This window comes from Strongylocentrotus purpuratus, unplaced genomic scaffold (assembly GCF_000002235.5).
Source record: "Strongylocentrotus purpuratus isolate Spur 01 unplaced genomic scaffold, Spur_5.0 spur5_contig_811, whole genome shotgun sequence".
Classification (NCBI taxonomy): domain Eukaryota; kingdom Metazoa; phylum Echinodermata; class Echinoidea; order Camarodonta; family Strongylocentrotidae; genus Strongylocentrotus; species Strongylocentrotus purpuratus.
In genome coordinates, this window is record NW_022145515.1 from 93043 (window position 1) to 165131 (window position 72089).

At 35.7% G+C, this 72089-nt stretch overlaps 1 protein-coding gene across 1 annotated transcript; it reads right to left on the bottom strand.

Annotated features, from left to right (window-relative positions):
* Positions 1-12344: 12344 nt before the first annotated feature.
* Positions 12345-33552, bottom strand: LOC115921077 (thyrotropin-releasing hormone receptor-like). The gene is made up of 5 exons (XM_030978147.1): positions 33297-33552; positions 18466-18740; positions 15074-15376; positions 14409-14532; positions 12345-12782 (listed from the first exon to the last, which is right to left on the bottom strand). Exons 2-5 carry the CDS (start codon positions 18648-18650, stop codon positions 12345-12347), a joined length of 1050 nt encoding a protein of 349 aa, XP_030834007.1. The 5' UTR covers positions 18651-18740; positions 33297-33552.
* Positions 33553-72089: the final 38537 nt, after the last annotated feature.

Genomic DNA, 72089 nt, shown 5'->3' on the forward strand with positions numbered 1-72089 from the left:
TATTAATCTTTGGAAATTCTTTTAATTACTACTCAATGTTCCCAAAACAAACAACATGTTACGTCGGATGATTGAGCAACCATCGCCAACATTATTTCCTGGCTAAAAAATTGGGTTTTGAACAGTTTAAGGTCGAATTGTTTTGAAGGGGTCCCTAAAAGAGTGTAACTTATTACGTTTCTTTATCGTCACATTTTGCAAACTTTCTGACCCCTCCATGCAAGAACTCAGCCCTTTATTTAATGTTGTCAAGAAGTCAAAGACGTGGCAATGCACACGATCGTTTTTTTAATATCGTCCCTATTTATGCCTTCTCATATAAAAAAAAAACATGCAGTAAGTGACTGACCATCCCCTCCCCCGCAAAAACCCATCAATATTATGAAGAAGTATTAAAGAAACTGAAATAAATTACACAATATGAAAATGGTTAAAGAAAGAACAAAGATAGGAATATTAAAGATGCCAGAAATATAGCCATGAAAAGAATATCTCAAAAACCACAATTGTTTTGCGGAACAGAGGTTGCATTGGAGACCAGGCGCGGATCCACGGGGGAGGGGGGGGGGGGGGGGGGGTTAAACAGGCCCGGTTAAAAAAAATGGTTTTAAACAAAAAATGAAAATGGGGTCCCCTCCAGGCATTCTTCTGACATTCTTTATTTACTTTAACACATGAAACAATTAAAACGCGCAACATTTCACAGTGAAATAAACAATTTTTCGTAAAAACCTGGATATATATCGATCCTCCTACTAGGGGCGGATCCAGCCGGCGGAAAAAGGGTGGGGCGCAAATCTTGAGAAAATATTTAGCGGCGAATTAGCCAGCCAGCGAATAAGCGGGGGGGGGGGGGGGGGTGGGGGGTGTATCCGCCCCTGTAGGAGGCTATATATCCAGGTTACGAAAAATTGTTCATTTCACTGAGAAATGTGTGTGTTTTAGTCGATTTACACGTAAAAGTCAATGAAACAAAGCTGGGGGTGGGGGAGGGGCGGCTGGGAAAAATACTGCGGATTCGGGGGGGGGGAGCTAGGGAACGAAAAATGTCAATACGGACACTATGTCAACAGTCAACAACAAACAAAATGTTTATTTGTTTTCACTTTCGTTATGTTTGGTGTGAACGTTTTGATTCTCGAACGCCCATGATGTTTTTATTATTGATTGTTTTACTTTAATTATCATTGTTACATTGGTTCAAAAATAGTAGGCCTATGTTTAGAACAAATTTGAAACTAAATTTCATAGCTTCTGTACATTGTTTAAGTTTAAGTATTACGATGTTTTAAAAATATCGTATTATTTATTATATTGTATGTATATAACATTAAAAAGATGTGGCGAAAATGTTTCTTTTCTTCCTTGAAACATTCTTATGATATCACGAAAACATTACATGTAGACTGTATGAATTTAAAAAAAAAAATTGAAAAACATTAAAAAAATGTCATTTTATTTGTTTTGTTAAAAACGTTTTTGAATTGTTTTTTTGTGACATTTGTACAACGTCTTAATCTAAGGATAACAACATTTTAACAACATTCTTAAAATGTTCTGCTTATATCATATTAATTGCATTTAAAAGATGTTGTAAAAACGTTTCTCTTCTTTTTTGAACACATTATTATGATATCACGAAAACATTACATGTGGACTGTTTGTAAGATCTTTTTTAAACCTTTTGAAAAACATTCAAAAAATGTTATTTTACTTGTTTTGTTAAAAACGTTTTTGAATTGTTTTTTGTGACATTTGTACAACGTCTTAATCTAAGGATAACAACATTTTAACAACATTCTTAAAATGTTCTGCTCATATCTTATCAATGACATTTTAAAGATGTTAGAAAAACGTTTCTTTTCTTCTTTGAAAACATTTGTATGATATAAAGAAAACATTTCATGTGGACCGTTTGTAAGATGTTTTTTAAACATTTTGAAAAACATTCAAAAATGTTATTTTAATTGTTTTGTTTATAACATTTTTTAAATGTTTTTTGTGACATTTGTACAACGTCTTAATGTGAGGATTACAAAATTTTAACAACGTTCTTAAAATGTTCTGGTTATATCATATCAATGACATTCTAAGGATGTTAGAAAAACGTTTCTTTTCTTCTTTGAAAACATTTGAATGATATAAAGAAAACATTTCATTTGGACCGTTTGTAAGATCTTTTTTAAACATTTTGAAAAACGTTAAAAAATGTTATTTTAATTGTTTTGTTTATAACGTTTTTGAAATGTTTTTTTTTTATATTTGTACAACGTCTTAATGTAAGGATTACAATATTTTAACAACATTCTTAAAATGTTCTTTTTATATCATATCAATTACATTAAAAGATGTTCTAAAAACGTTTCTCTTCTTTTTTGAAAACATTATTATGATATCAGGAAAACATTACATGTGGACTGTTTGTAAGATGTTTTTTAAACATTTTGAAAAACATTCAAAAAAATGTTATTTTAATAGTTTTGTTAAAAACATTTTTTAAATGTTTTTTGTGACATTTGTACAACGTCTTAATGTAAAGATTACAATATTTTAACAACATTCTTAAAATGTTCTGCTTATATCATATCAATGACATTTTAAAGATGTTAGAAAAACGTTTCTTTTCTAGCTTTGAAAACATTATTATGATATCACGAAAACACTACATGTGGACTGTTTGTAAGATGTTTTTTAAACATTTTGAAAAACATTCAAAAATGTTATTTTAATGGTTTTGTTTATAACGTTTTTGAAATGTTTTTTTGTGACATTTGTACAAAGTCTTAATGTGAGGATTACAAAATTTTAACAACATTCTTAAGATGTTCTGCTTATATCATATCAATGACATTCTAATGATGTTAGAAAAACGTTTCTTTTCTTCTTTGAAAACATTTGTATGATATAAAGAAAACATTTCATTTGGACTGTTTGTAAGATCTTTTTTAAACATTTTGAAAAACGTTCAAAAATGTTATTTTAATTGTTTTGTTTGTAACGTTTTTGAAATGTTTTTTGTGACATTTGTAAGACGTCTTTATGTAAGGATTACAATATTTTAACAACATTCTTAAAATGTTCTGTTTATATCATATCAATTACATTTAAAAGATGTTGTAAAAACGTTTCTCTTTTTTTTGAAAACATTCTTATGATATCACGAAAACATTACATGTCGACTGTTTGTAAGATATTTTTTAAACATTTTGAAAAACATTCAAAAAATGTTATTTTAATAGTTTTGTTTAAAACATTTTTGAAATGTTTTTTTGTGACATTTGTACAATGTCTTAATGTAAGGATTACAATATTTTAACAACATTCTTAAAATGTTCTGCTTATGTCATATCAATGACATTTTAAAGATGCTAGAAAAACGTTTCTCTTCTTTTTTGAAAACATTATTATGATATCACGAAAACATTACATGTGGACTGTATGTAAGATGTTTTTTAAACATTTTGAAAAACATTCAAAACATGTTATTTTAATTGTTTTGTTAAAAACATTTTTGAAATGTTTTTTGTGACATTTGTAAGACGTCTAAATGTAAGAATCACAATATTTTAACAACATTCTTAAAATGTTCTTTTTATATCATATCAATTACATTTAAAAGATGTTGTAAAAATGTTTCTCTTCTTTTTTGAAAACATTATTATGATATCACGAAAACATTACATGTGGACTGTTTGTAAGATGTTTTTTAAACATTTTGAAAAAACATTCAAAAAATGTTATTTTAATAGTTTTGTTAAAAACATTTTTGAAATGTTTTTTGTGACATTTTTACAACGTCTTAATGTAAGGATTACAATATTTTTACAACATTTTTAAAATGTTTTTGTTATATCATATTTATAACATTTAAAAGATGTTGTGAAAACGTTTCTCTTCTTTTTTGAAAACATTATTATGATATCACGAAAACATTACATGTGGACTGTTTGTAAGATGTTTTTTAAACATTTTGAAAAACATTCAAAAAATGTTATTTTAATAGTTTTGTTAAAAATATTTTTGAAATGTTTTTTGTGACATTTTTACAACGTCTTAATGTAAGGATTACAATATTTTTACAACATTTTTAAAATGTTTTTGTTATATCATATTTATAACATTTAAGAGATGTTGTGAAAACGTTTCTCTTCTTTTTTGAAAACATTATTATGATATCACGAAAACATTACATGTGGACTGTTTGTAAGATGTTTTTTAAACATTTTGTAAAAACATTCAAAAAATATTATTTTAAATTTGTTGTTAAAAACATTTTTTAAATGTTTTTTGTGACATTTGTACAACGTCTAAATGTAAGGATAACAATATTTTTACAACATTTTAAAAATGTTTTTGTTATATCATATTTATAACATTTAAAAGATGTTGTGAAAACGTTTCTCTTCTTTTCTGAAAACATTATTATGATATCACGAAAACATTTTACAACGTCTAAATGTAAGGATTACAATATTTTTACAACATTTTTGAAATGTTTGTGTTATATCATATTTATAACATTTAAAAGATGTTGTAAAAACGTTTCTCTTCTTTTTGGAAAACATTATTATGATATCACGAAAACATTACATGTGGACTGTTTGTAAGATGTTTTTTTAAACATTTTGAAAAACATTTAGAAAATGTTATTTTAATTGTTTTGTTAAAAACATTTTTGAAATGTTTTTTATGACATTTGTACAACGTCTAAATGTTAGGATTACAATATTTTTAAAACATTTTTAAATGTTTTTGTTATATCATATCTATAACATTTAAAAGATGTTGTAAAAATGTTTCTCTTCTTTTTTGAAAACATTATTATGATATCACGAAAACATTACATGTGGACTGTTTGTAAGATGTTTTTTAAACATTTTGAAAAAACATTCAAAAAATGTTATTTTAATAGTTTTGTTAAAAACATTTTTGAAATGTTTTTTGTGACATTTTTACAACGTCTTAATGTAAGGATTACAATATTTTTACAACATTTTTAAAATGTTTTTGTTATATCATATTTATAACATTTAAAAGATGTTGTGAAAACGTTTCTCTTCTTTTTTGAAAACATTATTATGATATCACGAAAACATTACATGTGGACTGTTTGTAAGATGTTTTTTAAACATTTTGTAAAAACATTCAAAAAATATTATTTTAAATTTGTTGTTAAAAACATTTTTTAAATGTTTTTTGTGACATTTGTACAACGTCTAAATGTAAGGATAACAATATTTTTACAACATTTTAAAAATGTTTTTGTTATATCATATTTATAACATTTAAAAGATGTTGTGAAAACGTTTCTCTTCTTTTCTGAAATCATTATTATGATATCACGAAAACATTACATGTGGACTGTTTGTAAGATCTTTTTTAAACATTTTGAAAAACATTCAAAACATGTTATTTTAATTGTTTTGTTAAAAACATTTTTGAAATGTTTTTTGTGACATTTGTAAGACGTCTAAATGTAAGAATCACAATATTTTAACAACATTCTTAAAATGTTCTTTTTATATCATATCAATTACATTTAAAAGATGTTGTAAAAATGTTTCTCTTCTTTTTTGAAAACATTATTATGATATCACGAAAACATTACATGTGGACTGTTTGTAAGATGTTTTTTAAACATTTTGAAAAAACATTCAAAAAATGTTATTTTAATAGTTTTGTTAAAAACATTTTTGAAATGTTTTTTGTGACATTTTTACAACGTCTTAATGTAAGGATTACAATATTTTTACAACATTTTTAAAATGTTTTTGTTATATCATATTTATAACATTTAAAAGATGTTGTGAAAACGTTTCTCTTCTTTTTTGAAAACATTATTATGATATCACGAAAACATTACATGTGGACTGTTTGTAAGATGTTTTTTAAACATTTTGAAAAACATTCAAAAAATGTTATTTTAATAGTTTTGTTAAAAATATTTTTGAAATGTTTTTTGTGACATTTTTACAACGTCTTAATGTAAGGATTACAATATTTTTACAACATTTTTAAAATGTTTTTGTTATATCATATTTATAACATTTAAGAGATGTTGTGAAAACGTTTCTCTTCTTTTTTGAAAACATTATTATGATATCACGAAAACATTACATGTGGACTGTTTGTAAGATGTTTTTTAAACATTTTGTAAAAACATTCAAAAAATATTATTTTAAATTTGTTGTTAAAAACATTTTTTAAATGTTTTTTGTGACATTTGTACAACGTCTAAATGTAAGGATAACAATATTTTTACAACATTTTAAAAATGTTTTTGTTATATCATATTTATAACATTTAAAAGATGTTGTGAAAACGTTTCTCTTCTTTTCTGAAAACATTATTATGATATCACGAAAACATTTTACAACGTCTAAATGTAAGGATTACAATATTTTTACAACATTTTTGAAATGTTTGTGTTATATCATATTTATAACATTTAAAAGATGTTGTAAAAACGTTTCTCTTCTTTTTGGAAAACATTATTATGATATCACGAAAACATTACATGTGGACTGTTTGTAAGATGTTTTTTTAAACATTTTGAAAAACATTTAGAAAATGTTATTTTAATTGTTTTGTTAAAAACATTTTTGAAATGTTTTTTATGACATTTGTACAACGTCTAAATGTAAGGATTACAATATTTTTAAAACATTTTTAAATGTTTTTGTTATATCATATCTATAACATTTAAAAGATGTTGTAAAAATGTTTCTCTTCTTTTTTGAAAACATTATTATGATATCACGAAAACATTACATGTGGACTGTTTGTAAGATGTTTTTTAAACATTTTGAAAAAACATTCAAAAAATGTTATTTTAATAGTTTTGTTAAAAACATTTTTGAAATGTTTTTTGTGACATTTTTACAACGTCTTAATGTAAGGATTACAATATTTTTACAACATTTTTAAAATGTTTTTGTTATATCATATTTATAACATTTAAAAGATGTTGTGAAAACGTTTCTCTTCTTTTTTGAAAACATTATTATGATATCACGAAAACATTACATGTGGACTGTTTGTAAGATGTTTTTTAAACATTTTGTAAAAACATTCAAAAAATATTATTTTAAATTTGTTGTTAAAAACATTTTTTAAATGTTTTTTGTGACATTTGTACAACGTCTAAATGTAAGGATAACAATATTTTTACAACATTTTAAAAATGTTTTTGTTATATCATATTTATAACATTTAAAAGATGTTGTGAAAACGTTTCTCTTCTTTTCTGAAATCATTATTATGATATCACGAAAACATTACATGTGGACTGTTTGTAAGATCTTTTTTAAACATTTTGAAAAACATTTAGAAAAATGTTATTTTACTTGTTTTTTTAAAAACATTTTTGAAATGTTTTTTATGACATTTGTACAACGTCTAAATGTAAGGATTACAATATTTTAAAAACATTTTTAAATGTTTTTGTTATATCATATCTATAACATTTAAAAGATGTTGTAAAAATGTTTCTCTTCTTTTTTGAAAACATTATAATGATATCACGAAAACATTACATGTGGACTGTTTGTAAGATGTTTTTTAAACATTTTGAAAAAACATTCAAAAAATGTTATTTTAATAGTTTTGTTAAAAACATTTTTGAAATGTTTTTTGTGACATTTTTACAACGTCTTAATGTAAGGATTACAATATTTTTACAACATTTTTAAAATGTTTTTGTTATATCATATTTATAACATTTAAAAGATGTTGTGAAAACGTTTCTCTTCTTTTTTGAAAACATTATTATGATATCACGAAAACATTACATGTGGACTGTTTGTAAGATGTTTTTTAAACATTTTGTAAAAACATTCAAAAAATATTATTTTAAATTTGTTGTTAAAAACATTTTTTAAATGTTTTTTGTGACATTTGTACAACGTCTAAATGTAAGGATAACAATATTTTTACAACATTTTAAAAATGTTTTTGTTATATCATATTTATAACATTTAAAAGATGTTGTGAAAACGTTTCTCTTCTTTTCTGAAAACATTATTATGATATCACGAAAACATTACATGTGGACTGTTTGTAAGATGTTTTTTAAACATTTTGAAAAACATTCAAAAAATGTTATTTTAATTGTTTTGTTTATAACGTTTTTGAAATGTTTTTTGTGACATTTGTACAACGTCTTAATGTGAGGATTACAATATTTTTACAACATTTTAAAAATGTTTTTGTTATATCATATTTATAACATTTAAAAGATGTTGTGAAAACGTTTCTCTTCTTTTCTGAAAACATTATTATGATATCACGAAAACATTACATGTGGACTGTTTGTAAGATGTTTTTTAAACATTTTGAAAAACATTCAAAAAATGTTATTTTAATTGTTTTGTTAAAAACATTTTTGAAATGTTTTTTGTGACATTTGTACAACGTCTTAATGTAAGGATTACAATATTTTTAAAACATTTTTAAAATGTTTTGTTATATCATATCTATAACATTTAAAAGATGTTGTAAAAATGTTTCTCTTCTTTTTTGAAAACATTATTATGATATCACGAAAACATTACATGTGGACTGTTTGTAAGATGTTTTTTAAACATTTTGAAAAACATTCAAAAAATGTTATTTTAATTGTTTTGTTAAAAACATTTTTGAAATGTTTTTTGTGACATTTGTACAACGTCTTAATGTAAGGATTACAATATTTTTACAACATTTTAAAAATGTTTTTGTTATATCATATCTATAACATTTAAAAGATGTTGTGAAAACGTTTCTTTGCTTCCTTCAAAACATTGTTATGATATTATAAAAACATTTTATGTGGACTGTTTGTAAGATGTTTTTTAAACATTTTAAAAAAACATTCAAAAAATGTTATTTTAAATGTTTTGTTAAAAACATTTTTTAAATGTTTTTTGTGACATTTGTACAACGTCTAAATGTAAGGATTACAATATTTTTACAACATTTTAAAAATATTTTTGTTATATCATATTTATAACATTTAAAAGATGTTGTGAAAACGTTTCTTTGCTTCCTTCAAAACATTGTTATGATATTATAAAAACATTTCATGTGGACTCTTTGTAAGATCTTTTTTAAACGTTCTACAATAATGTTCAAAAGATGTTTTAAAAACATGTCCCGAAAATTATCGGAATTGGTACATTAAAAAAATGTTTTTAAAATGTTTAACATAATAGCAATAATGTTTTTTAAATGTTATAATAACATTTTAAAGAAATGTTCTCTTTAAGACATTCTCAAGACCTTTTGAAAATGTTATGATAACGTTATGTGTTAGCTGGGAGGTTCTGCAGAGGTCGAGGAACTCGTGTCTTGTATTTGTCGACTTAAGGGTGTTAACCCTACTTTTTGAGAGAGATGGGTGTGAGAGTATCATCAATGCACACCCGCCCCCGAGTGATGTAGCTACATGGACATGCCCTGAAGTGTGTGACGCTTTCCCGAAAATAGACCAATAAGATTACGATTATTAGATCAGGACATTTCAAAAGTGTTTGATTCGAATCCTAAGCGGATTATGTAGTGCCCATACAAGCACGTGCACAATCTGTTACCTATTGAAGACTTTTTTCTTCTTTCAAGTCATTCTTAAAAGGGTCGGCAGTTTGAATGTTGTGTTTTAAGAAAAAATAGAACGTATGGCAACTTATACGTTTGGGATTAGGGATAAGGAAGGGAAACAATATAAACATGTCCCAATTTTATTATCGTTTGTCGTTCCTGCCGATTTTGAAGAAAACAAAGTTGTGATTTATTTTGTTAAATAAACAATATATAAATTGGGCACCTTTTCACTAAAGTCAGAGTATTCAGGTTTCGTGGTTTGCTTGACTAGTAAGTTTTTCTTTAAAAAAACCCAACAAATCTGACAAACCAGTGTTAAAATGGTGCTTATCTTAAATTTTTAAAAATTAAATACTGCGACGTGCCCCATATAAATCAAATGAAACAAGTTTATGTTAATAAACCTCTTACTGATTAAATACCAAAATTGAGGACCTTTGATGACATTTTTCGTAGCATTATACGAAAGTGAATTGTCAGACACTATTTCTCCATCACTTTTTTTACCTCTCACAATTTTTCTTTCTCTCCCCAGTTTTTTTTTCTCTCTCTCTCTCTCTTTCTAATTTCTTTATCTTTTATTATTGCACTTTTCTCTCTCACTGCCCCCTCATTATGTTTTTCCCCTCTCTCTTTCAGAAATTCAGGTTCTATCATGTCCTATCCAAGGTCTCCCGGCTCTTTTTCTTCATTTTCTACCTCTTACCGTCAATCATGCAGTTATCATGTAACGTATTTTTGCTTTATTGTAGCCTGCTTATAATTACCATAATAACAAAAAGTGTCCTTGTTTTTAACGATGTACATTTTAGAAGAAAAAAACGACGTGCCCAAAATCAGTTCCCATTACTCAGATTTAATTAGAAATCCATTATCAGGCATCGGGCCCTCTTCATTGACATTTCATTGCAATTATGGGCACAATTGAGAGCGCGACTTCAATTACGAAGGCTAATCATACGCTTTGGCCCTATTTTCACAGCGAAGCTATTGAAAAAAATATTCTAATGGGTAATTTGGACATAGAAACTGTGACTATTGCACTGGCGAGTAATTACTGGCTAAAAGCTAGGTATACACCGGTTTTAATACCTTGTCAAATAGTGTTTGAACGAGCTCAGCAAGGGACGAGCAAAGGCGAAGGCTGTGTTGACTTAATCATCTGGTCGATTCGACAGTTCAACATCATTTTATTGTAATAAAGAGATTTCGTCTATTAAAGCCCGGAAATAGCACGCTGGAGCAAAAGTGATAGCTGTCGCATATACTGAAGGCTCTTGCCCTTCGACTAGAAGTCAATTTTGATATCCTTTTAATGGTGTTCTAGAATGCGTTGTAGGTTTGAATTGGTGGATAATGCCATTGAAGGTCAAAGCCAGACGCGGTGTTAAGTGGGGAGGGGGGGGGGGGGGGGTAGGTCACGTATCCCCTGCAAACTCATTTACAGTCGGTTGCTGAATTAACAATGTAGGATCGGGTAACACCAGGTTTGCCCCACCCCTAAGACTCTGGCGCCAGCCCTGGTTAAATACATTACTCCAATTAAGCTTCCATATCTATATTGGGTGATTCCATACACAGGCGATTCCATGAATGGGTGCTAAATACGGACAACGTGGAGACCACATTATATGCGAAATCGTTCACTATCAGGTATGTAATGTCAAGTAATCGGTTAGGTACTCTATACTTTGCCGCCGCCCCCCCCCCCCGATTAGTCAAAACATAATTACCTTTGGCTAAACTCTCCAGCGTGATTCTTCTGCGGTGCGCCTAGGGTCGCTGAGCGAACACGCACGTGATCGCACACAGTACACAATGTTACAAAGAAAATTCCAATCCCTATAAAACCATACACATCTGCATCCTACTTCACTTGTGAACTTTGTATAATCGTGGTGATATCGGTGAATGCGAAGAATAAAGAGAATAGTATAAACTGGCCGATTGATTGCACTTTTTTTAACTTGCCGCTACCGTGTTTCTTTAAAAGTAGGGACTTTTAGATTTGCACGACGAGAACGTGGACTGCGACGTGTGACATCCTTTAAGGCAATACACCAGTTTACAGTTGTGTGCGCCATTTTAAACAAAGCTAATGACCTAGGAGTCATGTATTTATGCGTAAATTAAGATTGCGCCCATGCAAATAATGATGACATCACTGCCTGCGCGCTGCGTTGTGCGCGCACATCATCATTTGCATGGGCGCAATTTTAATTTACGCTTAAATACCAGAGGTCAGAGGTTATTGGCCCTAATTTTGGGGCCAATGACCCGAGGTCAACTGTCTGCGCATGCGCACTGATACAACTGTAAACTGGTGTATATGAAGTTCTTTTAAAGCACTGGCAGTGACGTCACATTGCCTTAAATGCATGGGTGTCACACGAGCAGTCCACGTTCTCGTCGTGGAAATCTAAAAGTCCCTATTGACATTTTACATTACACGTTGGTAAATATGGTAACAAGGAATTTCTTTGTCATAGTGTGTAAGAGACACTATGAACATGACGGACAAAGAAAGAGGACAAAATATACAGTTCCTCATTCTACCCTCAACAATTGCTGTGGTAGACAAAGGAACATCCCTTCACTGCTATTGTGTAAAAATGTGTAGAGCAGGTGAATATGCATGTGACACCTGTTCTACACATTTTTACATAATAGCAGTGAAGGGATGTCCCTTTATCTACCTGAGGAACTGTATATTTTGTCCTCTTTCTTTGTCCGTCATGTTCATAGTGAGAATCATACATCCATCATTATTGAATACATCTTACCCGCTTTCTCTCCTGCAGAGTTGAATGCATCCTACTTTTACGTTTCCCACCGCCTTTCGTGTTGGACGTCGCATCCCCACTCGGTCCGGTGCTCGTTCCGCCGTGCGAGACCACGGTGCTGATCTCCGATTCCATGCCGCAGCTCAGTCTTCCCGTACTGGTCGCCCCGCCTTTCGAGCTCCGAACGCCGTTGTTGTAGACGCCCTTGGTGAGATTCACGCTCTGCATGGTTCGCGTGACACGGCTGCTACGATGGAGGGTTATGATTACCCGGATGTTGCAGAAGAGCATGCCGATAAGGGGGAGGCCGTAGAGTACCCCTATGAAGAAGCTTATCTTAAGTACCGTGCCGGTGTACGTTGTTGTTTCCCGATTGCACACGTTGTAAAGTTCGCCCCCATAATCAACAACGGAATATGACTACAAAGCAAAAAACACAGAATTAATAGAGTGGTGAAGTGTGACGTCATCAAAAATCTAATTTTTGAATTTCTCAATTTTTTCTTCATTTTCCGAAAGAGCATCAAAAATAATGTCCAAATGTTGAAAGCCAATTGAATATGTTAAGTATTGTCTGAGATATGACCATCTGAATAAATATACTCCCCATAGGAGCTCAGTGTTATATGCTCTGGCTCCTAACCACTAGGAGCCAGAGCATATAACACTGAGTTCCCATAGGATATATATTTATTCAGATGGTCATATCTCAGCCAATACTTAACATATATTCAATTGGTTTTCGACATTTGGACATTATTTCTGATGCTCTTTCGGAAAATAAAGAAAAAAATTAAAAATTCTAAAAATAAATTTTTATGACGTCACAGCTTCGGTACTCTATAAGTGGTAATAATTAACATTTCTTCTTCATTATTAAAAAGGTCTTTCGTCACGTACGAGCGTACTTATACTATAAACAGAGGTTTAGCCAACCATTCATGGATTTAAACATGTTTTTATAAATGTCTCCATGTCACATAATCATACTGTGCTTTCAAATGCTTTATAAAGTGGCATATTTTATGAATATTTTGTGGACGTAGCACCGGCCCGGGGGGGGGGGGGGGTACTCACATACTAAGATATACGGGGATGTACCGCTCTAATGGGTCCAACAAAATTTTAGGTGTTTGTATGGCGACCACCCAAAATTTGTGAAAATGGGTACCTTTTTCTGCCAAGATGACCCTTAAAAAATGGGTTGGGGGTTTTGAGGCTTGACCGGCAAACCGCCGTCAAAACCAAATCTGAGGGCCCTTCCAGCCGGGCAAATAATCAATTCTCAATATCTTTTTCAAAATTTCTACCACATGCTTCCCAATAAAACAAGAATGGACATTTTGTAGGCCTACGGTCTATGTGAAAATGAATGTTTCAGTTTCAGTTCTTTAAAAAACACTCTCGTTCGACCCGTTGCTATGACACTTTTAAGAGCACACCGTTGACTCGGAGAGTTAATCATTATAGCCCCTAAAGCAGAAAATCTGAGCCCGCTTCAGCTCTCGACTTCGAATGAGCAATCTGTTAGACTTTGCACTTTGCTTGATGAAAATAAATTGATGTAAAGAAGAAAAATAGAGAACTTAAAAAATGATATAGGGAGTAACTATGGATGTTAACGAGAAGACGTATTTGAATCAGTAGAGCGTCTGTCTGTTAGGGAAGTGATACTCTACGATCTTGACACTTTAAAGATCCGCTCGTATTTATGGTAAAGATTCCGGGAGCCACCACCACCTCATGCAGTGGCACACCTTCAAAGCCAAACCAGTATACAGGCAGGTAAAAACTAATAGTTTAATTCTGGGGTGGTTATATTTATTAAGTTTCTCTCGGGTTCCTCTTTCAATTTCAGAGAAAGAAAACACCAAATGCTTTTATTGGTTCCTTTGTATATAGCCATGAATTTGTAGAATAAGAGAATTCAGAAGATGTTCCTTCAGTCGGGCCTGTTCCACGCACACCCAGTTGATTATAGATTTTGCCTTAAATGATTGAACAATTGCACGGATCTTTAAATGACGAACATTATTTTATACTCACTGTGAATGGTATCGAAACTAATGACAAGAGAATCGCTATTAGCCACGTCACATTCACGATAATCAACCCCATCTTTTTCGTGAGCAAAACTTTGGCTTGTAGCGGGTGGATGATGACAATGTACCTGGAAAATACAAATCAACAAAGCAAGGATTTATTATAAACGTAAAATGGGTTTAGATTCATGCTTTTGGTTCAAATTGAGACATTTGTGATTGAACAAAGCACATATTATGAGATCTACACTAAATCGCGGACAAAATATATTAATATCTCCCATAGGTGCACTCTAAAGGTCACCATAGTTGTAACACAATATAATAGCTGAGAACTTGCCAAGATTTGTAAGTGGATGTCATACATGTATCTCCATACAATCAAAACTACACTTACCACTTTTTTGTTTGTTTTTAGTGTGTGCTTTGTATATATGCATTAAAAACAAAGAAATATGAGCCCTGCGTCTCCTGAAGGCCAGAAGGGCATTAGAACTTTGCAAATAAGTAATTTGATAAAGCGCCCTCTTAAAGCTCGACATAAAATTCTCCACTTTCAGCGCTACTGACAAGAAGAAGTGCGTTCACTCTATGCAAAAGGATTTTCAGTTGACGCCCTTTTATAAGTTTGTATAACAATAACAAGTCATATTGAAATCATCTTCTTGCCTTTCAGCGCTAATGACGAGCAGCATTATCGCCGAAGAAGCCGGACCGAGGAACCAGAGGAAAGCCACCATATAGCAGCCGATGAACCCGAATTGCCAGCTGCCATGGTAGCTGCTGTAGAGCTGTATAGGGATGAAGACGGCGGCGAAGAGGAGATCGGCAAAGGCCAAACTGCACAGCATCATGGAGGTGAAGGAGATACGACGGTAGGTGCGAAGAATGCTGAAGATGACGACCAGGTTTCCGACCAGGCCGATGGCGATGATGATGCCATAGATCGTGAAAGATGTGATGTTTACCGCTCTGTAGTGAACAGAAAAAGGCAGAAAAGATATTGAACCGTCAGGGAAATGATCTAGGTTGCCTGTTGCACACGAGCTGTTATCCCAATTGCGCTTTGACCTGCGCTAATCAAACCGTTTAGTGTGATATTACGCTTGTAAATTAACACATCAGGCGGTGTCACACAGAGGCCTTTCAGTTATCCGGATTTTAGTTATCCTCTTAATTGCTGTTTGTCATCAATTATCCCATTAAAAATCCTCTAACTAAGCAAGAAAATTCTCCCTTGAAAGGATATTTCAAGGGATTTTGCTGTGTGACACCGCCTATTGTTTGCACTTTTCATTTTGTATGCGCTTTTGTAAGATGACAGTCTCACAAGGTGCGTCTGCGACCGTAACACTGACGCAGTCGTACGTCATTTCGATTGCGTTCGTATCTGCGCTAATCATTCGTGTTTATTCTTCACATAATTTTATGTTTGTATTAAAATTGTGATTTCAATCACAGAAGTGCAATGTTAGGTGGAAAATACATTAAGTTTGCTCCATTTCACTACTCCAAAATTTTCAATTACAATGGTGTTTTTTAAATACTTGCCAGCACTATGGGGCGTAGGTTAAAATAAATAAAAACAGATTTTTCAATTGCATAAGCGCCCTTGTTCGAAGACAAGCGCAGTTAAAATCGTTCAACTAAGAAATATCTCGATAATTTGCCCGTAAACCTCCCACGGGTTACAGTAATCGAATGATCGAAAGATCAATATGAGACGCAAGGCACGTCTAGACGATAATTATGACGTCACAAAAGGAACTTCCATATAAGTGACTCTGTTTAATGATGTCATCCGCCGCACAGACAGCAATTTACACACCTCAACATTTAAAAAGAAGTTAGATCAGGTGGAAAATATAGGATTTTCCGGCCACATTCGCGAGTTTGTCATTTAAATTAATTTGTCTTGCGTTCAAATTCGACGGTTTTAGTGCTGTCAGATATATGTTGGGGTTATATTCATTTTTCTAGTTTTCAAATCTATGAAGTTTTCGTTGGAATCTATGTATGCTTCATTTAAATTAATGAATAATGTGCTTCTTTCGCTATTTGGTCATTCAATTTGGCACAACACGATTTCTGACATCGCGAAGGTGTACTTTTAGCATTCGAATTCATTTTGTAGCATTCAAATTAGCACTTTGTGCACTTAAATTGATAGTCAATATACATTTCTCGTTTATTACACACTTTTTATAGCTCATTCTTCTCTTTCAAGATTGTTTTTGTCCATGTGTATTTCATCATATTTTATTTTCTTGCCTTTATACACTTTATATACTTTTAGATTTATCTGACATTCATCATCCTTTAAGTTTGATTGTTAATAAAGAAAAAAAAACGACTTACATCTATGGACTTGATGGTCTCAATATTTTTGTAAATTTTTATGTAAGGAAGTTGTTTGTTTTGTGTTTCATCATCAATTTATCACAATTTCATTAAGGAGGAAGGGTACAATATTGTGACTGGGGTGGGTATTTTTGTATCCCACTTTTCCGGGGTATATGAACATGTCTGTGCAGAAATGCCATATAATTTGATTTCGCCCCTTCTTTATCTAATGTCTCACTAAACCCATATGCATTGTCCTCAAAATTAATAAATGAAATAAGGCCATTAACAAAAATATACATGTTTAGCGTCCCCGCCCGCTTCCTTTTTGGGGGCCGCCTCCTATTTTTTTTTTCAAGAAAAAAAACATGAAAAACACTGCTAAAATGGATCTATATCTGATTAAAAAAAATACAAATAAAAAATGTCGTGGGCCATCTTTAAAAATAGCCCGACTGTCAGGGAAAACGTACCGAGCGGCCATTTTGAGCGGCCATTTTGAAAGAAAAAGAAAAAGAAAAAAGGGCCTTCTCCTCCCTATTTTTCGACAAAACAGGACGCTAAACATGTTTTTTTTTTTATTTGGCCTAACAGAAAAGACCCTAATGGCAAATCATGCATTTAATTGTTTTTTTTTCTTCAAACTGTAAACGTGTGTTGCATTTCTCCCCCCCCCCCTAACATTCCTAATTTGAATAAACATAATTTGAATACGAATGACAGGTGCTAATTGGAATGATAAAAATGACGCCTCGACAAGTGACGATTAATTTGAATGCTAGTTGAGCAGTTTCTAAATAGAATGACAGATCTATCAAAACCCTTCGACCAAAATTCTAAATTGAATACCAAAACGGGAAAATTGAATGATAATTGGCATGTCAAAGCCGATCTGCGCTAACTTAAATGCAAAGTAAATGAATTCAAATGACAAACTAGCGAATTTCGCCGGAAAATCCTATAGTTTGTTAGCTTCCCATTTTTGTTTTCCAACGTGAAAAAATAGCATACAGCCAATTAAGATTGCTGTGGGAAAGCTGTGATGTTTCAAATAATTATGACTAGAAATGTTTTTGACATTATTAGACGAACCTATAACCAATTGTTTTGTCCTAAGTATCATACAAGTTTTCAGTTCATTGTTGTAATTGTTCAGCAAAATACAGTAATTTTGAATTTTGATGATAACAAACCTTGGGGAATATGTCGGGGGGAAAAAAGTCACAATGCAATATTGCATGACACGTACCCAATATAATCCTTAAGCCCAAACAAGGGATGGACTGCTATCTCTCACCATACCTTTCTCTCTCTCTCTTTCTTTTTAATTTTGAGCAGTATATGAAGGCTGATCAAAACTCACTGAAACTTATTTCTCTCCGCCCATTTGAAATTTGTTTTTAATCCTGTTAAATATACACCCCCTGGCATGATTCTTATCCGACAATAAATTCTTAGTAAAAAGAAAGAAATTTTAGTGCCATGGACAAGCTTACTACCACAAATCTTTAAATAAACAAATAGTTTGACAAAATGTTACAAATGTGGTTAACGAAATAATGTTACATTACTAGTGTCCTCGACAATAATGCTTACTTTGAAAGTAAATTTTCTTTTGCCTTACCCAAACGAGAAACATTTTGTAAACCCAAACGAGAAACATTTTGTAAACAAGCGTTAGATAATAAATAAAAAAAACAAACAACGATAAAACATACTTTGCAAAGCCAGCATCATAGTAGTAGCTCGTTTCGTTTGCATCATTATAATCAATATCCGACTGGGACGTCGGCATGCCGCTGGGAGCAGGGCTGGATGAAAGTCTTGCCAGGAGGCTATCCGACGCACTGCCAGCCACTCCTTCTCCGGCTGCATCATTCGGGGCGTAAGCTGGCCCCGTCATGGCGACTGGTCGACCAGACTATGGTTAACGGCAGATAAATTTTACTTTTTCGTCAAAGTGTTAGTCTCGTCGTGAAGAAGGTATATGGATCTGAAAAGATGAATATTTGTGACGTCATTACAAATCGATCATGTACGAACAAGAACTTAAAATGTGTAAAGCGCATAATACAATTTCTCTTACTTTCAAAGACCGAAACAAGGATACATATTTCTACATTAAATGATCATGATTGCCCCCTAAAGCCACATGGTCTATGGTTTCATTAGTCAGTTGATGCAACGTGGTAGATATACTGTCAATTTAATGTTTGCCTTTCTCGGCTTGCGAGAGTTCATTGGAAAAAGTTTACACAAGGTATTGTATACTTACAGGCTGGATATTTTAACTGCATGAAAAGATTCCTGTTTTTTTCCAAACCAACACCGATGTAACGGGTTGTAGACTAAATAGCCTAAACGGTGATTTAACAAGAATACTGTTTTAACCCCCCCCCCCCCCGACAAAATGAATTTATATGAGCTCAGAGAATATCACATTTACCACAACCCGACTGACGCGTTTCAAAATGCTTTTTCTTTTTGCCTTTACATGCTAAAGGTTAGACATATTTGGCGGTAGATTTTTCATGATTTTGCCGTCGCTTTATCTTTTCTAAACGCCCACTTCACGCATCAACAATATTAATCTCTATGGCAACGTGGAAATCCCCTTCATGTTCCGGACATGTTAATAATAAGAAGCAATATATCACTCTGGATAAAATGTTCCCGCTCCGGTGCAACTCGGGATCCCGGCCTGCGCATTTCCATTTATCATATTCATCCGTTATGGGATTAAGATGATGTTGTAGATGATGTACTAGTCATGTAATTGCATTTTGAAGAAGAAAAACAAATTGTCTATAGAGGTTATTCTGAATAGATGATCATTCGTATAGGAAGTTATTTCCAGTCAGTCTTGCTTGATCTTTTCCTGGAGCTTGCCATGCACTAAACCACACTATTAGCCTTTACCATGTTTATCATAATTCAATTTCTTTTAATGCGATTATTCCACATTATTCAACTCTATGTGAACTCAAGTAAGAACTAAATCCTTCTCTTTGCGACTATTCAACATTTCTCCCTTCATTAACCCAACCTTCTCTTTGAATCGCCGGCAAAGCGGAGAAGAAAAATGTTTTTCACTATGTTCAAGGTCTTAACTAGATGAGCGTGGGCTAAATAAAATTAAATTAAAGGCATTTAAGCAAAACTGCAGGACGTTTATTTAATTATTATGCCAATCACCCACATTCGTGCCGATAATTTCATATCTGGCATTCAAACGCGGATCAATGAGCTGGAAAACGTTTTATCGACGCTTAATTGGAATCGAGTCTATGGAGTAAATTGAGTACTGAGATCGCAAACTGGACGTGAAGGAGAGTAAGGAAAATATGAGGGAAATAGAGAGAGATAGAGAGAGAGAGAGAGAGAGAGAGAGAGAGAGAGAGAGCGAGAAAGAGAGCCTGGGAGAAAGCGACAGACAGATATACCAAGATAATAAAAAAAAAACAGAGAGATAAAAATAATAAGTTTAGGAAGAGAGGAACGAGAGAGAGTAAGAGAGAGAGAGAGAGAAAGAGAGGGAGGGGAGAGAGATAGAGAGAGAGAGAGAGAGAGAGAGAAAGGGAGCTGATCAACAAGGATACAGACATTGATAATTAAGAAGAAGAATAAAGAGGAAGAGAAAGATAACTCGAATAATAAGAAGTAATTAACTCGACATGATATTGTGAAGCGGCACAGTATTAAAGAGGAAAATCAATGACATGATTAAAGTATTCGCCACCCATAACAATAACATGTCAGTTTAGAACAACAAGTGAAAATTAAATCATTAATTATTTGGATGCAGCAAAATTTGTTTGACATTATCGAACTAGAAAGAAGGGGACAGAGAGGGAGAGGGGAAGCAAGAGAGAGAGAGAGAGAGAGAGAGGGGAATAGATAAATACAATTAACTGATAAAGCGGTTTCTGAAATTAAAGCAATTTACATAACATACAGGGTTTAATTATTTTCCAGCCATAACAATTAGACAATTAAAAAAACGTTTATTGAAATCATTAGTTATTTGGGTGAGCAGCGAAATTGGTTTTGATCTTATCGTACAATCTGATAGAAATAGAGAGAAAGAGAGATAAAATAAAGAGGGAGAGAGAGAGAGAGAGAGAGAGAGATGAGGGGTAAGGCAGAAGAATATACTAGCCCAAAGGATTTAAACTGTAACGTGAAATATTGTTATCCATCTGTAACAAGAACATGTTAATTTAAAACAACCAAAAATGATTACATCATTTATTTGGGGGGTTCAGCGAAATTCGTTCGACTTTATTGGTCCAGTGAAAGAAACAAGAGAGGGAGAGAGAGAGAGAGAGAGAGAGAATGGTCGTGCAAGAAGAAAGCCGACGGGCAAAGCGGTAATGGCAATAAGGCAATTCGCGCGATTTAATTATTCCTCGCCTATAACAATAACATGCAAATTTAACAAACAAGCAAAGATAATGAACTCATTAATCAACCCTGTGCCGCCGCATGAGTACAATTTACAGCTAATTTGGTTGACGCTAGCCCTGATGTTGAAACTTAAGTGAGCAGTCTCCGGCTCTCTTACAAAAAATATATATATCATTTAATGACAAACTTAATGATTTTCAATATTAAAAGTTGACGTTTTCATTTTACCATTGTTCTTTGGTCGGAGGCAATAAAAAATCGCTTCTCGGCAGGAGTTCAGCGATGTGAATTTTTTTCTCCAAAATCTATTATCATTAAGTTTCGATCGTGATGGTGTTAACATGTTGGGGAAGACGGAAATGCTTCACATCGTGTGGCAAAATGCATTTAAGAATACGTGTGCGTGCGTGCGCGTGTGTGTGTGTGTTTGAGCGTGTGGGTGTGTTTGTGCGTGTGTGTGAGACTTTCTTTGCGCCCATAAATGTAGATTAGGGCCGTATTCATAAAACATTTCTAAGCCTAATTGGCAAGTAGACCCTATTTTTAAAAAAACAGTTGGTAACAAGCTTAGAAATATTTTATGAATATGGGGGCTGTACTTCGGCAAACCTTTGAATTTATTGAAAAAAACATAACATTATTTTTGGGACTCGATAAATATGATAATAGAAAAGCCAGCATTTTCTAAACATCTCATGTGTAACGTTTCTTTTACTTCCTTTTTTTCTTCTTTTCAAACTTGCTGCCCAATTTAAGAATGCGCCCATGTTAATGGATATGTGAGGTCATATGAACATACCCCTCTCATATCGCCTACTCCACGCCTTTCGTCCTTTCTCTGTCTCTCGTGTTCACCCACCCACTCTCTCTCTCTCTCTCTCTCTCTCTCTCTCTCTCTCTCTCTCTCACACGTCTCCCTTTCTCACTCTCTCCCTTATCCTTTCCCCTCTCATTTTCCTTGATTATTTAGTATTCAGACTATAGTGCACGATCCGCCTGTCACGTCGATCAGAAACAAAATTCTGTATACAACTTTGAAAATCCCACTGATATACATTATGATGATCATAATTGCGCCCACGCATCAGGAGGCCAACAAAAAGATTATTTAGACGAAGAGGAACGTCGTTCGATTTTGAATGATGTACACGAAGCTAATGAGCGTCAAAGCGCAAAGCACAAAAGATTGAAATTCAAAAGTTTTGCATTCGTGATAGAAATATTGCACCGTTTTCAGACAATTTCCGAACGCAATAAAAGATGTTTAGAAAACCCTTAGAAATGCCATTATTATGGGGAATTCCCCCTAACCTGGTATCTCAACAAAGACTTTTTTGCTTCTTATAATCTCTCTTTTTCATTGAGATTTGTCTCACTATTGGTAACACGATTATAGACAAATAAGTATGATGAAAATAATACATTACTTGAACGAGAAGAGCAGTAGTCTAAATGTTAGTAACTTTAACTTTTTGTTGTTGCAGTAAACTGGTTATTTGGCCAAGCAATGTTTATACAAACTCACGAAAACTCACTTTAAAAAAAAAATCATTTTGAATGTCAATACTGCGCAAACAGCACTCAAGTCTGTATGCTCGATAAATTCGGGCCTTTCCAGACCAATATTTTCTATATTTCCATGTTTATTTCTTTCGCTATACTTCTTTCGAAATTCTTTTGGAATTGTTAATTTATAAGGTTTTCAGAGTCAGTGTAGTATTAGGAGGACTCTGTACAAATTTACATTTGTATTAATTATGAAAAGTACGATAACATTATCAACATGTCCTTGACAGCATCAATGTTCTGTGATGACATGAATAGAAACATGTGAATTCACTCGAACATAACGCAAGGACAATTAATTGTTATATTTATGTGTTGATGTGTAATGCGATGTCACGAACATGGATACATTAATAGAGATAACATAATGCATCTTTCATTCTCTTCCACACTTTTTCCTCATTGATTATTTTGTCCGTCTTTCTCATTTTATTATGCTATTTCCTTCCTGTTTCTCCATTCCCTCCCACTTGCTTGTGCTCGCTCCCTCTCTCCCTCCCCCTCTCTCTCTCTCTCTTTCCTTCTCTCTCTCTCTCTCTCTCTCTTTCTCTCTTTTTCTCTCTCTGCAACTACCTCCTCTCCAGCCTCTTCCGCTTTCCCGCTCTCTTTCTCTCATTTTAGTATGAAAAATGATTGATTTCATTTCCGTCTCTGTCATCATCTCTTTTCCTATCTTCCCTTCTGATTTGGCTAAGTACATGATCTAACAATCTTTTACTCTTATTTTTACTATGCTGGTTTCCCTTTTAAAAGGCAGTCTCGTCATATATTAATAACAAATGTATTCCAGTGTTTGTTCAAAAAATAAAATGCAAAGTTTCCCGCAGTCTAAACCGAATGAGGAATGCGATAAAAGCTAATTAAGTTTTACACACGAGACAGACTGTACAATGAAGACGGATGAACGTGGAGTAGACATTGTAGATCGGGTAAGGTTAATCACAGACCTCTTTTGAGTGGTGTTTTCATCAGGGGCTAACCGGCACCCAATAGGGTCACTAAGGCTGGCGTCACGCACAGAAACACGACAAGTCGACCACAAGATCTGTTTACAAATACCCCTAGGACGTTGAGAGCCGTTGTGTCTTTCGAGTTTGTTAGGACACTTAATTAATTCACAGGGATGATTTAAACCAACTGATGTGTAAAAAAGGAGGTTTTCTGTAACATTGAAAAGGCGAATCTATCTATGACCAATATTTGTATATCTTATACATCCAACCAATAATGCGTAGTCAAATGCTTTGATATGATTCCCAAAGTAATATTCGTATACATATTCCTCCCCCCCCCCCTCCGTATACAGTGGCGTAGTGCTAGCGATGGAGGCAAGGAGGGGGAGGGGGGGGGGAGGAGGGAGTAGAAGGTACCGAATTCGAAAGGGCACCCCTCTAATTCAAGGACGGGTGTGCCGGAAAATTAGGTTCTCTTGAATGATTTAGCACCTACCCCAAGACATCATCCGCCCTGAGTTCTGTTTTATGGCTCCTTTCCTCACCATTAATGATGTTATTGTTGATGACTTACGAGCGGTAATCATTAATATTCAACGACCAAAAAACCCTGGAAAATCCACTGCCGAATTTAGTCCTCTTAAAACAACGATGACTGACTACTACGAAATCAGCCTTGCGAATAAAGGGACAAGTACCAAATCTGAAATGGAATCATACCTGGCTGTGATTCGAAAAGAAGGAGGAAACGTCATCGGGTGCCTGCAAGAAGACCGTTATTGCTATTGATAATACATAGAGGCTACGGCTTTCTTAGGAGCAGGCGACAATGTACAGGAAAATGAAGACAACATATTAAATCGAGTCAAATTTGGAAAGAGGAGGAAACTCCTTTACCATGATACAGAAATATTCTATCGAGACCCTCTTTTGCATTAATGTTACCGCTCCTGTGAATGGAACCGCGCTACGTCCTGCCAGAATGTTTTATTGTGGCGCCATTAAATGGTTTGGAAATGACGAGTAGCTTCCCTTTTCTGTCTATCGATTAAGAATTGAAAAAAAATTCAGAGGCTCCTGCATGTATAGTCGAGAGTTAAAGCTATAGACCGGTAGTGGTCAAATTGTGGTTCAGTCGGGGGTGGAAATATCCATTCAATATTGTTTAAATATTGCCTTCAGAGGTTTAGATGGCAATTTTCAACCTTAATTCGCAAAAATCAGAATTATATGCATTCGCGATATCTACCCAGGCCAGATTGATATGATAATTTGCTAAATATATCAATTAGTAGGCGGTTTCCCGCCAAAATTTGTATCATCACGTATTAGTCAAAACATATTCTTTCACATGATTGGTAATAAGAGCTTCCATTTCATTTCTTGAGAGGGTAGCGTTTTAAAAACTGGTCCTTACCTTTAAAAGAAAATAGTCTGTATTCAAGCGCATGCCTGCCTGCACTTGAATGATCAATGTTTATTGCGTGGTAATTAGAGCTTTGATTTCCTCCTTTCTCTCGTGACGGGAATGCCCACTGAATTAGTCTGTGTAGTTATATCTGCCCAGATACATGCATATACGGCTACAGCTGTTGAATACGAGCTTAAAACATTTTTAACTTTAATTACTATCATTTTCATGATTTACATTATCTAGCCCGTATGCAGTGTGTTAAAAGCATAACAGCTTTAACAAAAAGTAGGTATGAATTAAGCCAGAATTGTGATGAAAGCAAACTCAGGATCGTGGATGATCCATAGGATACAATCCAATGCTCATACAAATTTGAAGGGCCGGATGCCCATTTATTGGCAATTTTCTTTCAGAGACTCATTTTTTGTAAATTGACTACTCTCTCTTTCATGAACGGTATGATTCATCTTCAAGAGGATTAAATTATGTTTATTTGAGATGTGAAAGATAAGCCTAAATCAAAATGCAGTTATAGAAAAAGAAGTCCTGATATATCAGTTTCATTTAAAAACCGACACCATACCGACACCACACCGACATCACACTGACATCACACCGACATCCCACCGACTCCTAACCGACCGATTCTTAGCCAGTCAGGATAATGCAATGATTTTGTTCGGTCAGTTGTCGTTCTGGTGTCGGTCCCTTTGGTGTGACTTGGTTATTAACATGATTAAGAACAACCCTGCAACCCTCCGGTATCTAAGTATGGGTATCCTACCCCTGGGTTCTGCAGGTGCCACGTTTCAGGGGGACATGTGAAAATCGAACATCAAGAAGCGAACATTCGCATCATTAAACTTGACATTGGTAAGTGTCTGATAGCACGAAACAACATTAGATACTCCCGTCTTCGGTTTGCATATATACGGTAGATCTGCTTCTAAAACAAGCTAGCAAGCTAATAGAAGTGTCGGAGTCGATTGGTTTAAGCACTTGACTGGAAATTCGAAGGTCGTGGTTCGATCCTCGACACGGCACTAATGTCCTTTGGTAGGGCATTAATTTAAATTTGCCACACTTGACCCAGGTGAGGTAAATGGGTACCTGGCAGGAATTAATTCCTGGAAGTACTAGAGCGCTGTAATGGCAGCTATATAGGCTAAAGCCGGGGTAATAATTAATTTGTGCGGAATAGAATCGGAATAGAATTGTCTAGATAGACGCCGCTATATGAATACCTATTATCATTATTATTATTATTATTATTAGACGTGAAACGGGTGAAGATATAACAATATAATGTGTTAGTAAATGTGTATGTGGGGTTGCATTGTTTTAAAGAAAAAGAAAGAAGAACAGGTCACATTCTAGGATTATTTCATCTTTGTTAACAAGCCCAAAATACAAAAAAGTTGCCCAACAAGTATTGAAGATCTGTACTGATAAAATATTTGAATGCTGGACAAATCTAATATCTACATACATTCATACCTGTAAGATCGGGTGGACTTATTTGGTAATCAAAAATGTTTGCCCTTTCAGCATAATCATTTGAAAAAATTCCCACGAAACTGGGGCTAGGGAATCATAATACATTGCACATCTTGAATGTAACTTCTGTGAGGTTTAGTGTGCAATAGTTCCCTATATCCCAATATTTCTTGTTTTTATTTCTTAATTATCACTGTTATTACCCTTCCAAAAGCAAACGAAAAAAATTAAATGCTGAGTTAAACCTTTGTGCATTTAGCCCTTAGTACAGTTTAACTTTGGCCGCGACATGTTCCTAATTCCGGAGCTCGACAAATTTCAGATTGTACCAATTCTAATATAAATGTTCTATAGCTCAATTTTAACCGACTTGTATCTATTCATAATAATCATGAACAAATACAGTCCAATTACAAAATGGACACCACATCTACACCACACGGACTCTAAACCGAACATTATGAAGTAAACTTTCCTGCATTTAGTATAATGTAACTTTGGCCGCGACACGGTTCTCGTTCACAGAGCTCGACCAAAATTGGTGAGTGGTAAAAAAGAAAATGTGTTTATTTCACCTGGTGCAATAACTACGGATGATACACAGAGTCTTACAATACCTCATATGTAAACCTCCTCAAGGCAAACTCTTTGCAAGAAACCGAATTTCTTCTTTTATTCCATATCTTTTGTAAACTAGGAAGAATATTGAAGTTGACGTTTCATATTGGTATGTGCTATATAATACGGTTAAAAATATAACTGTTTACAACTGCATACGTACACGGTTGGAGAAAATACTCCTTCTGAATAATTGAAATAGCGAATGATTTATTGTAAATTATATAAAATGCGTCAGTGCCGGCATTCTGCCAATTTCAAGAGCAGAAATTGGCAACAGCAATAAACTAATAAAAACATGTTTTCCTCCGCGATTGAGTTTCCCACACTGTGTACACGTGGGGTAGTTACACGGATTTTACAATGATGGATTTGCACTAGACGACTTTGCTTAAACCAATCCGTGCATCCGATTACAGTTATTTGCAGAACATGCTCGAATCACGGTGCTTGGTGAGATCATTTCTATATATGTCCATTAGCTTTCTAAACATGTCGATGAATATTCACCTAGATACTAACAAACGCAGAGCCGCAGATTTACCACAGCTTCTTTATATTTTGAGAATTTTACGATTTCGAAGTGTTTTATTCCAATAATAACGGTATACAGACAGGAGTCTACTTCCTCTGTCACCCTCTCATGACTACTGATTTACTACTAATTGAAGTTATTCTGATTTACTCAGTCGAATTGATCATATGTTCCGTTCTTACTTTAAGGGATCTCATGATCAACACGCCGAGCATTTTCCTACAACTATTAAATCACCAGATTGAAATGAACCTTTTGATTATTTGACGTTATTCTGTATTTTCACCAATAAGATCTGAGTGATTAGGGGGTACAAAATAATACAAGTACATGTACACATCCTGCTTGTAATCTCCCCGTGGCACGTAATGTGGCGATATAAATCATAACTGTATGTGCTTTATGAACAACTAGCAGGCCCATAGCTATTCGAACGACTAAAATAAATTCTGGTTGTGACGATTTTATAGCGTTACAGTGAAACGGGGAAAACTGGCTTAGTGACCACCAGTACATAAAAACCACCCGTCTATAAAGACCATCTTCATCATGATTCCCATTTCTCGTCAATATGATTCAAACAGTCCTGTTCTTAAAAAATATGTACACTGTATATCATTGCCCTCTTGTAATCTGTTTATATACAACTTGTCTACAAAAGTCGAAGTCCAATGTGTTTAGTAATTCTATGTTTCTTAATTAATTGTTTTTGTTTTACTTGATCTAGTAAACGTTTATCACAAAATTATAAAAATCATATTTCTTTCTTTCTTGTCTATTCTTCATATTACGATACATAATATATATTTGTATGTGCCTTTAATTCATTTCATGACGTTAAAGGTCATGACCCCTAGAGGTTGAAGGTCATATGTCACTCGGGGGGGGGGGTGGAGGTGTCATGTATCCGAGTCTGGAGGGAGCAAACATTGAACTTGAAAGAAACATCAACCTCCCCGGGGAATAACAGTGGGTCGAAAAAAGAGATCGAGCCGGTTGTTTGTATTATTCATTAGGTAGACAGATATCGAATAAAGCTCTGAGCATTCAGATTGCACGGGCAAAAGGAGGGGAGGGGGTATGCCAATATATAATGCAAAGAGATGTGACAGACATAAATGTATTTGTTCAAAGTGTATACTCCGAAAAAGTAAATACAGAGAATATTTGGCCCTATCCAACTAACTATTTAGGTAAAGGGTCCGAATACATTTACAGTCATGCATATTACATACTAATACGTATGGATAGCCCAGCTCAGCATTACTAACATGATATTCGAATCCCGACACGGCACTAATATCCTTTGGCAAGATATTAACCTGCACTTGCTACTCTCCACCCAGGTGTTAAATGGGTACCCGGTAGGATGCGACCGTCATTGTTGGTCAAACAGTTTTTGAGCGTCATATAACGCCTGGCTCGAATGCTCCCCAGGGAGTGGAGATTGTGTACACATTTTGTGCGGGCAAGCACTGAATCCAATGACCGGGGTAATAGTATATTTGTAAAGCGCTTAGAGACATTTTGTATTAAGCGCTATATAAAAATTAAATATTATTATTATTATTATGATATTGCTGGTGTTTGTTTTGACTACATTATTTGAATTATCTAGCGGTGACATTGGTCTAAATAATGCACGTGGGTTTAGGTAGACACTTTTAACCACACGACCGTTCATGACAGTTACTAATCTTTCATTTTTATTTCGGTTTTAAAGCTTATCTGCCGTAGTTTACAGGAGGGATTAGACTGCCCTGCAAGGTCACTGGACAGGTGGTTATCTCATCAACTCAGCTCTCAGTTAACATAAGCAAAAGAGGATCATGGGGGACCACTGGTCACCGATTAGGCATTGTTTGTTATATAGAGGGCGCAAGTAGCTACAAGTAGTGCAGTGGGCCTTTAAGAGGTGGCCTATGAGATCTCAAAACGTACTTATGACCAAAAGTACAGTCCATTTTGTTTGTGGAGGGCCAGAAGGGCGTTAACATTTTGTGGATTAACATGATTTCCCATCCTTCTGGATCTGAGAAAGCGATGTCTGTAAACAAGGGAGCATAATAACACATCTACGCACATTTTCATACTGTTATTACTTTTAATGGGAATTACGTATGAAGCAATAGTAAGCTTAAGCACTCAAGTACGAATCATGCGAGTATCGAATTCCAATCACTATCAGATCCGTGTATTGCATTTTGATAGGTATATTGATAATAGTTTGGAAGAGTATTTCACTTCGTCAACGGTTTCGATGTGTACATAACTAAAGTTAGGGGATCTCGATAATTTAAAAAGTTGTGCAAGCGAAGCATCTGTGTACTTAAAACTCAGAAATAAATAGACTAATGAAAGAAAACAAATCTATTATCATTGGACAGATTTCCACTCGAGTACTCACTTACAGTGAGCTACTTGAGAAATAGGTAAACAAACTTCGCAAAAATGAGCTCAGGATCGAAACGTAGGAAATTGTTGTGCAGTAAAATTATGCTAGTGGGTTCATGAATCCAGAGCCATATCTAGGTTCCCAGGAAGCCCCTATCATAGGACGGGTTCGTGCTCAATACAAATTGAATAGCGAACTTGTTGGCAAATTGGCTGACACCACCTCCAAATTCAAAAGGTTCTCAGAACGTCCCTTACAGTGCACCAGTTTGTGAATCTGGGGCCTTCTACGATTTAACCATTGGGCGCGCGAGGGAGATGAATTAAGATCGATCTTTCGTGTACATTAATCCATTGACTCCTGAATTGTATAGGTCCCATAGACTTAGCACGGGGACCACCAGGTTCCCGTAAGCAAAGGGTTAAGCTTGTTTGAATACAGAACAGTTAAAAAGAATAGTGATCTTTCGTAGATGTGAACATATTATTCTTTCTTCAATCGTGTGCAGTCAAACCTGTCTAAGTGGCTACCTGTCTATAATAATAATAATCTTTTAAAGTCCACTCCAAATTTTATTAAGTTAAACCGAAAATGGAAATTCTTTTTGCCCAATTGATCGTGAGCCCAGCAGCCACTGAGCAGCGCCAGATCGACGTTGCTCTGTCCCTTATTGTTGAACGCCAAACAAGATAGCAGCAACTCCCGTCTTTTAACGTCTGTTGGTATGACGCGGCCGGGGTTTCGAACCCATGACCTTCCGGTTGTGAGGCGAACGCTCTACTGACTGAGCCAACACACCGGTATCTATTAATGGTCACACTAAAAGAACATGTATGTGAAAAGACATCTGGAAATGCTACCTTTCTACCGGGGCCACTGTTTCTTTTCCTAATTTAGTATTAAACAGCTTGATTGTTATTAGTTTGAATCTCTATATTATTATCACGTGAATTCTAACAGTACAACTGTATGGACGTTTACTAATTTTGTTAATATACAGTAAGAAAGAAAATGGATTACCCAGAGCTGATGTTACCATCAGTTTGAGATTTTAAAAAATGGTTCGGAACAAAAGCTCAACAAAATGAAGGATAACAAAAAAGAATATGAAGACGTCATCTCCAAGGTAGCATATATGACATTGGTTTAAAAAAAATATCTATAAATAAAATCAATGATTAGATGACACATCCGGTGATTGGAGAACTAAGGCAATCATATGCATTACTCATATAGAATTTCTCCATTTCTTCTTCAACTTCACTTCTATATCTTTCTCCCTCTTTGTCTATCCGATCCTCTAACAGATGAAAATTTTCATCGCTGTCTAGTATTGATTTATAAAAGTCTTCATCAATTGTTGTATAGTGCTTTCGGCGATTCGTTACATGTGCCATCTAAACGAAATTAGTTGAATTCCATCCAAGTTTTTTGCATCAATAAATGTAATCGGAATCTTTAAATCTGTATGATCGAGATGTTCTGTCTAGATGACTGAAAAACATATCATCTGAAAATCGTAAGCCCAATGTTTTCTTGTCAATGTGTGTGATGCTAGAACGTGATGTATAATTGAAATGAAAGTATGAACGAATGGGAAATATTACTTCTGAAAGGAACACGTCAACTTACAGAGTTCCTTCTGTTTATGTTGAGTTTGTGATGTGTAACGGATTGAGGCCCGAAACACTATGCCTGGAAATATTTCAATTGAGTTTGGCTCACAGTATTAGGTAACAGTTTCCAGTCACGTTTCTTGCTTATCGATATAAGTGACGAATGTATCTTACATTAACCCGATTCTGCTACCGTATTGTTACCGCTTTTGTAACTGTATGATTAACACTTACATACGTTACCGCATGGTTACCGCTTTTGTTACTGTATGATTACCACTTACGTTACCCTATGATTATCGCTTATGTTACCGATTGGCGCACAGTATGGTTTCATGGTAGAAATGCAATGCGTAAGAGCAGATAGACATCGGTGATAAAGAAATTAATTGTGAATTATATAAGTAACAAAACATTACATGTCTCCTAATTTAACATCTCATGTCCATCCAAATAAGATGCTGTATAACGGATTAAAAATGATATCATGTCTGTAACAGTCTGTTTATGATTCGAGCAATTTTTCTGCAAAAACGCTGTCAAATGAAGATGTGAACGTCTTAATCATTCAGAAATCTTGTATTCCTTTTAAAAATGTGCATGTAGTTCGAATAATCTGTTTTCCAAACAAGACGCTATATCGGATTTCAAAATTATAGCCATGCGTGTTCATGATTCGAGCAATTTTCTGCAAAAACGCTGTCTTAGGAAGATGTGAACATACCAATTTTGCGAAAATTCTTGATTTCTTCTAAAAATGTTCTCTTGTAGGTCGGTAAATCTGTTTTACCTTTAAAGACAAAAAATATACCATTTATAAGATCAGTGACGTGAGATATTCATTTATTTGAATGCCTCTACTGTTTTGTCAATCCGAATTCAGAAATGCAACTGTTCGAGATCTTCAGAAAACAAATATTATTAACACCTACAAAATTATATAAAAGAGTGCCTCGATAAGAAAACAGGTAAGGAAGAATTTTTGACGAAGATCGAATAGGTTTTTTTACTTTCATATATTATAGAATTTGTATACGGTCTATACAGATTATTCAGCCTAAGGCAAGTGTTTGATACCTATTAAATCATGTAATGTCACATGCAAAACGAGCATTTGAGAGCTGCGTGGCACGAAATATATTCACTAATATCAAATTCATCGCACCTTTCAGGAATGTCTAATGTATAGCTATAAAGTAAAATTAGATTGAGGGAAATTATCAATGTCCCGTTGACGTTAAAACTACAGTTTCAAAAATATTCCTGTCTTTTACAAGACACGAACAACTCATTATTTCAAATTCGTTTCGGTTCGTTTAAATGCAAAGAAACATCAGTAGTTACATTCTTTTTCTAATATAACATTCTGCATACACAAGAATAAACTTTGTGACGGAAGAATTAGAAACAGCATTGAAATGTAATGTTTGTATTATTTAAACAACACAGTTTAATATTATTTCCAATACTTCCGTCTGTATACTGTAAAAATTAAAACGAAGTAAGTAACTAACAATTATATTGACTTTTATATTTAGGTTTCCTCACCAGATCCAGTCGAGAACCACTAACAAGACAGTTTCGACTAGCAATCCAGATAGACAAATAATTCCAACAAGTCACGCCGGGGAAGATAATTCCAACTTGTTACGACAACGCAATCTAAAACAAGTCTTGAAAGTTCTATTCAATCCCAACACACGCAGCTGGCAACACAACTCCAGGTAGGTCTAACTATCTGAATGACTGCAAAAGCAACTTTCCTTTTGCCTTCTCCCCGTCCCATAGATGTTCACTCAACGCTTCCCAGGCTTTGTGTGATGAGTGAGCGAGCGAACACTGATAGTTTTATGTCTTGCTCATCGGGATTGAACGTGGGAGGATGGGAATTTTGTCAGGATGCTATCATCGAAGGTTTATTCTCGCTCCCAGCCGCATTGATTTAATTACAGGATGCTAGCCGTATGCTTCTGAAGCCTGGGCGCATGATACATGTATGTAAACGTGATAAAGAGTTAACGACGACTGGGGTTTTCGGTGTTATAATTATCATCTGTTTACTGCCTATCATTATTTTCCTTCTCTAACCAAATAAATGGCGGCCTTTTAATATCAGTTTTATTACAATATTGTATTGATTAGTTAATATTTGAGAAGCTAAATGAGTAACTGATGATATCTAAATGTCCATGCAATGATTATTACGTTTTTTTTTTAAAGCAGTTGGTCATGTATGAAGTCTCTCAAAAAGATATTTGAAAATACACACATTATCGAATCCATTACCCTTCAACTCCCTTTAGTAGTTTAAATACTAAAAAAAAAAAAAAAAAAAAAAAAAAAAAAAAAACACTTGCATAGGAAACATGCACAATGGCGACAAACGACAGCCAGCGAGAACAACAAGAAAACACAACAAAAACGAAGAATATAAAAGATACTTTCTTTCAGACTTGAAGGTAGTCTCCCAAACTATTGGGCCGCGAATACAATTGGCCGAACGGAGTTGTTTAATATCGTGACGTATAAGCCTCTCATTAAGGAGCACAACCGAAAATTAAACCTCTTCACTCGAGAGTGTGTGTGTTGTGTGATCAAGAGAGTACGTCGAGAGGAGAGTACGAAAGAGAGAAAAAACGAAATGGTGCAAGACGAGAAAAAGGAGATCGAGTTTGATAGGGATGATTATAGAGATCTCTCTTTCTCCCCCCCCCCCTCTTTCTCTCTCTCTCTCTCTCTCTCTCTATATATATATATATGTGTGTGTGTGTGTGTGTGTGTGTGTGTACATTATTATACATTTATGTTGAATATTAAATTATCTATATGATTAAGAGAGAGAGAGAGAGAGTGAGGGAGGAAAAGAGAAAGAGAGAAGTAAGAGATTGATAGGAAGATGTGAGACAGGGTACATTGGAGAGTCAGAAGGAAAGATAAAGGTGAAGAGAGAGGGAGAGAGAGAGAGAAAGAGAGAGGGGAAAAAGTGAAAGTTGGGGAGGGGAAGAGGTGAGAAAGATAGAGATTGAAAGGGAGAGAAAAGATTTAGGAGACGTGGAGAAAAAAGGGGAAAGGAGAAGGAGAGAGAGAGAGGGAGAAAGAGAGAGAGAGAGAAAGAGAGAGATAGAGAGAGAGAGAGAGAGAGAGAGGGGAGGGGGAGAAGGGGGCAGATAAACAGAGATAGAGAATCGCACGTAGATGTTTGATACTGTGTCAGATGGTTGCTATTGATACGCGTTAATTAGTTCAAAATCCGTCGCCCACACGCTTCCTAGAAGATGAGGGAAAAATTGGAATTTCAAACACTCAAAGCTTCTACGATCGAATTCGTTTTTGATACATCACCTCACTTTCATCCTAATCCATAATCTGTCTTACCGTGAACAGTGTGAATTATTAACCGATGATGGATTTAGTTATGAATATGATACGCAAATCACTTCCTCTCACGGTCTGAGTTTCCGCCTCCCCCGTTTTTAAACCTCGGAAAAAATTTCGTCGGATGTACATATACGTATAAATTTGTTTATGTTAAGTAAATCTATTAAGGAAATTGATTTTAAAGCAAAGTTATTTTTTTGGAGTCAATCTAATTTCATGCATTTTAAAATTGTCTTACATAATCAGAATAGGGAAAAGTTAAACCAGGGCATGTGAGTTTAAAGTCTCACCTCCCTGGTTAAACTGATGTGCAATCTGCTATAAAAACAATTTATATACATATATTTATTTTATTTGAAATGAATGAGGTATAATGTATTTGTGTATACTATTTCTATAATATCGATGTTAAACTGATTCATTGTGGCCTTTGAAATTAGGCGCGCCATCTTTGTATTTTTAAAAGGTCAATGATATTCTCCTTGTACATCGACCACAGCATAAGTACGGTAAAAAAGGGGAATATTGGTATAGCATCTTAAACTTTGGTAAAAAAGTGAAGGTTGAGCTAAAAAATTGAAAAAACCTGATTCAATCTTTCATCTTTGCGGTAATTTTTAGCAATAGCTGAAGGCGTAATTGAAACATCTCTTCTTCAGAATTTACCCTCCTTCCTATGAAAAATACCAAGCAGATTGCTAACAGAGTCAGTTTGAGAGGGATACCTTGCCTAATGAAGTAGGTTAAAACCGCCGCTTAAAAATGATCCCTTTTCCATGTATAAAAGAAATCAAATAATATCCCAACAGAAAAAATAGCAATGGTCTAATCATAATCGGATCATGGCAAGGACGAAACAAGACAAATACTCCATCAGTGTATATGTGGAATTAGGTCTCTACTAGTTTTCTTCATAGCTCTGTAGAAGGAATTTATGACGATGTTTACTGCGTTTGAATATAACCACAAAGATATTCCCGAGATGTTCTCGTAGTCCTCCCTACTGACAAATTCGATGATGGTAAAGGATTTTAAGAAATTGTGACCTCTATAATCACTTTGTGGGATAAATATAGCTATGCCGCATGAAAGGGATATTAAGAATGATTAAACAAGTTAAATAACGTTATAACAAATTTCGGTGGCACAATTGTGTGTGTACTTTTATGCTGTTTACCAATATCTGTTTGAAGCGGTCTTCTCTATGCAATTTCTGTCTGCTATTATTCATTGCGTTATAATCTTGTTAACAGGTCTAAGAAAGTCACTAATAATATATTGCTTTCAGCGCGTTGAGCTTTAGACAAAAAAAACCAGCATCAGTGGTATGGTATCGAATGTCATTCTTTGATTTTTACCAAGGGAATTAAAATGTCCATGTGGACACGGTCTTGATGCATGTAGAAGAGGTTATTGATCTTTCGCACCATGCACCTCTCTTCACTGTCACTAGTGGCTTTGCGGTATATCAACACACGCGAGGTTTATGATTGTCTGCCAAAAATTAGTTTGGCCAAGCATTGGCGCCATGTTGTGAGATATAACATCATAGCGCCAACACACGGGATAAAAATTAATACAATATTTTATATATTGAACAACATGCAACATTATTGTAAGTACATGTTTAGTTCGTGGGTATATTAAGAGGTAATGGATGTGATAGGGTAATAAGAATTTAATTAAGAATTATAACAATACTAATTATAACCATACAAATGAAAAGCTAAGATAGGACTTGGTAGTAGCGAGGGACAGAGAGGCACAACTCGAAAGACATCATACTTAGATGAGTAGAGAGAGAGAGAGAGGGGGAGAGAGAACGAGAGAGAGAGAGAGACAGAGAGAGAGAGAGATTATGATGCGGCAGCTATAGAGCAGTATGATCAATCAAGAGGCAAAATATTCTCTATTAAAGTAAATACAGCTCTGCATGTTACTCCATGCACATTGTCTAATCCAGTTTTAGCATGCCTCATCACAGCGCTAAATTGGCAATAATTCCTCTCCGAAACATAGATGCTGGGACATCTGAACCCATCCCGCCAATTACGGAATTCGAATTATTCGAATGAGATGTTTGATGTTGTCATAGTGGAGCTAGAATATCTGTCATCCCGGGCCCTTTCCTCGCGGAGACTCTCTCTGATCACGCCGCGGGGTAAGTCATACACCAACATGACGAAGGAGACTTAATAATTGAGAAGTGCAATAAAAACCTGCGACAATAATTGCTACAGGGTAACTTCCTACCCCTAACCGATTTCCGAACCCCAATCCTAAACCCAACACTACCCCCCCCCCCTCCATACCTCAGTCACAACTATAGGCGTTGTGGCGTGCGCCTGTAATCCAGCTAAAAGTGGAAGTTACAAACTGATTTTTAGCCGAGGACGCAGGTTCGAAACTGAGTCACGTCTTTCGGATGGTGACGTTTAAAGGTCGGTCCCCAGACGTAAATTCAATTCAATTCAATTCAATTCAATTCAATTTCTGGTTTATTGCAAATAAAATCATACTGCATAAAAAGTCCGGAGACTCATACAATTCAGTTTACAAATTATAAATACATACAAGAATAAAGAAATCAATACTTTTAGCAATCTTTATATTAATTACTGATTATAATGAACTAAACAACTCATTTCAAACAATCGTGAAATAATACATGTTCTAATTATGCAGTTGTAACATTTAAATAGTAAAATGATTGATACACGTCTGTTAAAACCCAATACACAGACACACCTCAGCCACATTAACGAGACCGACACCAGACCGAAAACAGGCCGATCGAACAATTGCATTACCCCTAGTGGCCAATGGAGTCGGTCTTTAGACAGTTCGGCTGTGTGACTGAGGTACCACCCCAACTACTTATACTTGTGACAGCATAAAAGCCTGGAGCATTATTTTGTCGCCGCAGCATAATGCCTGATCACTTAAACGTCATCTCGTAAACAAGGAATAACACCTTTTCAAATTGTGTATGCATTTTTTTCTTCTTACAGTATCGAGCTTCCGAAGAACATGATTCATGGGTGACAGCAGCATTCCCATTTTGTCTCTAATTAGCATATTTCAGTCTATTCAGATGACTTTACCGCAGGTACGTTCTTCCAGTCATTTCCTTTACGCAGGTCATAGACGTTTTAGACATTCGCTTTTGTAAACATGCAAGCCTATTTATGATAAATACTTTGGAGATTGTCAGTAATTCGACAGTTACATGCAGGGCTGATTTCGACGAACTCGATGTGAAAAAGAAACGTCACTTGATGAAATTTAAAAAATAAATTGGGATAATGAGAATGTGACAAGAGCAAGAGAGATACAATGGACAATGAGAGATTGGAGGAAAACGATATAAGGAGACAGACAGGCAGAGTAAGAGGAAAAAAGAGGGGGGGGGGGGTTAGTAGGATGAGGCGGGGTCTCCCCCCCCCCCCCCATAATTTGAAAGTAAAAAAATAGAAGCGTATTACGAATCCAAGCAACCGAGTAATTCCACTCTATCAAACAATGATTATCGAAAGGATTGGAAATTACCTTCTTAACGTTTTTTCTCTTTCAAAAATGATATTTGATACCGGATACTTGAGATTAGCTTTTAAAAAGTCAAAGTACAATTACTGCACATTAATGATACACAAACTCCTCCGCACTACAGCGCATTATTATATAAACTTTGTCATTTTAATGAGAGGGGGAAAGTTAATGCGAAATCGCAGCTTATTTTAAGTTCTCCTCTGAAAAATGTGATTTATCACTTCGTTTAAAGTGTCCATCTGATGCCGAATAAAAGTCACGATAATCTAGATGAATGGGGACGGGCTGATGTGTATTATAGGTGAGGCGGGAGGGGGGGGGGGAGGGCGTGATACAGAAAGACTGACAAAAGAAAAAGATATAAATTGCGGCTAGAGAAAGAAAGAGAGAACAATACTAAAATCGTATACTACAAGAAGCAATGCGATTGAAAGTACCCAGGAAAATGAAACGAGGCAACAAATCTTTTTTGAAACCAAAAAAAAAAAAACGAACGCAAAAAACATAAAGATATGTACAGAAAACCCTTTTTCCCTACGGTCCAACCATAATATAAAGATGTTAGGGCTTACTGCGTTCCATCGGGTATTCACGTCAGGTCGGTTGTTGCACGACCTTCCGTAAATACATACCCCATGTCAACGGAAGGTCAGGTGATTCACATTGTCGAGTTACGCGATATTTGTGAAAAATGCCCCTTTATATTCACGAAAGGTAATGTGAAATGAATGGGGGGGGGGGGGGAAATCACAATTTATTCAAAGATGGTCCTTGGGATAAAATCAATATTTCTACATGGACTTTTGATGATGTAGTGTCAACCACTAGCCCCCTTTACGAGCTCTTATGATTATTGATCTCGTCAAAAAAGTGTCGCGTTAAAGCGAGAGTTTTTGTAGGTTTGCTATAGGCTTTTCAGGAAGTGTCAAGTAAATTGAACCCGATATTTTGGTGATAAGAGGGGTGTACTTCATAAACGTTACACCAGAAAACTTCGGGAATCTTGGCTTGATTATTCACGAAAGGTGTAACACGGAGACAACGAAGTAAGTAAGAAGTTAGTAAATCGCAATTTTTGGACCATAATTGAATATGGACCTACATGTATAGTAGAACGTTAAGAAACTAGAAGGAGAAGGTTTCTAGATGACAAGGGAAATGCAATATTTACATACTTATGAAGACAGAGGAGAAAACAGAGGAAAGTTTATTTGAGGAAAAGGAACCTGTGGCTGTATATAAAGATATTTCGGAGAACTGGAGACGGATGGAAATTAGCAACACAAAATGAGCATTCATCTTTAACAACATCCGAACGCAAAATAAAGTATGTATTCCAATCAGAAAATGTTGGAATTCTAATTTTACTTTTTTAAACTAATTTTTATTCAGTTAGGTATATAATAATTTGTATCTCCGTATGCATTTTCAACTTTGCATAAATTGTATGCATTGTAACCGCCATAAAATATTCTGAAATACTTGCTTGTATAGTTCTTGTATGACGTCAATCGGTGAAAATTTGCGGGGTGTCGAATGAAATATTGAATGAAGGCGGACTTGAAAAGTGTCATTTTTAGTATGGCCTATACATCAGACATACCCCCAAAGGGCTAAGTGAACTCATGTCACCCTTTACAAATCAAATCGCATTTTCGAATATTAATCCAAGACCTCAAAATACTAATTATTCTCCTTTCTTTAGAAGGAAACATTGCTTTGTTTTGATAAGACATAAGTAATACACAGTACCCTGTTGGATCTACACGATTGGTATTCCAAAATTGACGATTATTTGCTCTATAAAATGATAAGAATAATCGAAAATAGAGGAATATTTATTTTGTTCTCTTTTATTAGCATGTGTATTATGGTTAACTTTTGATCAATTGCTTGCTGTGGATCACTGACAATGTACTCTAATATTTATATTTATTCTTACCAAGCAAATCGATATCTGTACTTTTTATACTAAAAATAGTATACGATTTATATCCGCATCATGCTGCTACGTACATTTTTTTCATCTCACAGTGACATTTTGAAATGTTAGTTTTTAACACCCTCTTTTTTTAGCTCACATCAGCCTTGACCGACTTACTTTATCTTAACTGTCCTATTTTCTCTTTTTAAATTGATCTCTCAGTTATGCTTCCTGGAAAAAAATATCATGAAATAATTTGGGAACCTTCGGCGTTCTTTACTCTATTATAGATAAATTTTGTGCTCTTCTACAACACTGATGAATTATGTTAAGTAATGTTTGGAGGTCTGTTTAACGGCGTTAATCACATGGATTATGGAATTCTTTTACCATGAAACCAGAAGAAGGGAGCAATTGCTATATAGGGAGGCAATAGGGCAATGTGACCCTCTTAACAAAAAAACCCAGCAAACATCATAGTCCTGCCACCCCCCACCATTTATTTTCTTTCTCCTCTTCATAATTCAGCTGCCTTCCCATGAAAGGTCGGTAGATATCCATCACTTATGTTTATTAATAAAGAATCATTATTGGAATTTAACATAAGAGTTCTTTTCATGTTGTGCCTTAAGGTTAATCAAAGGGCATCATTTCCAAGAAAGAAAGGAGAAAGATAGGGGAGGGAGGGGTGTAGGAAAAGAAAGAGAGAGAGGGAGAGATAGAGGAAGAGAGAGATATAGGGCAGACAGACGCAAAAGAAGAAAAGACGGATAGTTACAGGGAGAGAAAGAGAGGAAAAACGAGACCACATTGCAGAAAGTGAATGAAAGATAACAATGACAAAAATAATAATACTACTAATGATAATAATATGTCTTGATCACCCAGGGTAGCCTCATCAGTATTCGTAATGGTCTCCCTGAAGGCTCTGCAATCATTTCATTACCCCAGCTTTGAATGAAGAAGAGACCGTGAGGCTGCGATAGAGAAAGAAAGGGAGAGAGATAGGGAGAAAGTGAGAAAGAGACAGAAACAGACACGGTGAGAGAGTCATTGAGAGGGTAAGAGAGAGAAAGAGAGAGAAAGAGAGAGAGATAGAGAAAGAGAGAGAGAGAGAGGAAGGAGATCAAAAGAAAGAGTTGGAGAGACAGAGGATAGCGAAAGGACCAACACATCGTCGTGATTTGGAATAAAAGAGCCTTCATCGAGAGTCCTCTCTGTCTTGAGTTTATTCCAACGCAATCATTACTTGCTTCTAGGAAACCAATGATGGGTAGAACGCATACCTTATTATCCATAAAAAGTCCCTTTTACGATGTCGCATCTGTGCCACATATTATTAACGTCGCGGCAACTAAAGACTTACAGAGAAACACATGCATTGAAAGTGAAAATCATAACATAGAGACGTGATTGCATCAAGCGATGTTAATTATCAAGAAATCCAAGTTTTGTTTTCCTTCTCATTTTTGTAATCTTAATCATTAGCTTCCACGTCTTCCAGATTTGTTTGATGGCGCCACATAACAGCAGTCCTTATGCTCGATATTTTTCCAATGTTGTGGTATATGGAATTGGGGAAAATTCGACAATTTTGCGTGCTCGCGAAAGGAATTCATTTCAAGACACATATTCCGGGAAATGTTAATGCACGGATAAATTAAGATTCATTCTAGTTAAGTGTGCTTAAGTGTGTTTTTGTTTTCCTAATTTATACAAAGTAAAGTTAGGTTCTTCTGCGTTAAACATCTGATATCAGATTTGCATTTATATCAAGAAAATGTATTGAAATCAAAATTGGTCGTAGTCAGATGTAGAACAAATTTGATTTCTTTCCTTCTACCTTAATGTAATAAACGATGTATCGTGCGCCAAGTCCGATTGAACCCGTATTTCATGGAAATTATAATTTTGTCCAATAAAAAAGAAATGGAGTCACGTATGAACTTTATCAATATGCGAACACGCCACATACTATGCTTATGGCGTATTCATCGTGATAGGGCGTAGTCCACGACTCCACGGCGTGCCCCTCGCCTTCCATTTGCAAGGCTCAGGAATATTTGTAAATATAATGCATAATAGCAATCTGTGGTTTTCAGGAAAACGCCTTGCATTCTCAAAACTGTGCATCCTATATAGACCCCTTACCGCTTGACGTGGTAAGGAAGTTTCTATTACACCGCCCTTCGATACGTCAAGTATCTTGAATCTGGGATTGGCAGCCCTCGACCAGTGAAAACTAAAACTAAATTGTCAGGTAATGTTGTTATGATGAAAATAAATTGGCCCCAAAGCAAGGGTACACCCAGAATAACTCCTGCATTCCAGGAAACCAGTTTCATAAAGAAGGGTTTTATGATATCTCTTCATCATATTGTTTTTGATGTTCTCGTCTACCATAAACAACCCTGGCTGTTGTATTGATGAACAGTGGACTGGTAGTGCGTATAAAAAAATTTAACAGCCCCACTCGTTTTCAAAGCATTATTCAAAGCGTTTTATACAACGATTAACATTGCTGTACAAAATCGAATGAGTTCCTACTAACGTATCCTTTTCCCATACAAAACCATGTTCAAAGCGTCAACTCTACCGTGCAACAACATGGTATTTATAATCCACTAGCGTTTCTAAGGAAACACTCTATGTTTGAAAGCGCTGTTCGAATCGTAATTTAAAAGTCCATTATGCACAGGATTGAACTCGCAATCTGGATGTTTCAGTATACTACTGTATTCATTAGCAATATGCTGTATAAAACCATTCACCCGACAGGCATATAATAGGGACTTTTAGATTTGAACGTCGACAGCTTTGACTGCAGCGTGTGACGTCATTTTAAGGCACTGCGCATGCGTCACGTCGTCTCAGTCGGCGATCGAGAATGCGTCAACCTTGATTTTCCTAAATCTAGTATGGTACTAACTGTATATGCCGCGTGCGCATAACATATACAGTTCCTTAGGTAAACAAAGGAACATCCCTTCACTGCTATTATGTAAAAATGTGTAGAACAGGTGTCACATGCATATTCACCTGTTCTACACATTTTTACATAATAGCAGTGAAGGGATGTTCTACCACAGCAATAGGCCATTTTCATAATGTAACCAAATTTCATGCATAAGTCATTGTGAAGTGCCTCAATACAAATTATTTCATTCACCTGATAAGAATAATAGTATTTCAATAGAAATATTAAATCCAAACTGCATATATTAGTTGTTGCCAGGTTGGGCAAACATTATGGCTTGACCTGAATGAAATAATTTGTATTGAGGCACTTCACAAAGACCTGTGCATTAAATCTGGTTACATTACGAAAATGGTCTATTGTTGAGGGTAGAATGAGGAACTGTATATTTTGTCCTCTTTCTTTATCCGTCATGTTCATAGTGTTACTTCCTGCATGTATGTATATCGTCGAGTGCAATCTAAAGGATTTCCAATTGTAGTCAACATGGGCAGTTGAGTACGTTGACACACATGATCAGTCGGCGTTCGTCGTGTTCTCGTCCACTCCATCTAAAAGTCCCTACTGATATATGTAAAGAGCCTATGTAAAGGGATAGGGACAAGGTCGAAAATCAAGAGCTTGTATAAGAAATATTTGTCACTGCCCCCACAATATACACCGTTCCGAAGTCTCATTAAATTTGTTTGTCGAATTAGAAGTATGTTCTTTAAATACAACACTTACACACGGTGTGGGACCAGCGAGGTGTAGCAGTTCATACACTTGACTCTCAGTAAGGAGGTTGAGGGTTCGAATGTTTGCGCGGTGCGTATGTCCTTTGACAAGCCATTTTATCCATTGTAGTCTGTCTCCACCCAGGTGGTAAATGTGTAACTTTCATTATTTCTTGAAATGCCTTGTGCGTTGATTACGGCTGCAGGAGCTTAAACTGGATTAATGATATCCAAAGTTCTTTGGAAGCGCATAGGGACGTTATATCAAAATGTGATATGCGCTGTACAGGAACGGTTAATTATCCGGCAAACGACTGCACGCACTAATATATTGAATGAAATATTCAACCAGCTTAAAACACACTTTGTATCGTGGAATCCAACATCTTCACTTTGATCTGAGAGTATTCTGCGTCGGGGATTAGACCTAGGAGAGTTGAGCCGCCAAGAGAATCGAGACACTTTGAAAGGTACCAGTATTACAGCAATCATTCACAGAATTTGCACGAGCATTGGCATTGTGCAAAAATAAAAATTGCACCCTAACATATGCACGGAAAAAAGGGTTTAAATCTGAACTGGGGCCAAATTATTATAATGGTAGTCCTGTATTTATTAAGCAAAACCACAAACCAGAGTCGTTAAAGAACGTTGATATGATAACAAATATTCAACAATAAGAACAACTTTACTGTCTATCTGTCAGCCTAACTCAGTTTGTCCCTCTTTATCTGTTTATAGCCAGAAGGGCGCTAATCCGTGTATATGGATTAACGCCCTTCTGGTTCCAAATATAAATTTTTCTATCTCTCTCACTCACTCTATTTCTCTCCCGCTCTCTCTCTCTCTCTCTTACAAATCTCACTCCTTCCCATCGTCAATTTTAACTCCCCAAGTCATGTCTGCCTCACGGTGACAACCGTAGTTAGATTCGAAAACAAAGAATACACAAGTGGCGTCACAGGGCAATTCAAAACCCAATTGCCCGTTCATACTATTCACGGTAGTTCATCTCGGTCTCAAACGGTATGCGAAAATGGACTCATCAATTACTCTTCGGGTTAATTTGTTCCGATACATATCCCTCTTCTTACCCGGGTTATCCCTTCCCCTTCACTGGTTTCCCTCGACTTTCATTTCATGGAATCGTTAAAGACACTGTCGGAAGAGAACAATTAAATAGATGAATTATATATATCAACGGAAAGTTTGTAAGCCATAGATTACAATAATATCAATTGCGATGCTATTTTAGTGTCTGCCAGAGGAGTGACAGCTGAAAACTCATAATCTAAAGCTTTAAAAAAAAAATCGTACGTTGTCTACCTAAAAACTAGCTATCGACTTGATGTCTTCATCTAATGTGACGAGTACGCATATTCAGAATGATTTTGCGATAATTAAAGGGGGATGTAGCATGACGGGACTACGTGTCTTTCCCGTGGCCTGACCCGACCGCGGTATTCACGTGCGTGCAACGTACGCGAACGCTAGCGCGCGCTGACTGTTACTCAAGTCCATTCGTTAATACGTGCAGTTGTCCAAAAGAAGTATTTTCCATACTACATCCCCTTTAAGCACGGCTCATCGCCTCACCTACGTAGGCGAGCCGATCGGGTCCACATATTATGTCGTCATCAATAAAGGAAACTCATAATACGCGCCTACATACGCCTTTTTACTTGATTAGATTAGCCCGATATGATAGAGAAGAAAAAAAATTATCCCACCTTTGGGTTTAAATACACCCTTTTATTATTCTTCTATTTTTACTCGAGTCGATAACCCGGATAAGATCAAGGAAAATTAATAGTTTATCGAATTTCCCCTTTTGAACGAACCGGAAGACATAGGCCTATTTTAAATAAAGAGGATATTTTGTTTTACCTCGAAACGTTGCTTCGGCCCAGGAGTCATTGTGTAATCAGATGCATATGAAAATATTCTTGAAATTAAGCATATATTTCTATCTTAGTGGGAGCATTTTTTTTTACAAAGCTATCGTAGGCCCTTTTTCAAATTCCTTTTTTTTTCGTTTTATATAAATTTGTAAAGCGAAACATTTTTTATAAATTGCCTATGATATTGATTGATTCGTATTTACACAGTTTTGCTGTTTGAATACGTGATTATTTGTTTTGAACGTGTTTTTACGAAAACGAATGAATTCAGCATCTACTGCGAAAGAATCTACTGTGAAAGCATTAGCTAGTCACATACCGATCAATTCAAATGTTTTCTTTATCTTATATAAAACGCGTTTCCACCCTCTCGCCCCCTCCATACCGCCGCGAATCAGACGCCAATAGAACGGCTGCATGGTGCACCACCGTTCAGACGGGGGGCAAACCGCACTCTTTATACGTTGAGGGATATGACGTGTGGTTTCCGAGGTGGCTCATAGGATTTGCTCGGCGCTGTGATGATCTGATGAAATGAAAATATCAATTTGCCCACCCAATCAACTTCCTTTTTCTTAGAACTCAATTACTTAGTAAAATACCCCTGTCGTGTGTTAATGAGGAAAAGATTCCGTCTCTTGCATTCGTTGATCCTCCTATTTTTGATGGACAGGTCAATTCCGTTTATGGTTAATGTCTATATCTTTGAAGCTGATGGTCAGTGGTGTGGCTAGGGGGAGCAGGGGGCACCGTCCACCCTTATCAAACGAAGACACAATTAGAAAGAGAGGGAGAGAGATAGAGAGACGGGAGGGGGGCAGGGACAACACAAAAATGATATGACCCCATTCCGCATCCTTCTATATTCCCTTGTTCTTCTACTCAACGGCGAATAATTGGTATTGTGTTTTTTGTTAACGTACATTCGATAGTTTAGGTAAGTCTCTATGGAGTACCATCTAGTACTGCCTCCAGCCTCCAGATTTTCCTCACTACCGTCACTTCGTGAAAACAAGGACAAATATAGGTCCATTTTCTATGGAAATAGGAAATCAGTCGGGAATCTATATTGGAAAGTGTTCTATAAACAAACACATGACAAATAACAACAGAGCGAATTAAGAAACGGTTTGTTTGCTTTTCTACATGGATGATCAAAACACTTATGTTATTTTGTTGGGAATATGACGAATGATTAACCTTATATTTGCATCAATGTTTCCGCACTTACTATTTAAAAACAGAAAAGGCACGACTCTGGTGGCTTATCTTCTTATAATTATGTTGATTAATACGAACATAGATCCGATCCAATTCAGGAATTTATAAAGCACCAATATCTAGTTGCCTAATTCTTGAGTGCCCAAAGATTGAGCTACAGATCACTTCCGGAAAAGAAAACAAAAAGAACGTGATGAGCCTTCAACCAAATTTGTCTAAATGAATGTAAGTTGAAATGTCGAAATGTTATCAATCCATCGAAGAAGATTTATTCCGTGCAAAACGCTAGTTACCCCAAAGTTAATCTTTTCATGCCATTATGAGATTAGGCTGGGCCTCCGTGTAGCCATTAACATTTAGCTAATTAGTCGAGAAATGGTTTTAGACATTTTGCTGATTACATCTTATCCGTTGCCTTCCTCTCTGATTTACCGTAATGCATTTGGATCGAATATGAGTATTAGACTTTTCTTGTTTTCATTTAGAGAGAATCCTTAGCAAAATACTTGAATCATGTATCGGTAAAAATTAGTTTGTGAGTTTTCTATCTTCTTCTCTTATCTTCCGTTGACGAAAATCGATGTCATAATTAAATACGACATAGGTACAAAAAAGCTTGCAGTATACGGCAAGCGAAAGCCTGCCGAATAAGGTTTTTTTTCTTAAATCTACGGATTGTGAAGAACAAAATAATTTTCAATTAATCTGAAATGATTTAAAGCTATTCGAAGCTAATTTGAAACATCGTTATGAAGTGCTTTTCATCAGAATGATTTACAGTGATATTTGGCCACTTTGTTGTCAATTTGGGTGACTCCAAAAACTTCACGAAATTATTCAGTTGTACTACATAATCAGGACGTCTTAGTCTTCTCTTTCACTTTACATTAGGCTCATATCGTTGACATCGTTCTTTTTGCGCTCTTTTCCACAAACATCATAATGTTTCTTAAATTCAAAACACGTTTGTCATTTTCATTTCGTTCTTTATACAGACTGAATTGTACTGTCAGGAATAATGAATGACTAATGTGGGACTGACTACTACATGACGGCGATCAATATCACATTTGGAGGGTGAAGGGAGGGGGGGGGGGGGGGGTTACATACTTACATTCAGTTAACATGGTTCATTGACACTTGCTTCTGAGGGCACATCAGCGTGCATGGAATGAACAACGCCATAAGCAACATCTGATTTTATGCCATTTTATAGTCGCTTTACTATATGAAGAGCTTATTTTCAAAAGGAGCTAAATCCACTTTTGATGAACATTGAATAATTGATATCAGAACATTGTTCCCTAAAGTACCTGTCTTTCATCAATATCATTAACCTATATTTTTGGAGCAATTATGAAAAAAAATGCACTTTTAAATATAACTTTTCCATAGACGCCTGTACAAAATCTGGTAAACAATTTATTTTTTCTCCGAAGTTACAAATTGGAATGGAATTATAACTCCTCTAAACTCTTCATATGTTTATCTCTCTTCCTTTAAATCAAATCAATGAAATAATGATAAATCAAATATCATGGTCTTTACCCTTGCAGGGCAGGAATTGTTAAGGGTTAGGTTGATTATATGCCATTCTTCCAATTGGCAATAATAATATTTTTCTTTGGACGTGATGAAGGTTCTAATATAAATGTAGTTTACTGAAAATTCTCAGTAAACATCGGAATGAATTTTAGCGAACAGCTGAATACTAGTCAACTTTTATCGCAAAACAATGACCTTTAACCTCTCAACCTGTTGCCGATACAGGGATTCTGAAATTATTTTCCTTCCAAAAATAAAGAAGAGATACAAAATACATTAACAAATTGAAAAGAGATAAGCAACAAAAAGGGCCCTTTACTCATGCATCTGTTATATACTTAGGTCTCTGAATAAACAAAATATTAAACCAAAGTAACAAAATGTGGAACGAATGTCATAAAAGGGTGAAGTGGCCAATCACTCAAATATAATTATACTAATGCAAATCTCACTTACCGAATGGAATCAGATTGTATGCGCGATGTAATTAGACTGGAAGTAATTGGTTTTAATGTGCGACATGGAGCGTCGCTTGACTATTTCAAACGGCATTTTGGATGGGAGTCGCTACGGTGTTTGAATTAAATTAGCCGTCACATCAAAGTATGGGGAAAATGTCCGAAAAATAGAGAAAGAAAGGCATGAATGAATAAACGAATAAACAAAAGATTAGAATTAATAAGCCTAAGCGTAGAGATTTCCCAATAATATGAAAGCAAATCGTCACATTTCAAGTTTGCCGACTGAAACAATTTTCCGACAAACAAAATGAAAACGGGTCATTCAGTTTTGTAATCCACAGACGAGGTAACATTTTTTAATCGCGATCAGAATAGGCTATCCCTCATTTTTGTGTGTGAACCTAAATATTTCACTAAAAAGTGCGATACTGATTGCGATTAGAATTTCACTGAAAGTTGGATTTTTTGTTTAAAACAATCGCGATTATTTGGCCGAGCTATTTGTGTGTGGACATAATCGAGATAACAGCGCCTGTCGAGAAGTGAGAAGATGAACTGTGGCACAAAATAGGTGAGAATTGAATCGCGATCCAAATCTCACTAAGTATTTGTGGGTAAATGGGCCTTTTCTCCTGAACTGTACATTAAGATGTCGATTCCACCTAGTGCTTTAAACTCTTATCCTGCCACAGGGCTAACCCCCATTGTGCCACGGCCCCAAATCCCCCAGTACCAGGTTGTTTTGGAGATAATCTGATTAACGCGATGGTTCCAGGAATAGCGCGTGCTAAACACTAGGCACAGTCCAATGGGCATGAACAATAACTGCTATTACATTTACGTGAAATCATGCAAGAAGCAGAGGAGCAATAGCTTGCTAGCGTGTACATGACACCTTAACAATAGCGTGCATGCAGCCTTATGGCAGGCTATGAGTTAAAGACGGCGTCAGTCATTGGCGCACTCCTACGTCAGCAAAATGACTCCATGGGGCAAAGAGATAAGATTAAAGTGGCGCAATGCATCCAGCTACCGCACCCAGTACCTTTATCCTCGTATACCACTTAATTATATCGTTTCATATTGGCTGAGATTTGACCAATTACTCTACCTTTAGAGTTAATAATCTAAACAAAACCCATTCTCGACGGCGTGATGCTTCGATTAACCGTATTGCGTACATTGACCTCTAATAGGCCACCTGCGGCATGCTGGCGGGGAAAAAAGAGATAAAAGCGCGCGAAACAATTGCGCGAATTTCCTGTAGCCTGTTTACATGGAAATGAGGTATCGAATTCACATCGGTAAAGGTGTTATTGACGATGCCATGTTACGGAAGAGAGCTTCTAATATGGCATTTTCCAATACCAACACTCCTTGGCGATCGAGTGTTGTCTGTTCCAAGTAATTGCATCCTTGTCGCTACGCTCCTCCTCTTTTTTTCCTTTTCTTCTTTTTTACCTTCCGGTTTCCATCTCTCCCCTCTCCTGCATGCTGTCTATCTGTCTGTTGTATTCTTTTTCTTTAGCTCTCTCCTCGCTGTTCTCTTTCCCTCCGTGTCCCCTCCATCTTGACCTCTACCTCTTTCCCTCTTACCCTACTTCCTCTTACACCGTTCCCCTCCTCTCTCTCTCTCTCTCTATATATATATATCTCTCTCCCTCTATCTGTCTCTCCCTCCACCTCTTTTTTTTCTCTCTCTATCTCTCTCTCTCTCTCTCTCTCTCTCTCTAATTTATGAATAATACGTGGGTGAAATATGTGTTTAATAAGCCTGGAACAAAATTAATGGAAGTAGGGAAGATTTAGCCTCACATCAGAGATTATTGCAAACTATTATGAGGTTTGAATGATATTATTATCACAGAGTGAAAGCTGATAATACGTAATAGTTCTGTTAGATATAGGATTCGATATAAATATACTAGTTTGAGATATAAACTTGAATACTGACGATGAAGAAAAATAATTATAATCATCGTAATAATAAATAATGGCATTTATACATGTACTTATGATTATAAAAAACTCCAAACCAATGTAGTCTCGGTCAAAGCTTTTTATTTCTTTGACATACAAAATCATTAGTGTCATACAGCTTACCAAGTTTAATCTATCGCATTGTGCTGTCCCCGCGGATAATTTCTATTCGAGAAATTGATACAGACGTAGAGATTCCCATTGATATGTGTTTCATTCAGCTTTTAAATGTCAATTTCCAGGCAAACTGAAAGTCTGAAATAAACCATCGTGGCAGGAAGAAGTCAATAGCCTCATAACTTCGCTTACAATACTTAGATTTAACTCTCTGCCAACACAAATTTGGCTCGGGTTAATTTCTGATAAAATGAAGATGAAAAGGGGATCATGTTAGTTAGCGTGGGAAGATACGAGGCTGTCTGTATGGACAATAGGATTATTTACTTTCTAGAATTTATAGCTTCTTCTTCAGGAGATTAAGATTAGAATAATCATAACTATATGATAAATAGGTTGATAAATGATGTTGAAAAGGGGGAAGACTTGCTATGTCAACCCAGAACAAAGCGAAAAGAAAAACCCACGTGATTTGAAGACTGTCTCCCAAACTGTTGACACCATTATAATTCAGTCTATTTTGGTTCTTTTTTCTCCCTCCAACTTATCTGGTTAAAGCCTCCAGTAGGAAAATGTATGATTTTCAATCTGAAAACATGCAAAATATTAATTAATTGTCATAAAATGATGTTTTAATTTTTCAAATTAATTGAGGAAGTAATCTGTTTTCCTTTACATTTCCTTTCATAGATGAAGTGGTATAATCAACATTAAATAATATCATGAATTGCCATACCTTAAAGGACATTCCAACCCTTGTAATATTTTCATTTGTATATAAAAGCAGAACAAATAAGAAAAACAGAGTGGTCAAAGTTTGAAATAAATCGGACCAATAATAAGAGAATTATGAATGTATGAAATATGATATCACTAAAGTCTATTCGATCGCAAATTGGCAGTCTGTTCAAGTGCATTGTGGCGTAATTGCGGATTAATCTCCCGATAGTCAGTCGTATTTCAAAAAAATAATTGTGGTATGTGTTTCTCCTAAGTGCTTTCTCCCTTTAGGCACTACTACAAAAATGTAATGGATAGCATATCATTAAAGGTCCTCTAAATAGAAAAGACCCTCCTGAGTCATACTTTGTTGACAAATAGCAAATTTAGTAATTTTGTGTATTTGAACAAATGGAAAAATTGTCCGCCATTACATCACAGAAACATTACCGATCTAGCCGATGCAAAGAGCCCGTATCTAGTGTGGTTGCAGCTTTCAGACATTTATAACCTTCTTATTTCTGCTAGTAGTTTGCTATGAAGGTAGGGTTTCTATTTAATAACGCATGAGCTTACTTGTTTATTCGTTTTCAAAATCATAAATCACATTTTTCCTTTCCCTTTTCATATTATTTCATCATTAAAGTCACGTAAACAAAGTAAATCCAGAAATTAACTAACAAAACATGAACATCAGCGGTAAACATACTGTCAGGCCAATGAATATGATAGATATTTATAAACGGAGGACTTTGACAGCAAGAAAATGTCATCAGGTTGGCAATTGGCAATATAGGGTTGAAAATGAATCTTGACCTTTTGCGACATTTTGTGACGTTATACCTTTCAAAGGGCGTTTTCCTTTTTTTATTTAATACCTCCTCTGCAACTTTATTATTTTTCAATGTGGGGATATTGTGGTTTGCAATGGCGATAATGTAAGGAAGGGCATTTGAGAAGTAAGTGTCAATTTTCACTCTGTCTCTCTATCTCTGTCGCTCTCTCTTCCCTTTTTAAAATATTTGTTTCCTTGTCTTCAATATTTTCTCTCGCATGTATGTACAGAAAAATGTTAAAGACAAGGAAACAAATATTTTAAAAAGGAGAAGAGAGAGAGAGAGAGACTAAAAATGTACACTTAATTACAAATAAACGAAATTATGGAATATACTGAAAAGTTGTAAAAAGTCAGACATTAAAATAAAAAGATAAAAGTTTTCACTGATGAACCGATACAAAAATAATTGAGAAAAAAAGAGGTAAAACAATGAAAAGGAACATAAAACAAAGACAAGTAGAAAAAAAACCAAGGAGGAACGAATATTATTAGAAGTTTTTTTTTAAACAGTAAAATCTAATATCTTTGAAGATGAAAGAAAAGAACAAAAACTCTTTAGCCTTAAACAAAAGAGATGGACAAAGGGCGGGGAACCTTTGGAGAAACATATATAGTAACTATAGAAGACGCTTGGAGGAATAAAGAAAGACGAGAAGAGATGAACTTCTTCTTGACCGGCACGGTGCACTATTTCCTTTTGATGCATAATTAAGCCGAGAATTGTATCAATTTGGAAATCGAAGGGTATTTCCTAGGTAAACTAAGAGCGACCGAATTCGCCTTCAAAGGGTCGGGAAGAAATAAAACTCCAGACTCGTGTTGGACCACTCACTGAAGAACGTGTCATTGCTTTCCCGCCATTATAAATTGTCTGCAATACCAAGCAATTCTTGCTACTGTATTGAATTGACTTTTGGAGGTAAACCATAATAGGGCATGTCTTGAAACTCATATAGGACGATGTAATACAAGGAATGTGCTCACTGTTTTGCATGAAAATACTTTCAATATGCCGCTGTGCGAACAATCCCTTTGGATTTCGGTACATACTGCGCGTAGTAATGAAAACGTACATTTTTTAAGACACCGAAAGGTCGAAACTCTTTCTCCCAAAATGAGAATATACGAGAGAAGAAACAACCCTGTCAGTTATCGTTTCATCCCGTAATATTCTTGTTCTTCGTCGTCTTCTCCTCAATTTTCTTCGCCTCCCATTTTGTCCCCTTCCTACTGTCTTTGTGATTTGTTTTTCCTTTTTTCTTCTCTCAATCAATTATTATTGCATACGTGTTTTTACACGAGTTCCTGTTTTCGTTTTTAAAATTACCACTTTCAATAACGGCGAAATAACACTCGTATCTGCAGCTGCCACGACGACGACAACGATGACTACTACCACACTACAACTGAAAAAAATGTACAAGAACGTAAGAGAAATAGTAGTTTAGATCGCAAAATCAATGATCTAAACAAAATCAAGTCTTCAGAAATTCTTTTTTTGTATATATCGATTACATTATCCACGTTTTAAAATTAATCTGATATAGCCGGTGATTGATTGCCATCCTTAACAAAATTTTCTAAACGAAGCTCTGGAGATTGTCTTGAAAATCATAAACCGCCAAGGGGGTTTTTTCCTATGATAATCTCACATAAAATAAAGGCAAAAAAGTTAATGCTTTCAAGATAATGTCTCCAATTGAATCCGGAAACACGCGTATAAAACGCATTAGGACCACTAAAAAAAATCGTATTATATCACACGTATTGCTTACCTATTCAACAAATCCTTACATTGTAACACGAATAAATACAAATTAGGCTTTCGATGAATCAGCATTGGGCAATAATAATACAAAATAATACAACATATCAATAGGCTCGTTCATCATGCTCATCACCTTTCGAAACGCGCGAACTTCACAAAGCACCATGACATAATATGATGACGTCACCCGAATGTGATTTATATAAGCAGCGCAATGTAAGGAATTGAAATTGCCCTTGAGCTGATTTTTTTTCTTGAAAGTCTTTGTGATCGTGTTACCCCCCAAATCACCAATGATATCAATATTAATGACAGCCCCTTCAAAAGTTAAACAAATAAATAAACTGATAATCGGAAGAAGGTAGGCACAAGTAAATATCTTATCTTATGTAAGTTGGGAGGGCGTCGCCGAAAAGGTGCACTCTTCGAAATAATCACAATGCAGAATCATACGTAAACGGAGAAAAGGAATAACGGCGACAGGACGTTTAAGAGTGAGGATGGGTGGGGTGGGTGCCAGAACAGTGTGGACGAATCTTAAATAATCTAATTACAACACCATGTAACACCGATTCAACGAACTCGACGCTGAATACCAATGTTGCAAAACAAGATCTGCTGGCAATGGGCTAAAATGACAACAACTAAAAAATAGCTCATATTTCTAACATAAAATGGGACATTCTTGAATTTCAAATAAATATATTATACCACTTTCTGCATGTATCCTACAAATTCAATACAATCCTACATACCCGACGGCAAAATGCTTTTGAAGATCTTAATTTAATTTACATCCGAAAAATTGTATTCATTTCCTCATTTGCAAGCCTTTATGAATAAGACGATCTATATGCCAAGTGCTTATAAATGTAATACGAGAATACCTCTCGCTGTAATTACTAAATCAGTGGCCTAAATTTAAAAAAGTAGATAGGCTAAATGAATAGGATCATGATAACAATTTTCCTTTATTCATATTAATATTGAAACAAAAATATGTGAGAGGTTTTCGTTTCATTCATTTTTTTCTCAGAGACTGACATTTTTAGTGTGATGTATTTCTTAGATACTTTTGATTTGTATATATTTTCACAATTCGGCAACACCTTGACGCAATGAGAATGTAACTAAACCAACGAATTGGATTGAATTGAAGTTACAAAAACACTTGTCATTATTGCATTGATTTCACCAAACACACGTAAAACTCCAGACACTATCATTGATGAATTAAACTTATACCATTCTATCTTGCCCAAGGAACAACGGGGCGTACGTGCCGGGAAGAGATCATAACATCTAAACCCCCAAAACAAGATGACAAAGTACCAGAGTTTTTCGCAACAAGAGCCAAGCACTTATCAGTATTACTTTCGATTTTCAGCCGAGCGGTAGTTATCATGCTCGAAACAGTATTGGGAATGATTACTGTCTTGCTGGCGTAGCCATTTTGCTGTACATGACGACTCGAAATGGAAATGTAGATAGAATTCCACGTCACAGCTAGGACGGACTGGTGGGATACGAACCCTAAACCTTCTCCTTAAAGTCATGAGGGATAACCATGTTACTAAAGTGCACTCATAGCACTTGACATAATTACATATGTTTGCATGAACCTGGTACATGTACTAGGGGAGTTTCACAAAGATCCTAAGTCTAACTTAACTCTAAGTTGGACTTCACAATTATGGAAAGCCATTAGCATCCTTGAAAATATTTTGTAAAAGTTATTTTAAAAGGCATTAAATGTTGATTCAAATCATTCATATTTTCTATCATCAAGGAGATTTCATGTTCTTGATGTGCAATATATGAAAAGTCCAAAATACTTTAATCTTTGTTTTTGAATATATTTCATTTTAAGGCTACAAATGGCTCTCCCTAATGTTTAAGTCCAACTTAGAGTTAAGTTCGACTTGGGATCTTTGTAAAACACCCCAGGTGTATAGCATTAGTTCGATACTTAATATCTATCATTTTGCACAGCATCATGAACATAAAGCTCTGTCAAACATTATTCATTCGATTAGATCGATCCAACAAATATTCGTGTATTTTTTGGGTTGGCGGCGGCGGGGGGGGGGGGGGGTGATTTTCTTTTAGATTGACTTGTTAAAGAGTTGTGATATTTTACTAATTTACAATTACAAAAATATCCGCTCACAGAATTTGAAGTCTCTCATTCATCCATCATTCCTTCTGTCTCTTTAACGCAATCTTTGGCCATGCAGATGAATTATTAATTTGTTCAATTATTTATTTATTTATTGACAGCTGGCCCATGCGTCTCTGTCTTATTCGGTCGATTTCCTAGGGGCTTGAGTACATACATGAAATGTAATACCCGTATAACGTCCAAAAGATGGAATAGTCTTTGAATATACAGTGCGTTTAAATGTATGTGTTTATGATTAAATATTCATAGCAATCACAAGGTGTATCTAGCTTTCTTCTTATCACACCTTTATTCTTTTGTCTTATTCCCCCTTAGAAGCAGCATACATAGTGTTTATTATGTATTTAAGAGTGTATGTATGTGTGTTTGTGCGTGTTTATATGTGCGTGTGTGTATAATGTGTGTGAGTATGTGTATGATGTGGGAGGCAGGGGAATATATGCCCCCTTTTATTAGCCAAATGTGCCTCCTTTTCTTTTCTTTATTTTTTCTTCTTCCTTTGCTCGTTAGAGATTTTCTTTTTGTGCCTCCAAACAACTTATTTTGACTAGTGCCACCCCTGATACGAGGTTCTTACAATAATTGTTTGTTTGTTTGCTTTGACAGAAAGATAAACTTGACCCTTGGTCAGTTCCTGGTCAGAGGACAGCCTTGATTGTTTCAGCTGCGCATAATTGCCGTAATACGATGGGTTTGATCTCCTCATTTTTTAAAGCAAACGAGGTAAGGCTAATGATTGCTATCGAGATTATACTTTGCAATCGGAATTCACATTTGTTCCATTTAAGCAGTAGTTAATTTTGATTGCTACCTTTATTGTTATTTATTTAATCAATAAAAGCTGTGTTCCTAAATGCAAATGTCGTAATCCAATTAATTCATTAGATCTGAATAAATGATGTTAATGATCGGAGGTTGAAATCGCAGACACCCGGTATTTTTGTTCAGTTTTATAGAGCATGCAAGGTGTATGATATACAATTTAAGCAGAATATGTATATCGCGAACTTATAGCATGGGACATATTTATATTGCATTGTTACCAAATTCCTCTACAAAATAAAAAATCTGACATTGTATTCAAATATTTTGTTGAAGACGTTTTATTTACAATAATAATAATAATAATAATAAGGATATAAAGTATTTGTAATGCGCCAACTCCAGATGATTTATGTAATCCTAATTTGAATCGTCAATCCATCCCCATCTATCCTCGTCAAATTGAGCTTGTTTCGCTTTAGGCTCAATGCGATTAAAGGGTCGTCAAAGGGGAGGAGTTAGGGAGTTATAGAGTTTGGAATGAGATGAATTTTCTTTGGCAATCGACATTCAATTTGTTCATACTTAAATTTCTTCTGGGGGCCAAGTATTGTATAACATATCGTGCAAAGTAACCAACAAATCAAGTAAGTAACTGGCAGAACAGAATCGTCAAGTGATCTGACAAAACCTTTCAAAGAAAGCTCGAAATTCAATTTCAGCTCAGGGGATTAAGCATCTGTACCCGTCCGGCTATATATTGATCGGCGGCCATTCCTTTGCTATTTATGATGTAAAATATCGCAATTGATATAAATAATCCCCCCTGGTTACAAGCGGTGTATATTACCAATAGCGGTTTAACCTTGTGAACCCCTTTCTCTGTGTGGGGGTGGTTGTGCGGGCAAATTCTTATCATGATCAATAACTGGAACTTGAATTTAGCTGCAAAGTTTTGCTTGGCAAATCTCTATGCTTTTCTCCTTATTATTTGAATTCTTTTTTCGACTTAATCATCACCATCGGGATAGAGTCATGCTAATCGAATATCCGAAGTTTTGTAATCTGCAAGCTTCCTATATACTTCTGATTCCATATGAAAGTAATTCTTTACAGGTATCCTACGCGAAGAGGGTTTATGAACCCGACAATGAATCTTTGAGTTTAATGATCAAGAAAAGTTTGATAGATTTATTCTTTCCCGCCATCCGGTGAACCCCGGTAACATAGTAAACATATTTGATCTGTAATATTGTCATTATTTAGAATATAAATATGCATGTGCGCTTTTAATTGAATGATGTTAATAATGAAAATAAGGATGATTGTTTAAAGAAAGTCAAAGTGTTACACTGTTGAAGTTAAGAGGCGTAGCTCATTGGTGCCATGCGTCCATTAATGTGAAACTTGGCATGATAAACTCGGACATCCATTATCCTCCCAAAAGGGCATTTTCCCTTATACTGATAACTTAACATTAACAAATATTTGACGTCAAAACGATTTTATTCAACCCGTTGAAAACTGAATTTCTCATCATTCTCCTGAGCAATAGGTTATATATATATCTTTCATGCGAAATAATAGATTTGTTTGTTTACCGCAAAATCACAATACAAAGAAAGTACCAACACGCTCTCTATCTACCAATTTGGTATCAACTTAAAAATCAAAACTACACCCAAAGCGGTTCTTTGTAAAGATCCTTCGCAGCTGATGTTTTAAGTAACACCAGCGGCGGCGCCACTCCGCGCGTCCGCGTGTCTTAGTCGTAATGCAGCACCGAAGGTCATTCCACGTCACTCAACTTTGAATTATTGATATCAAACAGAATAAACAGAGTGGACTACGTACTTCTCATGTTACCTTGATCGCCTTAGTTGCATCATGATGAGGAAAGACCTCTTCCAGCGTTTTTTTTTCCGAATTTTCCCCGGATAGTTTTGAACTCTCTGTTTTGTTTAGGAAAGGGTCAAGTTTTGGCAAAATATTTGTGGCCCTTATCATTTGCAATATTCATGTGTGAGAGACTAGCACAAGAGTAGTGTGACATAATGATTGTTTCCATCCAAATTTCCTCATAATCCATTTATGACTAGTATAATAGACAAGGTTTATTTTAGGGCTTTGTCCATACAATATTGGACCATATTTTGATGTCAGATGTGTTTAATTATACTACTTCTAAAATACTACTATTATTACTACTACTACTTATAATAGTAATACTACTACTACTACTCTACTACTACTTAGGCGCGTACACAGGGGGGGGGGGTGTTTGGGGGTTAACCCCCCCTTTGGTATTTTTATGTATGTAAACCCCCCCCCCCCCCATCACCCCACATCACCCCCCCCCCCTTTGAATTTTTTTTTTTTTTTTTAATTATTAAAAAAAAAAAGATATTCCAATGGCTGACCTAAAAAGGTGACCTTACCCCCCCCCCCCCCCCCCCAGTGGAGCGAAATGTCAATTTTTCAAATTTTGAGACCAAAAAAGGTGTCCTTTTACCCCCGGGTAGAGAGTGGCAAATTTGGACTAATGTCTTGTCATTTGACGTTTGTGCCGGGCTGGGATTCGTACCTCCTCCCATAGATTGAGAGTCATGAATGAACCACTATACCACGACATCTCTCCTCATGTTCCATGTTCAATATCAACAGTGACATTTTGATCTATAGAGAATTTTATGCCATTGCTCTTTAGATTGAGATTGTAGAAATGCTAAGATCTATTCGAAATATATCAAGCCGCACTCAAAAATACTTGAATGAATTTGCTTCATGTTTGGTTTGATAACAAGTCAAAATCCTCCGAAACACGAATCACTGTTAATGTTGTTGCATTCATCATCTTCATCTGCATCCTACAACAGCATTTCCATCAACGATGGAAATAACAGATTTATGTTGGGGGCTGATTTTTACTATTAGTGCCTACCACGGAATGTTCAATTAACTAATGCTGCTTTGGCAAGCTAAAGGGCCTCTTGAAAGACGGATACATCATTCGAAAATCGGTGGCAACAACGGAAAAAAATAGCCCCGTCTTTTTGACGGAGCAATCGATGATCTCCTCTTGAGCGAGTGGGTGACGGTAAATGGGGCGTGGAGGCAGATACGGGACTGTTAGTAACGCATCTCTGAACAACCGTCCGCGAATGGAGAGTGGGAGTTGGCTCCTCTTTGACAAACACTATCATCATCTTTGAGGGGAAGGCATCTTTCTTACAGTACTCTTTAAGCGTCCTTGACTGATTAAAGGGATGACCGTGTTACCTACTTCAGTAGAGGAAATTCGAAAAAATGTTGGTTCTCGTCAAGATGTAAACCAGAACCGCATATATACCCACCTCGCCCCTCCCCCAAAGACCGAAAAAGATAAAGTACAAAAGTGAGTTGGTAGTCAGAATGATGGTTTATACGGATATCAAGATGTACATAATTATGATTGGTATAAAAATATACCATACTTATCATTTTGATGAAAACAATAACAAAAAGTTTCTTTTTACTTTTTTGTCATTAAAAAAGAAAAGAAAATGATGCTGAAAATTTCAAAACAATAACAATGATATGCACCCTCATCAAAAGAATAAACATGTGTAAATGTTAGATTTGTCTCAAGACGAGATATACACACAGAAACATGTGTAAATTATCACGCGGTGCGTCCGAAATAAAGACACGCCCATCCCTCAGATAGGCCGTTAAATTGAAGTCCTATAACATTATGTTTATGAGGAAGACTCAACCACATAAATGAATCTATCACAATTTTGTATATGGGTGAATAATCAGTTATGAGAAGAGTCAGAGATCACATGCTAGGTGCACAGGTTCAGAATTATGAGCATTTCTCTTCTTTTTTTTGGGGGGGGGGGATCAGACTTCCAGTAATATTGTTTATAAGGTAGCCAATGAGGTGTAACATGGTAATGGTTTGCATTTATTGAACGCCAGCACCATCAAAGCTTATGGATTCAGTCATCATCCAACCTGCATGACGTCCGAAACATTATTTAAAAGAAACCAAAACACCAACATAACTTTACTGCTGTTGGTGTTAGTGGAAAGAAGAGATAGGTAGGAGCGTGTGGGCGTATGGGTGGGTGCGTGTGTGTGTGTGTGTGTATGCGAATCTGGGGGCGTGGATGTGTGTGTGTGTGTGTGTGTGTATTGGGTTTTTACAGACGTGTATCAATCAGATATGATTATTTACGTCTGGGACCGACCTTTAAACGTCACCATCCGAAAGACGTGACTCAGTTTCGAACCTGCGTCCTCGGCTGAATCAGTTTGTAACTTCCACTTTTTAGCTGGATTACAGGCGCACGCCACAACGCCTAGTGGATGTGTCTTTGTGTGCGTATATATGTGTATGTGACTAATAATAGGACATGAAATGAGAGATAAAACAGTTATGATGAAGTATATGTTAAAATCACTCTGAGCAGTCTATTATGTCGATGTCGATTATGCAATTGGAGGGGGCAAAGGAAATAGTAATTGGAAAATGGGATAAGTGGGAGGAATTAATTATGGAGATCGAGGGAGAGAGAGGTACGACAAAGAGCAAGAAAGGTATAAAATAAATATTGAAATCACTTTGAAAAAGTATAATATTGAATTGTAATATTTGAATACATTAACGCAGGCCTATACTAGGGTTGGAGAAAGAAAGAAAGAAATAAAGGTATAAAGGGATATTATCAAGAGAGATAGACACAAACACACACACACGCACACACACATAAACGCGCACACACGCACACACATTTCATCATACACTTTGGCGTTGACGTATTAAAACATTAATTTAGAGTGATTTCAATACGTCATTAAACGATATTAAATGGACGCCAGGGAAATTAGAAGAAATTGCTAATCTCCGCTCTATCGAATGCCTCTCACACTTCCTGAATAGCTACCCTCATTATCAATCCCGGTTTCATATTCAGCAGATCGTTTAGGATATAGAAATACGACTTAAGCTATTTCCATCTATACTAGTTACTTTTAATATTTAATATTTAGTAAGGATTCAGTAGGTTCTCTGACAATTTGTTGATATTATATTTATTTTTCTTTCTTTGCGAAAAAGTAAATAGAGGACATGAACATAATCAGATCCAAGAAATTAAGCCATGCATACCAAAGACATGAAGCAATGGATATTTTATTTTCTTATTCTGTGCCGTAAAACTTGGTTAAGAATGCCGATAATTCCTCCTCTCTACTGATCCTTTATAGAGGATTTTGCGAAAAAACAGTGTCGTAGAAGAGTCTTTTTTTTTTGCATTTCAAAATAGTTTAGGGGAGCAAACACATGAAAACTCAAATCAAATTAACTTGGGCAGTGGTCAGTGATATGGATCAAAAAAGCGTCATGCTCAACAGATGAGTACGAGCCTTTAATACGAGCTAGTTGTTTTCAAATACAAAAATACATTTACAATTTAAAAGGAAACGAAATCAGCTGCTGCTGGTCATTTATAAGAAAACCTATTTCAGCAAATTATGAATAATATCATCATTGTTTTTGCTCTTTTTGCTTTAAGATTAATTTGGTACTTCATGATATAAGTTCATTTTATAGTGTGATAGAGTTTTGATTTTGAATAGTTGATTTGAATTTGTTGATTACTTGATTCCATTATTGTGTTTTTATATATTTAATTAAATATCATGTATTTTTGACTTGGTTTTTACTCAAGATTAAATATTAAACAGTAAATATTTTTATCATGACTTCATGAGTATTTTAACAATTCTCATGATATATGTATGATTATTTTGTTTTGATGTATTAGTGTAAGCTTTTAATATTCAGGACCAGAATGTAAACCAGTCCTTTCTGATCTTGTTATTCTGATGAAATATGTTCAAATAAATAAATAATGAATAATACAAATAATTTACGGTGCCAGAAATCAAAATATCTAAAAAATACCAAAATGATTTTTTTTTAAAGACTCAAATAAACACATATAAATACAAATATCGACATCTACTACCAAAAATAACAAAATCTACAGGTTAAAAATGTACAATATTTCAACTTAATTTCTTTTGTTTAAGACTAGTATTTTAGAGCCCAAATTGATGTGATGTTGTCAATATTTTGTTGGATACTGTCCAAATGAAGAGCAGTTGCTAGATTAGTTGGTGATTGAAATCAATTACAGAAAGATATAACCACTGAAGGATGCTGCAGATTTATGATCCATGTGGTTTTGGGTAATGCTTATTGAAATACAGTGCGCCTAGACAAAACGAAACCGAGAAGTATCGATGTTTTATCATAACTTAATCACAACCATAATTAATGAATGATACATATTTGGAAAGCATGAGTGATTAAAAGCAATTTGAAGAAGGAAACCAAAAAGTAATTTGGCGGGCGGTATCTGAATTTCAAAGAAAAATTCATATTTCTAGAAAGTTTATTTTCTGCTCTTTCATATGAAACCTCAATCAAGAAAAATGAGCCAGGAATAACAAAGTTTTGTTTGTTTAAAGTAGCCCTTACATTTTCATAATTTATTCTTTTTCACTGGGTGCCTGCCGTAGCAAAAAGCAGATTTGACAAAAGACTTAACTCCGTTTCGTTGACAATCAGCCATGCATGAAGACTCTCGTCTACAGCTGATTGTCAACGAAACGGAGTTAAGTTTTTTGTTAATTTCGTTTATTGATACGGCAGGCAGCCAGTGAAAACGAATTCTTTCAATAAAATTATGGAAATGCAAGCACTACTTTAAACAAACAGAACTTTGTCATTCGTAGCTCATTTTTTTTATTGAGGTGTCATATGAAAGGGAAGAAACTCAACTTTCTAGAAATGTGAATTTTCTTCGAAATTCAGATACCGCCCGCCAAATGTCTTTTTGGTTTCCTTCCTTCAAATTGCTTTTAATCACTCATGCGTGAAATATGCATTATCTGGGTAGCATCACATGAAAGAAGAGACTCTAAGCTTTCCAAATATGTATCATTCATTAATTATAGTTGTGATTAAGTTATGATAGGACATCGATACTTCTCGGTATCGTTTTTTCTGGGACGCACTGTATAGGAATAAATATGACTGAAAAACATCAATCTACTTTGGAATGAAGGTAACATTAAAACACGTACCTGGAACGACCTTCAGTCTATCGGCCCGCGCTCGAAATGTCAAAAATTTCGGGGATCACCGGGGGATCATTTATGGTAGTTCTGGACTTCACGGTCCTATTGCGTATTTTTTCATTTGTACAAAATACCTATTATGACTCACTGGTTTAGAAATAATTCTTATAATAATTGAGGGTATCCACACAGTTTAAGACCACGTTAGAGCGCTATTTTTTAACGGTATGAATCCTTAAAACCGTGTGTCCCTTAAATCCGACATCGTTAAAGCTCCCAGGCACGACACAAGAGTATCAATCCAACACGCTACACTCCAATTCAATGCAATTTGTATAGCATTTCTGGTTAAGGTTAACATTGTAAGTCCCTCCCAATCTTTCAAGTTGATGTTGCAGAGCGATTGGTTGAGCGGACAGAGATAATGCCATTTTGCTGTGGTGCCAATTTTCATTGCCACATTATATACAACTTAGACAAATTAGAGCAGAGAGTCCCCAAACGCCATTTAGGATCAACCTAGTTGGTCCCAAGAACTCGGATACAATGATGCTGAATCCATCATTTACACTTCATTGCAGTTCAGAACCCATCTCTGTTTAAGGTTGAGAGTACTCCCACTTTTCAATTTGATGCAGAGCAAGAGCTTTGGCGGAACATGGGACCCGGGAACGGTGACATTGACAGATACCTGGACCCATCGATGCCTCTCCTAGTCCAGGAAACCCGGGAAAAAGTCACTGAACCGTTGACCTCTACGTGACAGGAAGAAAGGTCAAGTTCAGAAAGAGAGAAACTTTTTTTTTCGCTACCTAATTGACTGAAAATGACCGCGAGGGGAGAGAAAGGAGTAACGAAGTATAAACACACCGAAAGAGAGAAATGCACACACTTGCAGCCGAGCTAATCAATCTATCGACTTTTCGGCAGGGGTGATGTAAGGGGAGGGAATTGGGGTGCACGTTGGGGTGGTGAAGCATATGGAATGCTACGGGGGTCCAGATGCTTTTTGCCAGTTCGGGCACGCTTCAAGCTTGTATGCATGCATAGCATTCTACACTTGAAGCGTCGACATCGTGTGGGTGGGTGTCAAATGCAATTTCATGTTTAATTCGACATTGACACGTTTTCAAAAAGTTATGGAGGTCGGCAAATTTGTAAACATTTTAATTGCTCTGTTTACTGTTGTAAAGAGTAGGTCCTCGTGTCAAGCTCATTCGATATCTTCCCCTACCGTCTGTCCTTTCTCCTTGATAAATGAAATCTTTTTGAAATCTTATTTGTGAATGATATGAAACTAGAAGAAAAGTATTAAAAAGCTACAACTCAGATTTCATTTAACTGACAATAAAGATGCATACAATCATGATAACATAGAATTGCCAATTCTTTGTGAAACGGTCACATGATGATATAGTATAGATATATTGACTGCTATGAGAGGCATCGCTGTTTCTATAAGTATAAGCACAAGGGGACGTTACATCCTGCTATAACCCCGAGGCGTACCAACGGGTTATAGCAGGATGTTACGTCCCCTAGAGCCAGTACAGAAACAGCTTTGCTTCGAATATTAATGCAGTCGATATATTTAATATATACCAAATTCACAAACTAATCTGCAAAGAATTCTTACCTTATCCTTTTCTTGAGTAAAGGTTAAAACGTCACAGCAAATCTGAGACCCTGTCCGTAACACTTTGCTGGAAAGCTACCTGAATGTAGTGATCATTTGGGAATCGCAGACAAAAAAGCACTGTATGGTATCCGCGCTCGCACAAAGAAACTTTTTACACGTAAACCAATGGGAATCTCAGCAAAATTTGTGTATGCGGCCCTTTAATACCCGGGACAACGGACATTTTTCAAAAAAATATATTGACCTGTAAGCGAGCATGGCTAAAATTACGACTCCAATTTCGACCAATCAGATGACTAGAATTATTCAATATACTAAAGAGAGGTATATAATTCGGTTAAGCTTATCCTCAATTATTATTATCATTATTATTATCTAAATACCGATAAGAAAGATTATAATATTTGTGGGGCAAAGGGCAATTGTCCGTATAATTTTGTTATTTACTCTGTATCCCATGGAATGACAACTCCGGCTCCGAGATGTGTTTACGCCCTATACCACTATTTTGATGTCTAAATGGGGTCAGTCAAATATTTCTCTGTGTTAAGCAGACGGCATGATATCATTATAACAGAGACATGGTAGCTAGGGATACGTCAAATAGTGTTTTGTCAGACGGTGGATCTCATATTTCAAAAGTACACATCTTTACGAAACGCGATGTAAGTAATACACGACACATTGCTTAGGATCCGAAACAGCGACTCCCACGAGTCAACAAAATCAAATACAGGGGAGATTAATTTCCTAGACTACACAAATGTAAAACTATCCACCCGAATGTGGCATAGAACTATATTGCCTTGTTTTTCTGTTTTCATGTTGTGCGAGGATTAGAAGTAGCTTTACAGGAAATATGCGGATAAATCCCCAGGCGTGTTTATACCCCCCCAAAAAAACAATTATGGAAACCTGGCATTAGTCTTTGGCGTTTTTGCCGTTTGATTTATTGATTGCAGAGAACGAGAATGTGTTTGAAAAAGATGATAATGATTTCATGACGTAAGTCGTTTATGTGCACGGATTTAATTTTTTCTTTTTAATGTTCATTTATAGTCGGGCTTGGTAAGTATGTTTGCCGCTATTAAATGAACCTTATCAAAAAGTAGATAAAGAGAAAAATAACCTGGCTTAGTTCTGACGTAAAATATTATATCGATTAAAATCCCTTGGCGAATACGACAAACAAAGCCGACTCAAATCAAAAGCTAAAGACCATTTGACGCAAACGAAGGGTAGCCGGATAATAAGTTTTAAAACAGTATATTAGGGGTCCGGTTTAAGGGGAATGCTATAAAGGGTTATTACCCTTGCTTTAACACGGCTGCCATACGGCGCTCTAGCATTTCAAGGAATTAATTCCTGCCAGGTACCCATTTATTTAAATCACCTGGGTTCAGTGTGGCACATGTAGATCAATGTCTTACCAAAGGCATTAGTGCCGCGGCGGGACTCGAACCGTGGACCTTGTGGTCGACAGTCCGGCGACATAACCTCTCGACCACGACACCTCTTAGAAGAAGAAAGCATGCAAAGGGCAAATCAATGATCTAAATAAAAGATAAGATAGGTCTGAGTTTGACGCTGTTGGGCATTCTATCTATTTGTTTTTCTTTTGAAGGACCTTTGCATTAAAACAATTTTGTCCAATATCGACTACCCACTATCGTCGAAAAAGCGTTTTATCGCTATTGTTCGAGCACTTGCACCAGAAATATGGCAGCGGGAGAAAACAAATCCCTGATTGAATGTGATTTATTCTTGTCGCAATTGTTTTGCTTGATGATTACCTTACTTGTCATATTGCTAGCTTATTGATTCATCCTCCGACCTGCTAAAAGTTAGATAATCTAACGGCAACTTTCCCTTCTTGTGACGATATGACACGTGACCAAGGCAACATCTGCACTAAGGGGGGGGGGGGTGTATTATAGCCTTTTGTCTGGGTGCTGTCGGCTTATTCCCAAATTTAAATTATCCATCCTAAAAACTACATCGTCAAATCGTCAATATTATCATATTGGGTATATCAATTCTTGTCGAGATCTCGTGCATCAGGGAAAGGTGCTAATTTCCGTTTTGGCAAATAAGTCTATAAGGTCAGTTGATACCCTAAATAAATATTATTACCAGCCATTTCTTCAGTTGGTGCCCCTCTTCTACTGCTGTCCAAATATTCCCCGAAGTACTATTCCATGAACTACTGTCCCCTGAAGTCCTTTTCCCTTAAGTCCCATGTTCCACCTTCTTTAACATGTTTAAGCGGGTATCCCATTCTTGACCATGCCTCAAATCTCGCCTTTTTGTACTCGATCTAGTTCATTGCCGTCGCGGGGGAGTCTGACTAAGCAGCTGGACAAATGTCTATTGAAAGGACCTTCCTTGTCTTCAAACACAAATTCGAAGCCAATTACACAATAAAGGCGGTTAGATCCTCCTCCGAGGCAGCTATCACTTCCATCTTAAGGATAGTGGTAAATCGACCCGACTAACAATTGACTGTGATGGAGGGAAATGTCAGCCTTGATGCCTCAGCCACACCGCCAAGCTACCTTTCATCCGACTCATCATCGACGAAATTATTAGCCATTCGGGTTTATCTAATTATTATTTTCGGCCTATTATCGGTCTCGTATCGATCGCATGAGTGTGACCGGGATATTAGTGCATACCTTGTCTCCGAAGACCATTAGATGGAGACGAGAGTTATGGAAGACGAAGAGAAACTTTCCTCAGATGCAGTGACACTTAAGCTAGCTAAGACTGATTCCGCGAAATCTTATCGTTTTGAACCCTCTGATGAACTTTTCAAGTGTATAATTTTGTTTCTCTGCTGATGTTGGCTGTATAAGACGGCAAGATGGAGATAGTGGCATGTTTTTTTTGTTGTGTGTGTTTTGTTTGCTTTTGTTTGTGTGATTTTTGATAAAATCGTATGTCGTTATTTTATATTTGAAAAAGCTGAACAACATCGTGTCGATATTTTAAAGTTCTATAACAAATTAAACAAAAGTAATAAAACACATTGGTCATCATTCTACTAAGATTTAAACCCGACGCTGGGTTTAAGCTTTGTTCAAATCGGGTTTAAGATGGAGTTTATAGTCAGAGGTCTACATTTTCATTTAGTAAACGTGATGTTAAACCCAGGATAGGGAATTAGCTGAATCAGTAGATAACGGTGATGAAGAACCATTTTATTTACATAATACAATCAATATATTTACAACTGCATATTCCACAAGAAGAACAAAAAAAGGACACCAATGTGTTATATATATAGTTATGAAGGCAAGGTATACATGATTCACTTACTCTGTTCTTCTTTTCCAAACTAGGAGAAGTCACGAGCCTTTCTCTCACAATCCGTATATAGACCTACTTGTAAAGATCTGCACACACAAAAAGGGAAGGAAATGAAAATATTAAACGAGCAAGTGTTGCACATTTTTAACTTCTTTATTTGCTCATTATTCCAGTTTAGAAGAATTATTAAACCTTGCTTGCATGAACTATGATATCATAATAATGGTAATATAAATAATGGTCATTTATACTGAGGTATACACTAGGAAATACAAAAGCGTTAAAGGTAAAGACCAGTTTTGGAAACGCCCCAATTTCAAAAAATGAAATGGAAGCTCTCATTACCAATCATGTGAAAGAATATGTTTTGACTAATACATGATGATACAAAATTTGCCGGGAAACCGCCTACTAATTCATATATTTGGTAAATTTGTTTCTCTCATGGTCTGTGAGAGATATAGGGTAGTCCCATATACATCTTTCTGTGTATAGTGCTTGTAACTTTACGAAGAATGGGCCAAATTTCTTATCATTTTGATGATTCCAGAACCTTGCAGATGCTAGATGCTAGATGATCAACCTTTTCTGATCGATTCCACAACGTTTCTTTCACAATGCAATCGCATGACCATAACTGGTCTTTACCTTTAACATTGTAAAAAGATCAAATAGCTCTGTGGAAAAAAATGGGTCTTCACTTGGTTTTTTGGTGTTGACAGATTTTCTATTTTTCAAATTCAGTATTTAGCGTAATTAACTGTATCTTAGACGCAACTTACGTTAAAAGGAAATGTGCTTGATAAGAAGCATAAAGATGTTTTTTTTATTTTTATATATCCCCTTGTGAGATGCAAATAAGGGATTGCGTACTTCATTTGTAAAGGGGGTCTTTAATGATCTATAGGGGATATGAAGCTGCGGCAACTTTTTAAAAGATGGACACACTGGATGTAAAACAGTGCCACATTTTCACACGAAAAAAAAATAGATAGGAAGAAAAGTCGAGGCTTATGCAGTTTAAATCCAGTTTTTTTCACCCCTTGATCGCCTGTTACACCCTAGACAGCCTGGCGATTGCTAATCTAAGTTGGCGAAGAAAAATTTAGTGCATGAGCAAGTAAACCCAGTTTATTGTTTGTGCTTTTCACTTTAGTTTTCATTTTTAGTAAGATGTCGCTTCAAAGACTGCGGAGGTAACTGACGCAGTCATAATTAAAATGTTGAGCAACACTGGGTGTATAAGAATGCTCTTTTGAGAACGTTGACATGTTATAAGTGATTTTCATTTGGGAGCTTCTCATATTTGAAGAAAAAAACTGCATTTCTCCTCTATTGGTAAGGGAATTCGTGCCTCTTGACTCAAATTGATTACCCATTCGACATATATCACTGTCTGAAGACGAGAACTAGTCATAAGAATAGATGAAAAATATCGAATATGCCTGATCCGCATCTAGTAATGTAAACCTGATAAAAAGTTGATCATACATCTATTGACCGACTTCCAAAACGTAATAATTCATCTATGTGCCAAAATCGTGCCCTGTTCTAGTTCAACTGATTCATAATTTATATGTAGCGTTCGTACAAAAATCAGTATGGCAGTTGGAAAAGAATTTCAATGCCTGAAGTGCGGATATATGCAGAATTACACGCCACCTCAAGCCTTTCTAGACCCTTAATCCCAGATTAACCGCGTTTAGACATCGAATGCTGCAATTGAGACACTTTCTACGCCGCAATAACTAATTGACCTTCATTCTTCATCGCCCGAATCGATTAAATGTTGCCGAACTAATCGATTTGCTCTCAATACCTCCGACAAAATAATGTAGACCAGTAAACAAGAGATATGAACGACAGTTGTCACGCCCCCTGCATCTTCGAATTAAAGCATATCCCGAAGTGCATTGGTCACATTTTAGGCTCACCAAGCGGAGGTATCGATTCGATTCAATTTACAGCAGTAGAGCTCACAGGCAAATATTAACGCGGGAACTGACATGGGCATTTTCCGTCTTTCTTTATTTTCTTTCGTGCAATCGGTCGATATAGCGGTATCGCCATGCATCCAATCGTCTGCCCCTCCCGGGTTACGTGAGCGCGCGACGCCAGTGCATGGGGGAAATAAATGAAAGGATGTGCAACCTCTTTTTCATTCTAGCATATTATGTTCCGGGTCGTATCATGATTAATTTTTAGGGTATTTCGCCCCGA

What these genes read in the sequence shown, in the direction of transcription:
- LOC115921077 (XM_030978147.1), bottom strand. Translation starts at nt 18,650, where the DNA reads ATGACGGGGCCAGCTTACGCCCCGAATGATGCAGCCGGAGAAGGAGTG. An exon ending in TATGATGCTGGCTTTGCAAA is followed by an intron (nt 15,377 to 18,465) that starts GTATGTTTTATC and finishes TGTTCACTACAG; the next exon opens with AGCGGTAAACATCACATCTT. An exon ending in TAGTTTCGATACCATTCACA is followed by an intron (nt 12,783 to 14,408) that starts GTGAGTATAAAA and finishes TTTGCTTTGTAG; the next exon opens with TCATATTCCGTTGTTGATTA.